This window comes from Pinus tabuliformis, chromosome 5_2, assembly GCF_031772625.1.
Source record: "Pinus tabuliformis cultivar Carrire ecotype Pingquan chromosome 5_2, CPIR1, whole genome shotgun sequence".
NCBI classification, from domain to species: Eukaryota; Viridiplantae; Streptophyta; class Pinopsida; order Pinales; family Pinaceae; genus Pinus; species Pinus tabuliformis.
In genome coordinates this window covers 583,894,172-583,966,260 of record NC_142306.1, presented here as the reverse complement: position 1 = coordinate 583,966,260, position 72,089 = coordinate 583,894,172, and the positions used below count along the sequence as shown (strand labels likewise).

Genomic DNA, 72,089 nt, shown 5'->3' with positions numbered 1-72,089 from the left:
TCATTTGTGAAACACTCCTAGAACAAAACTGAAACTATATGATTCGATGGTCAGAGGATCTCCTCTCATGTTTCTCTAACTCCACCATCATAAAACTTCCTTGATTTTATGATCCATGCATAATAACTATTGAGCTATTTTGGTAAGTCATGCCTCTTTTCTCATCCAATGTTGCTTCTTGTTTTGTTCAAGTTCGATTCCCTTACAATTCAAAAGTCTTGTTTTGTAGTTTTATTATTCAAAAATTTATTTTCCATTTTCTTTTTAATCATTGGAGATAATAATTTTCTTTCCTATCCAGGCTTAGCTTGATTTTGCTTCATTGATCAAGAAGTTGATCAAGATGAAGTTGGACTTGAACTTCGTCTTGTTGCAATTCTTTTTTGTCTTTGTATCTTTAATTATTCATGTCATTTTCTTTCCTCCTCTTCCTACAATCATATATTGCCAATCATTATCTGAGATAGCAGTTTCTCCCTCTTTATTTCCAACTGAAACTTTTGGTCTAAGAGTTTTAAGACTATTTGGTTTACCAGATTCCAGTAATACAACTTCATCATTATGTTTCTTTGAAGCATCAACTAACGTATTTCCCTTTGACTTGGCATTTCCAACACCAGTAGTGAGGTTATTTCCTTTCCCTCTCTTAGCAACATGAACATGAGTGGTCTTTGCTTCCTTTGGGAGGCTAGTATCTAAATCTAAGGATCCTTTGGATGACTTGTCCTTTGATTGACTTATCATGGTAACACCTTTCCTTATTGCAGGTAAATGGTGTTTCTTAATTAGTATCTGAGTAGTCTGAATAAAATGAAGCTAAGTTTGATGTGGTGCCATTAGGTTTTGAGCTACCAACTTCTTTCATATTATTAGAGGAAACAACATGGTCACTCCTCTTCCTAGTAGTAGATGATCTTTTACCGGTGTTGAATGTTTCATCAATTTCTTTATTCAGCTCAAACAAAGGGGGTACATATCTACTGAAAACATTTCGAGCTAGTTTTGTATGGTTTTATGTGTTTCGCTTATAGGACCTCAATATATTGGTTACTTCATTGGTTGATGTAGACATTGAATTTGTACCAGAAAAAGAACCTCCAGGGAAGAAGAGCTATAATGATATCTCTAAACACATTCTAGGCCCTTCCTCATCTTCATGGGAGAAGGCAAGCATGTCTCCTATACTTGGGTGGTCACCATGCCATCACAGAGAAGGGAAAGTGGGGATGACAATTTGCAATCAAGTTTGAGCTACAACCCAATCAACCAACCAGATTCATTGAAATATCTTGATAAATATAGGCAATGGCCTTTTCTTCCACAAATATCTTTAGATAGTGTAGGTTTTAACCCCGTACAGAAATTACCTGCATACGAATTCTAAAACATATAAAATAAACAATGTGAGAGCATAACACATAAAACACATATACATAGAGATTTTCCCCTGGATCCTGAAACCGGGACTACCATCTTAATTTTTCATTATGTTACTTTCAATGTTACAATACATATTTATACATGCCGAACCATCCAATACCATGGACCAAAAACCATCGTGTCCAAAACCATGTGTGAAAATCATGCACAAAACCATAGGTAGGTCCGCCCAACCTATTATAGGATCAAAAACCAAAATTTTCTGGGGCGTTGCCCCAGACCCCATAGAGGGGGGTTACCTGCACCCCTCAAACCCCCTGTGACCCCCCTAATACACAATCAGCGTAACGAAGGGGGAGCTCTGCCCCCCTTCTAACTCCCCGGTTAACTATGTGGGCTAGTTGTGGAAAGAATATAACACAGCCCAACATTCTCCCACTTGTTGTTTTCTTTCCATAGGGGGCCACAAGAGAGCTTATTCATTTATCCAGCCCTGCAAAGCCCATTGTTTCTCTACACCAAGAGAACTTCTCAGAGCTCACAAATTTTGTCAATGCATCTGCAGTATTCTTCAAAGTGTCCACCTTTACCAGCAACACCTTTTTGTCTTCTATCATATCCCTCACAAAGTGATATTGAAAATCAATGTGCTTTGTCTTTGAATGATATGCAGGGTTATTTGCCAAGAAAATTACACTTTGGCTATCACAGTCTATCCTTATAGCTCCCTATACTAACCCCATACTTGAACACAATCTCTGCAACCAAACTGCTTCCTTGCTTGCATGAGTGGCTGCCATGTATTATGCCTCTGTAGTTGATAGTGCCAATATAGATTGTTTCTTACTCATCCAACTGACTGCACCTTAAAATAGGTTAAACACATACCCACTCGTAGATCTTCTCTAATCCAGATCTTCAGCCCAGTTCGCATCAACAAAGCCACAAATATCCAACACTTTATCCAATCCCGGTCATCCTTGGTAGCCAAACCATAATCACTAGTGCCACAGAAATACCTGAAAACCCGTTTCATTGTTGTCTAGTGCTCCTTCCCTAGTTTTGACATAAACCTACTCAATACTCCCACTGCATGTGCAATGTCTAATCTAGTACATACCATTGCATACATCAGGCTACCAACTACACTTACATATGGAACATAGGACATGTCCTCTTCCTCTTCTTGTGTCTTGGGACACTATTCAGCAGATAACCTCACACCTACAGGAACAGGAACCTTGACCGGTTTACTATCCTACATATTAAACCTCTGCAATATTGTCTCGACATACTTCCTCTGGTTTAACCAGAACTTCCTCTTTTCCTGGTCTCCTTTTAATTTCCATGCCCAAAATATAGTTTGCAGCATCAAGATCTTTCATATCGAATTTGGAGGACAATTGGGTCTTCAAATCCTAGATAATTTATTTGTCATTTCCAACCAACAACATATCATCCACACACAAGACCAGATAAATAACACGGTCACCAATTAATTTAAAATACACACAGTGATCTGCTTCGCTTCAGGTGAAGCCAAGTCCTTGTATAAATGTATCAAATCCCTAATACCACATCCTTGGTGACTATTTTAACCCATACACAGACTTCTTTAACTTGCATACCATTTCTTTCTTACCCTTCACCCAAAACCTTCAGGTTGCTTCATGTAGATCTCCTCTTCCAGATCCCAGTGAAGAAATGTTGTCTTAACATCCATTTGGGAATAACCTTTTGCTACCAACCGAGCTTTGTATTTCTCCACCTTTCCTTCTGCATTTGTCTTCTTCTTGAACACCCATTTTTTGCCAATGGGTTTTCTTCCAGCCGGAAACTCCACCAAATCCAAAGCCTCATTTTTGTGAAAAGATGCCATTTCATCAACCATATCCTCTTTCCAGAGTTTTCCGTCTTCTGAATCTACTGCTTCCTTCACAGTTTTGGGATCATCATTAGTAATAGATAAAGAAAAATTTGAACAGAAAATAGGTGGACTATACCTTTTCGGCTACCTTCTTTCTCGAACTAATCTTCTCACACCCGAAGTTTGTGGCTCTTAACCTTCTGATTCCACCTTTGCTGTAGAGTCTGATTCTTCCGCCTTAAGCTCAAACTCTATCTTCTCAATCTACTTGGGTTGGACTTCATGATTAATAACATCTTTCACCTCTCTGAACACCACATCTCGGCTGTACACAACCTTCCTTGTTACTTGGTTCCAAAGCTTATAACCCTTTAAACCATCATTATACCCAATAAATATGCACTTTTTAGATTTACTATCCAACTTGGTTCTTTTCTCCTTTGGAACATGTACATATGCATCACATCCAAATACCCTCAGATGTGAAAGAGAGGGTTTCTTACCAGTCCATACCTCTTGTGGAGTCTTATCCTCCAACACTAATGATGGTGATCTGTTGACCAGGTAACATGCTATCTCCATTGCCTCTACCCAAAATTCTTGTCCTAACTCGGCACCACTGAGAATGCTTCTTGCCCTTTCCATCAACATCTTGTTCATTCTTTCTGCAACTCCATTTTGCTCAAGTGTGTATGGAGTAGTCTTTTGCCATGCTATACCACACTTCTTACAGAATTCTTCAAATTCCTTGCTGCAAAACTCTCCACCATTATCTGACCTCAACACCTTTATCTTCTTCTCTGTCTGGTTTTCCACCAGAGCCTTAAATTATTTAAATTTGTCAAAGACTTCAGATTTATTCTTAAGGAAGTATATCCATGTATTCCTTGAGAAGTCATCTATAAATGATACATAGTACACAGACTTACCTAGTGATGGAACCTTCACAGGTCCAAAAACATCATTGTGCACAAGCTCTCATATTTGTTTCGCCCTCTTACCACCAAAGGGGAAACTCACCCAATTTTTCTTCCCATATACACAGTTTTCACAGAATTCAAAATCCAGAGAGCTATTACTCATACCTTCTACCATACCTTTACCATGAAGTATTTGAAGGCCCTTCTCTCCAATATGTCTAAGCCTTTGATGCCACAGCATGGTCTTCTCTCCAGAGACCACTAAATTTTATGCTCTACTTTCAGGAACCATAGAACTTTTGCACCCATCAACAATAGTGCTACCTTGCAGCTTGTACAGATTTGCAATACGAACTTCACGCATCAATACAAGTACTCACTGAACCATCTTGTAGGTATCCTTCTCGAACATTGTTTTTACACCAGCATCATCCAACTTGCTTATAGAAATCAGATTTCTGGCCAATGCAGGAATATGCAGAACACTCGGAAGTGTTCTAACCCTTCCACCTTGCAACTTCAACTTTACTTTTCCGCGACCAACAATTCTAGCCTTCTTGGGATCCCCCAAGAAGACATCACCACCATCATATTTCTCATACTCGTAGAACCACTCTCTATGGGGAGTGAAGTGAAAGGATGCACCTTGAGTCAATCAACCATGCCTCATGATCTACATGTGTACTTGGAGAAGCCAAGTACACATCCCCACCTTCATCTGAGGTGGTTTTCACCTCTACAGAAGGAGCATCATCAGATCCATTTCCTTTGTCACGAGCTTTAGATTTACAGTCCCTTTTGTAGTGCCCTTCCTTTCTTCATTTCCAGTAGACCACCTTTACAGTTTTCTTGGAGACTTAGATCTCCCTCTATATTTAGATCTCCCACTCGATGACTTATTTTTGTTTCTATTCTGGGACTGTCCTCATATAGACAAGGCATCACCATTCTGGCTCTCCATACTTTTCCGTCTCATCTCCTCCATCAGCAAGGATGACACTATTTCATCAAACTGCAAGGCAGTTGCATTGCTACCTATTGCAATAACCAGACTATCCCACGAATCTGGTAGAGAACACAACAAACTGATGCACTTATCTTCATCTGAAATTTTAATATCAATAGATAATAATTGACTTACCACAATATTAAATGCGTTCAGATGCTTTGTCACCAAGTCTCCATCTTTCATCCTCAGGTTATACAACTTTTTCCGTAGGAATAGTTTATTCACCAAAGACTTATATTGGTACAAAGTCCCTAACTTTTCCCACAAAGCCTTAGTCGTAGCTTCCCCTGATACATTCAGCAATACTGAATCTAAGACACACAATCGTATTGTGTTCTTTGCCTTTTGATCCAACTTCTTCCATTCTTCATCAGACACTCCCATTGGTTTAGTACTCGGAACTACTCGATCCACTGATCTTTGTCCACCAACAAATCCTCCATCTTGAGTTTCCACAACTCAAAACTCTGCCCATTAAATTTCTTGATCTCTATCTTTCCACTGCTCGCCATCTTCTTTCACCACCAGAATCGATCGCACAGATCTCCCACTCAATAAGGTCTACCACAAGCCCGAGTGAAACCCCTCAGCAACAAAGGCATCCCCTTGAAGCCAAAACAACTCTGATACCAAATGTAGGTTTTAACCCCGTACAGAAATTACTTGCATACGGATTCCAAAACATATAAAATAAACAATGCGAGAGAATAACACATATACACAGAGATTTTCCCTTGGATCCCAAAACCGGGACTAGCAGCTTGATTTTTCATTATGTTCCTTTCAATGTTACAATACATATTTATATATGTCGAAGCATCCAATACCATGGACCAAAAACCATCGCATCCAATACCATGGACCAAAAACCATCGCATCCAAAACCATGTGCGAAAATCATGCACAAAACCATAGGTAGGTCTGCCCAACCTAATATAGGGTTACCTGCACCCTCAAACCCCCTATGACCCCCCTGCTACATAATCAGTGCAACGAAGGGGGGGTGCTCTACCCCCCCTCTAACCCCCTGGTTGACTACGTGGGCTAGTCATCGAAAGAATACAACACAACCCAACATATAGACATCTCCTATCAACTCCTCTATTTCTCTAGATTGAGCATCTCTATGACAAGACTATATTAAAAAAGTAATAGCCATTCATTTCCATCAATATATTCTTCTGATCTTAAATCATTTTATCTAGTCTATTCAACTAGGTAGTTGTCTTCTCTATTTGGTCTCTAGCGTACTGGGATTTTTTAGTGTTTGGGTGAGTAAGCATCATCCAAAAGTGCATACAAGGTGAAGTATATTTTAGTGCAATGACATTTCTGTGTGTGAATATAAGCAAGGGGGCTAAAGATGATGGTGAGAAATCTGAGAGAGAGACCAATGGTTTGCAGATAAGGGAAAGACCTTGGAGTGCAAAAATATATACACGTCATATGTGTTACGGGAATAAGTACCCTAGGGCTTTGGGTTAGAACCCCAACAGAGCAAGACCAAACTACAGTAAGAAACAATCATACAACTGAGGAAAAATAGTTAAATAAAAAAACTATGTGAGAGCGAACATACCCAGATGTCCTTCATTCGGGTAGATCCCACAAGGTTCAGACCCTCTGCAACTCCTGATGTTCTCCAATCCTAAAAATTATTCACTTTGAACATACATAGCAGTATATAGATAAAGCATTTTAACGAAACTAACTTTATATCATATAAGCGAATGATTAATTATACATCAAAATAACATTCATATATGAATTACAATAGTATTTGATGCATAAACACAACTAATCTCGGAAACAAGACAACGCTTCTTTTTATTGTAGAAATATATAACTAACACGAAGAGAATTCACCAAAGTCTTCTTCTTCCGGCTCCAAGCAGAACCGTTCTCCAGATCTGTCTAGTTCCAGTCTTCAACAGCCTCCTTCCATAACCAATACCATGATATCTCAAGCAAGAGAGAGAATATCAACAATCAAGGAAACAAGGGTTTCCTAAAACTTTGGGAAGTGCTTGAAGCACAGGGATACTTCAGACTCAGTCAGGGATAATCTCAGTATAATAATTCTATCTCTTCTCCTCCTTAAGGCCTTCCCATAGAAGTCTATTTATACTCTTCCCAATTAGTTTTTTAGTTGGGAAATAGTTGGGAAACAGTTGGGCCATGGGAAATAGGAGGTAATCAACAAGTAAAAACCATAAACTCCACCCATAATTAAGGAAATTTAATTTTTTAAGTGTTTTAACACATATATGCAGGTTGGGTATTGACTAACCCGTGTGTACACACTTTTATCTTAGGGAAAAGTAGTGTACAGGGAATAAAAAACTGTTTTTAAAATATTTGGACCAAGTCTGGAAGGAAAGGTTGCCCTAGGCCATAAACCAAGCATCACAAATACCAAGGGTGGTAAATGGTGCTATAATAGATGCCCCCTAATATATGAGGTCATAAGGGGTACATGATGGCCAAAATTTATTAAGTATATGGAAAGAACCTTGCCAAGACTGAGAAGGACTTCATAAGAATTCAACCTGCCAAGCCATCAAAAAGTGATCGGAAAGAAACTGCTGTCTGAGGCAGGCATACCCATGCTCAGAGGAAGTAAAGCATGTTCGCATATCAAGTACAAGCGGATCCACTATGTATACAATTATAAAGAACTGAAAGTACATAATGGATCATCTGATCCTGATCGAAAAATTACATTTCTGAATATCACATATAAGAAGATGATCAATGAAGCTGAAAGATGAAGTTGATCACTGATGTCAAAAACTGATCCCAATAGTAACAAATGAACATGATGGAAAAAAATGATACTACATCACAACTTGGATGCCATCATATAAGATGTCGCTGTGGAGGACTGCAACCTATACGGTGGATGGTGTCAACTAGTAGTAACAGGAGCAACTGACAAGTGAACCAAAACATGTTGATGCAACCTAAGGTCTTCACCGACCACCGTGGTACATTTCTACACAATGGGAATAAACTATCTGAGGTCCACCACGTGAGAAATCGATTGATTACTATTCATTGATGTATACCGTTAACAAACGCGAGACTACTCGCTGATAATGATTATGAGAGTCAAGATACCCAGTACAATCTAACAAGTGCGAATGAATGAGCTGAAGTCGAACACCTGGAAGAATCTATCAATAAGGGGATCATGATGGTTTCCCACTGTCGATAGCAAAGGAATCTACCACTGATGACTGCAAACCCCAAGGTACTGCCAAATGGACTCTAGATCATTGTCCCAGAGCAAGGAGCCATAGTCGATAGGAAAAGATCTGCTAGAAGGAAGGAATTAAGGCATCCTTCATCAATCTAGTGCGAGTGTAACTTGTAGGCCAATAATGTGAAAGGAATCAGACGAAAAAGATGTAGTAACTCAACCCAAGAATGTTTCTAGCATACACAAGATGTAGCTAATGCACGATAGAAACCCTCTAAACCAGCTAATAATGAAAGCTGACACAGGGGCGAGGTACCCACCAATAGGGTCAAATGGAAACCAAGACACTACACAAATCCCAATGTGTGATAATGAAAGCTGATGTCGAACACAAGGGAAATCACTCAGTCAAAGACCCATGATACTGATCGATGCTGAGCACAAGGTGACCTATCAATAATCAAAATAGGGCCAAGGTGTGGCTCTAGGCCTGCCCTCAGAGAAATATGTCATCGATAAGGACAAGACCCACCAGCAAGAAGTCAATGGAGACCTTCTCAAACCGGCATGAGCAAAGGACCCATATAACTAATGTGATGACAAACATGACATTGACAACCAAGGATGGTCGACTGAAAAAATAGGTCAAGAGACACCGCAGAGAGGTCGACTCAGGCTTACTTCCCTTGAACAAAAGCACGACTCAATGATGACTATATGGCAACATATGATAACTTTGTATAAGTTCATCATGCAGGAGGCATGAGTGAACTCTCCATATGATCAAAAGAGATAACCAATCGGAGGAGAACTGACTCAATAGCAAGGTTAAGGCGTACCTAAGTCAAACTAAATCTTGCCCAAAATGGAGGAGAGACTTTCTTTTGAGTGCATTGTTCAAGGGTGACACGACTGGCTCTAGCTGCCAAAATATATGGAAATGTTCTCTTGTTCCCACTCTTTTTTGAATATATAATTTATTTCTCTTTTTCCTTAAGCTAGAAAAAGAACAAAAGAATGCTATAGTACAATGGAAAGAACAAGTGTCAGAGAAATAGATGATCTAGTTCCCGGGAAGGGAACAATCCTATGCTTAATGCAGGGAGGCGAAACTGGTCAAGGACACTCAAAGCGATGTTCCTTCCACGGGTCAAAGGATGCATCAAGTTGCAGAAGCTAAGTTATTGCATGGTTGATTTTGCAAAAGACATGGTCAAATAAGTGGCTTAAACATGAGTCCAAGTGAATCCGGCTCAAGGCCAAAAGGTGCAAATAGTCAAAATGCAATGCAATAGTACAACTCAACACAAAGGAGCCTCTAGGGTAAAAGGCCAGAAATAAGCGTAGAAGAAAGAAGAATGTGTCTTCATTGTACAAATCATGGCAAGACTAAAGAGGACTCTCAAGCCTACTCAGTATAGCAGCATGGGCAACCAATGTCAGCAAGGTTCTAACTAATATGCCCATGTAAAGGATGGCTCTACCATCGCATCATGATTTAAAAAAAATTGGCGAGTGAAGATGGTTTGCTAACCAAGACACGATGGGGTCAACCCTATGGTGAATGTATCGCTGAACGGAGGCTACTATGCAAGATGCAATGGAAAAAAATGGTTTTCCCTAACCTATATGCCAGTGAGTGAACGATACCTACCATGACGAGTTAGCAGTCATGGGACCAAAATAACATCTCGAAGAAGTCTCCAAAATATCCTGAAAAATAACCCATTCTCGACAATCGAAGCCCACATGTAAAAAAATTCATGAGACGAAAAGTCAAGTTTTGAAAAAATATTTTACAATTTCAAAGCTATATAATGACTTTTGGACTCACAATTTTTTTTATTTCTGTTTGGACCAAAGAACTGTGGATCAAAAAGGAGAAAACTTGCCTCTAAACAATCGGACCGTTCAAATCGTACCAAAGTTATCAGGTAACCCTCAAATCATGCTTGTAATGTTTTTTGATAGTTTTTAGAAGTTTTCATTAAGTTTTGGCCGTGGTAATTCATGCCAAAAAATCCAACTTTGCGTACACGCAAGTTGGATGGGATCAACCTGCATATGCGACGACCCTACACGCGACTATGTAAATGGAACCCGCGTGTATGTGAGTTGAAGTTTAAACACAAAATCTAACTGTTGAAACCCAAATTTTTTTAGGATGACCATCACATGGAGAGAGAGAGCATACCACAATTGACAAAGAGGTAATGAATGACCAAAATGCACTAGATGCATTGAGAGGGTGTGGCTTATTGAAATTCTTCAAAATGTCAAACATGAAATCTAACACACGCATGCTCGAATTGGTGATCCACTACTAGAGTGTAGAGGATGACGCCTTCATGATATATCAGATGCCTCTACGAATTGAGGTTGAAGACATCTACTTTACTGCAGGTTTCTCTCGAAGAGGGGAGGTCGTGCATTCGACTGGCCAGACAAGAAGTAGTCTTTCAGTAGAAGACTATGTACATATATACTGTCCTAGGCACCGGAAAAGATTGGAAGTCAAATTCCAATCAAACATGTGGATAGTTTATCTCTCAAGATTTTGATGTTTACCATTATGAGGCTAAATGGATCAGCTTCACTACATCAGGCTTCATGAGTGTCCATGAGCCTGGCAGTGGAATGCCTTACCACGGTTTTCAACTGGTGCATACCTCTTTTGACCAACATGAAGAGCTAGATGACCTCTATTTAGAAGGGTCAAACAAAGAACTTTGGATATGGGACTATTTTATGCTCCTTCTTCTTCGAGAAGGTACTTGGGCTATGTCCCAAAGTATCTATCTCCATCTGCAGCCCTTGAGATCCTCATATGGGTAGATGGCCTAACTTGATGAAACACCTTGGACGCGGCGATGTGCCTAGGATGACTTTCGATGATGAGTTTTTTGACTGGTGGGACCAACAGATCATCGCAGTCGACGACTACCCGTATGCTAGTATGGATTTCTAAGGAGATCCAAACTTGGTGTTACACCAAACGCAACATGGGGAGACATAGGTAATAATTTTTAAGTTTTTGTAAAATTTTAAGATTTTTTCTTTTTTAAATATGAAATGAATTTAGAAATATTTTTGATGGGACAAAATATTGACAAAATGACCATGTTTCAGATGTGGGTCTAGTGAGACCAGATGGATTTCTAAGGCACAAGCATTGTGGAAGAGGTGCCAAAGAGGCAACAACTGAGACAGAGAGAGTCCTATATGCAGTTCAGATAAACTTGGTGAGAATGACTCACCAAGTACCGATGATAGTCATAGAGGATCTACCTGAGGAGATGCAGTGTTGTGTGATAGGGGTACTAGGGGACTGGGTCCACATACTTCGGCGTGTAGCCAATGAAGTAGTTAACTTTTTAGCCGCTCATCCTGAGCCGGGTCAATAGACAGAATGGAAATGGTTATGGGCATTTCGTCCCAATTTTGTATATTATTTTTTGAACACTTTATCTATACACAGGCAATTTTATGATATATATACAGATCCAAATTTTTTATGTTCGTTTAATTTGATGAATGATTAATATTCCAATCTAATGCTTGATTAGCAATAGAGTCTACTAATGAATTCTCAGATCGTGGAATGTGAATATATGTAATATAAACAAATGATCATTGCAACAGTCTCACTCTCAAAAATTGGCAATATGAATAAGGATCACAAACCCGATAAATGTTATTTAATTGTGACACTGCCAGTTGTGAGTCAAGATAAACTACCAAAAAATCAATCCCATAAGGAATTGGTTCGGATAGTAAATTAATAACGGCAGTATATTCCACAATGTTTTTTGAAGCAAGACCAATACATACTCCCCTCGACACCATCAACTGGCCAGATGGATAATAAATCACCCAAGCTGCGGAAGCAAGATTCTGAGTGTGCTGACTAGCACCATCGGCGAATCTGAAATATATCAGATCATCGATCAACACTTGCCAAAGTAGATCAAAAAGTGTCGATATCACAAAATGCCGACAAATATGTACAAAAATACAATATATACAAACAAGCAATTGCTCGGTCGGAACCTAAGCAAAATACTTCTTAAGGTAGAGCCCGTTTCGGGGCTCTGCCAACTTGTTCCCTTCAAAATCAACTAATTCATAAGCCCCTTTTTCCCAAAACTCATTTTACTATAAAGGGACCATACAACATAGACTTGAATTTGCCTGACCCCAAGGCATCTTTATCTTGGTCATAGACTAAGATAAGGTTGCCTTGAGAAAAGACCCGAGAATGGATAGCTTTATCATACTGAGTTTTAACCCTTTTCTTATGGGCCTCATTTATTATGGTAGCATCTTGACACTACTCATCGAGATGTTCCAAATGAACGCAGCGTTCTTTGAGACTATACATCTTTGGAAGAAGTTCTACAGCTAGCTTAAGGGACAGAATTTCACATTCAATAGAAAAAATAGATTCCAGCCCGTAAACTAATTGAAAAGGAGTAAAGCCGGTGGCAGTCTTCATCGAGGTTAGGTATACCCAAAGTGTTGGGTACAATGTGATGTACGAATTGGAGCGATTTTTGGCAATTGTCCTTTACAGGATAGTCTTGAGGGACTTATTCACTACTTCAACTTGCCCATTGGCCTGAGGATAATACGAAGACGAATGCTCCTACCAGAAGCCCAACTTGAGAGCCAATTTAGTCATCAATTGATTCTAGAAGTGGTTGTCATGGTCAGTGACAATCTCTCTTGGGATACCAAAATGTGAAATAACTTGATTGAAGAGAAACAAGGTTGTTTCTTCACTATCCTTTTTGTATGTAGGCATGGCCTTAGCCCACTTCGTAAAGTAGTCTACAACCAAAATCATGTACTTGTGATTCACTGCTGAAGGTGGATTACAAGTAGTAAAGTTAATGCCCCACTTCGTAAATGGACCAATAGTGATAAAAGGAAAAAGTGGAGGTGAATGCGCGTGCATTTTCCAAGTATAGATTTGACAAGGGTGGCAATGTTTGACTGCTTCAATACAATCTTTGAAAAATGAAGGCCAAAAGTAGCTGGCACGCAAAATTTTCTGGGCTATTACAAGCCCTGATAGATGACCGACAAGATCCAGTGTGGCAATCATTGAGTACAGATTCTTCTTCTTCCAAAGTTAAGCAACACCTAAGGATTGAATCAACCCCTCTACGATATAATGTATCACTAATGATAACATAGTTTTTGGCAAGGTGACGTAACTTTCGATGCTCATCCTTGGAGGAAGCAGGCGGGAACTTTGAAGTCTAGAGATATATGATGATATCTCCATACCAGGGATCTTGTGAAGAAATGAGGAATAAATGTTCGTCGGGGAAATTTTCCTCATAAACAATGTCATCCTCACAAGGCAACTCGGAAATTAATTCCACAAAAACTAATGACTTCTTAGACTTGGCTGACAAGAACTTGAGATCAAATTCTTGCAAAATACCAATCCATTGATTGTATTTTCAACCAATCACTCGCCTACGGAGGACAAACTGAAAAGGATTGATAGCTATTAAGACGAACGTTTTGTGTAGCCGAATATAATGACGAAGTCGCTGGACAGCATGGACAGCTGCCAAAGCCAATTTCTCAATAGGAGAATAGCGTAGTTCAGGATCTACTAAGCCTTGACTCAAATAGTAGATTACATGCTCATTGAGAACATCATCCTCCTGAACCAAAACCATACCTATGGTTGATTCTGCCACTGCGAGCTACAAAAGGAAGTCTCTGCCATAATCTGGTGGACTCAAAAATTGGGTAGAGATTAATGCCTGCTTCAAGGCATCAAAATATCATTGCATAAAGTCATCCCATAAAAATGGAACTCCTTTCTTAAGCAAACGCATATATCCTTTGGTAATCTCAGCATAATTTGCTATAAATCTTCTCAAGAATTTGCCTTTCCTTAGAGACTTTGAAGTTGATGGATGGAAGATGGGGGAGGCAACTGAATTATTACCTCAACCTTGAAAAGATCTACTTGAACCCCTTCAGTTGATATGATGAATCCTAACAACCAACCAGTTGTGACCGCAAAAACACACTTATTTGGATTCAACTGGATTTTATAAAATTGACAACTCTCAAAAACTAACCGAAGGTGGCTGGGATGATCGATTCTCTTTGGAGAATGAGCAGCTTAGTCATCCAAGTATGCTTTGATAACATACTGAATAGTCCCAAACTAAGAATATATCAATTCTAATTGTTGGGCTTGAAAAATAGCCTGCTCCTCCGAATAAACACTGGAAAGAGAAACATCCTTTGAGATCTCAGGTTGTAATGATTTGAGAAACCATTCGAGATGAAATTCTGGTGGAATTTTGGATTTGATAAACCTTTTTCTCCATCTCCATTCCTGGATATGATCTGAAATGTGAGTTGTTGTGTCTTGATGAAAGTTGGCCAGAAGCTCAGTTTCGGCTTCATAGCAAACATGCAACTAAAAATGGTTCAAGAAAATATTAGCCAAATCAACGAAAGAAGTATAGGCACCCCCTGGCAACTCTATATACCATTTGGCCACATTCCCAGTTAGAGTGCACTGAAATAACCTCAACCTAATCGAATCATCTATCAAGGAGTTGGATGAGCACCATAAGTGAAATGTGGTCACATGGTCTCACGAGTCTTCACCACTCTTCCCTTCAAACTTTGGAATATCTGACGGAAGTTTAGTTGGGACCAGAGGCCAATCCGGATTATACCTAATTGGATCATTCATCAATTTAGTTAAGTTTCAAAATTAAGCGTGGCTAGAAAAGGAAGTCGTGGAGGACCTTGGGAATTCCGTTCGAAATGGGCGGGGTTCCCGAAGGTCTAAAAAGAATGACCTGGATTTTGAAAGGCACCAAGTTGCCCAAAGTAACTCATAGAGCCTACTAAACCAAAAGGTGATCCTTGTGGTCCAGCAAAATTTGGAGCTTGACCATCTCCTGCCGAAAATCCTCCGTAACCAGTGAAGTTACCCCCTAACGAAGTATTGAAAGGAGCTGACAGCTCCTGATAAGGGTTCCATGCGTTAGCAAAGGGTGAAAAGATTTGAAATGAATTAACCAAAGAATACGGCATATTCCCTTATTGGCCGAAAAGTTGATTCACATCTCCTATCCCACTAACCGCAAGGTTTGTCCAACTCTGAAAGGGGTTACTATCTTGACTTGTAAAAGGAAAAGGCATTGACCCTACTGTCGAATTGGAATGTGGTATATGATCACTTCCAAATGAGAAACCCTGAAAAGAAGCTGATCCACTCATCATGGATGTAGAGATGGTTGATGGTATGTTGAAAGGAACTGAAGGAATACCTTGAGAGGGAATTCCAAAATGGAAAAATCGAAAACTGGATGCATCAGCTTGAGAACTTCCACTCGTCGAAGGAATGGATGTAGACCCAAATATAGTTGTGCTGGGAGTGTTAGAAGGGATGGAAATAGTTACTCCCCCTTGTACAGATATGGGAGTCTACATGCTCGCAACACTTGTTGTGGATGCCATGCTTCCAGTAGTAGTCATCGAAGGGATAGATGTATGTAGACCTAGGCTCAAAGGCCTGTGAGTCAGAGTTCCAATGTATAACAAAATGTCTAGATGATCAAGAGGGAAAGGAGAATTCACAGTCACAATGAAATCTGAAAGCTCTTCTACTTCAATACTATCTTTCAACTAGAAGAGTACTCGAGAAAGAACTGTTGTGTTCCTCTCTAACTCTATACTAGTACCAGGTCTATTTTAGAACTAATGGCCCCAAGCGGAGGATCAATCTCTGATGTGCCTGCTACCACTGGTTGGAAACCGCTAGCAGAATCACTCCTACGCCTTCTAGGAGAAGGCTCTAGACTCGTAGGTGAAAGCCCACAAAGTCTCTGAGACCGTCAAGATGGTCGGTTAGCCACTTTGAATTATTTAAAAAATATACTTAAAGACTCAAGAAAATTAAAAATCTATGTTGACTAGGAGCATAGAACACTCACTAAAATGTCCCTGAAGATATTAGAAATCAAACAACTTCCAAGTATTTCCGCTCCAGGTGATTAGGACCGGACACCAAACTACAAGAAAGTTAATAATAAGGGCCTTCTGAAAATAGAATGGGGTAATTATGCCCCAGGCCTACTAGCGAAGGTAACAAAGATAGTTATCCTGACCTCCAGACAACAATCTTGGCCGGTGCAAGCCCCCAAGCTTTGAAAGGGTGCCCTCCAGAAGTACTGTTGAACATGATACAACGTCAACCTCAGGTGCCATGGGATTACCCTCCGCAGCAACCTGTGTAGTTCCTAGGATAGGCAACTATGTTCACCAACTTGTATCATAAGCCAGGCGAAACATTCGTGAGGTAGGATCTGACAAGTAAGAGAGGGGGTATCTCTCGTCCTTATCTTCACTAGCCCTCACGCTTTACTCCCAGTCACAGAGCTTTCCCGGTCTCCCTAACGCTATTGGATTTCGCTCTTTAATCAAACTTCTATGTTTTACAATTTAGAGCTGCCTTCGAGAGTTAATTCTCCTCTCGCCTAATCCAAGGCCCTAATAAACCTAAACTTGTTGGTGTATTCTGATGACAATACAAAAGTTCTAGTTTATTTTAATTAAGTGCTTGATTTTTAATGGTTGTTCTTTTAATTCAAGGGTATAAAGGAAATGAAACTAATGGTGTTTGTATGACACAAAAGAAATCAATGAAAAACTAACTACATGAATGAAATCGTTTGTTCTTTGATGAAAAGAGATCTCTACATGGGTTCTACGAAACTTCTATAAAGAAAAAAACTTTCTCTTTTCTTTTCTTAAAACACACTTCACACATACAAAAACTAAAAAGACTATTGATGCTTTAATAATGCAAAACTACCCTAATGCAAGGTGTAATGAAGATGCAAGAACCTAAATTACTCTAAAAAATAACGAAAGCAATTTTTTATAACTATTAATAAGCCAACTTATGTGTTTGAAATGAATACAAATTTTGAATACAAAATCCTCTCCAAACAAGAAGGAAAAATCCCAAAAGATCACAATTCACTTTCAAAAAATCAAAAGAAACCAAAATCAAACTTGGCAAAAGAAAAAAAACAAAAAGAATTTAAGATCTTTTTTTTCAAGAAACAATCAAAACAACCTTTTGAAAGCACTCTAAATGGCACTTAAGACTGTCTGAAAGAAGAGCACAAGGAGTCTTTCCAAGTTACAAATTCAAAAACGAATGAAAACTTGAATAAAAAGGCTTCAACTTGTACTAAATGACCCAAATAGTAGCAAAGAGCTTGACAAACTGACCAAGAAGTCAGGAAATAAATACTTTCAAATTCATCAAAAAAAAGACTTTCAAAAAGCAAGAAAAGGTATAAGGCCACAGAATGATGGAAAGCAAAGCAAGTAGACCAATAACTGAGCTTGACACTAAGATTGATAACAATCTATTGTTCTAGAGGACCAGAATAATCAAGAACCTTTGTACGAAGTCTTGTGTGCCAAAACACAAATCATAAAACTCACTCAAAAGCAAAACTAGGCCAAATCTTTTCAAAGTGGAAGAGACTTCAAATCAGTAAGCTCGCAGAATAATAAAATTCTAGAGACAAAAATTGACCACTCAGAGACTAAATAGACCAAGAAACAAATATTTCTGGGTAGAGAAAATTCAAGAAAACATTGCAAAGAATGGTATACGCGATTGTGTTCAAGCACAGAGGCATGTACACATGTACACATGCTTTTGAAAAAGGAAACTCATGTCTATGCGGGTTCACTTCACAGAAACTAGCATGTGTACGCTACTGTAAACAGACTAAAGTGCGTATACAAAGATTTGCAAGAAAAATAAAAAAACAAAGCCAGATCAGAAAGATCAGACTTAAGGTCTGAGACTCTACTGGACCAAATAATACTGTCACAGCAAGCAAACCAAGAACTGAGCCTTGATTGACTCTGAACAACCCAAAGTAGGAATAACAAGATTCTTATCCCTAGTGGAGTCGCCAACTCTGTTACGGGAATAAGTACCCTAGGGCTTTGGGTTGGAACGCCAACAGAGCAAGAGCAAACTATAGTAAGAAACACTCATACAACTCATGAAAAATGTTTAAATAAACAAACTATGTGAGAGCGACCATACCCAGATGTCCTTCATTCGGGTAGATCCCACAGGGTTCAGACCCTCTAAAGCTCTTGATGTTCTCCAAACCTAAAAATTATTCAATTCGAACATACATAGCAGTATATAGATAAAGCATTTTAATGAAACTAACTTTATATCATATAAGAAAATGATTATTTATACATCAAAATAACATTCATATATGAATTATAACAGTATCTGATGCATAAACATAGTTAATCTCGGAAACAAGATATCACTTCTTTTTATTGTAGAAATCCATAACTAACACGGAGAGAATTCACCCGAGTCTTATTCTTCCAGCTCCAAGCAAAACCATCCTCCAAATCCGTCCAATCCCAGTCTTCAACAACCTCCTTCCATAACCAACAGCATGATATCTCAAGCAAGAGAGAGAATATCAACAATCAAGGAAACAAGGGTTTCCTAAAACTTGGGGAAGTGCTTGAAGCACAGGGATACTTTAGACTCAGTGAGGGATAATCTCAGTATAATAACTCTATCTCTTCTCCTCCTTAAGGCCTTCCCATAGAAGTCTATTTATACTCTTCCCAAATATTTTTTTTAGTTGGGAAACAGTTGGGCCACGGGCAATAGGAGGTAATCAGCAAGTAAAAACCATGAACTCCACCCATAACTAAGGAAATTTATTTTTTTTAAGTTTTTTAACACATATACGCAGGTTGGGTATTGACTAACCCATGTGTACACACTTTTATATCAGGAAAAAGTAGTGTACATGGAATAAAACATTGTTTTTAAAATACTTGGACCAAGTCTAGAAGGAGGGCTTGCCCTAGGCCATAAACCAAGCATCACAAATACCAAGGGTGGTAAATGGTGCTATAAGTGATGACATTGTTGGCAGCACCTATATAAAAGATGGTGACAACAAAGAAAAGACCAGAGACTGCGCTATAGACTGCGTTGTTAACTGTAGTGCGGTCATAGGTTCAAAAAATGCGAACGAGGAAACTATTTATGAAAGAAGCCAACACTAAAGGAACCAGCATGAATATCTAGTACATGAAGATGGCATTGAAAGTCTAGAAGGTGAATTGATTATTAGCAATGAGAGTGACCAACATATTAGAGCAAACATAGGTTATGAGGTGAGGTATTACAGCAATGAGAGTGACCAACATATTAGAGCAAACATAGGTTATGAGGTGAATGGATTATTAGCAATGAGACTGACCACCATATTAGAGGAAACATAGGTTATGAGGTGAGGTATTGCAGCAGTGTTAGTGGTGAGTCTGTAATCAAAATCAATGTCAGTTGCTGAAACTATAAGGGTTGCACTATAAGACCAATAAGTGAGTGCAATTTTAATCCCAAAAATATAGATAAAGACAACATAATTGATAAATTTATTTTTAGTAAATGGTTAGGGAATCCTAATGATGTAAGGGTTTCAAAACTAATGCCTAGTAGAAAGGTTATTAATCTTTCCTCCTCAACTCTCACTCCTGAAGAAATTAATACTCTTAGCAAAGGCTTGGGATTCGCGGTCTCTCCCAAGAACATTCCATTTGAAAGCATCATCTGCAATATTGAGAATGGGACTCAAGGCCTTTCATTGGATGACAAAGAAGTACTAAGACAGGAGTGTGCCCTTATAATGATGAAAGCTAAGCCACCAAAGGGTAATTTAAATAAGGAAGGAAAGGTTGCTCTTAGGTCACTTCGTAATAATGACAAGATAGTGGTGCTTAGGGCAGATAAAGGAGGAGCAACTGTTGTTTTAGATAAGGATGATTACATTCATAAAATGAATGAACATATAAACTGCGGTAGTTACAAAAGACTCTACTCCAACCCCACTTCCAAGGTTATTAAGCAGGTTAAGAAGGTTTTCATGGGATCAAACCTCAATGATAAAACAAAAAAGAGGTTAATTCCATCCAGTGAGGTCATTCCCCAAATTTATGGATTACCAAACATTCATAAGGAGGGGATCCCTCTTAGACCAATAGTCAACACCATTAGTTCCCCCACCTATGATTTAGCTAAATATATTGCCAGAATCCAGAAACCTCTAGTTGGAAACGCAGACTCCTTTATAAAAGACTTTAATGATTTTGTAAAACTCATCAAGAATGAAAAGGTTGATAAGGATGATATTCTGGTTAGTTTTGATGTTGTTTCTTTATTTACAAAGATTCCCCTTGATGAAGCTACTCATGTTATAAAACAAGTCACTGATCCATATATGGCTAAACTTGCGGAAATCTGTTTGCGTTCCACTTTCTTCAATTTTCAAGACAATTATTATGAGAAAATATCAAGAGTCGCCATGGGATCCCCACTTTCACCCATTGTCGCCAACTTATACATGGAACACTTTGAAAGGAAAGCCCTTGACTCCTACCCTCTGAAACCGGCATGGTGGAAAAAATTTTTTGACGACACCAACCTAAAATGGACTCATGGCAAGGCTGAAATTGAGATGTTTTTTAATCATCTTAACTCTATATCATCTAACATCAAGTTTACTATGGAGCTTGAAGAAAATGGTAAACTTCCTTTTCTAGATGTCTTAGTCAGTAGAAAGGATGATGGTACTTTGGGACACCAAGTTTTTAGGAAGAAAACCCATATCATCCAGCCCAAAAATTTGGCATCTTAAACACTCTTGCCATTAGGGCTCCTAGAATTTCTAACTTTGAACACCTTAATGAATAAATTAAGCACTTAACCTTTGTTTTTAAAGATATAGGATACAAGGAGTTTAATATCAAGAAAGCCATAAAAAGAGCTCAAGAGAAGGTCCTCTCCAAGGGTCCCCGAGATAACTACGGAAAAGAAAGTTGTGGGAAGGTGTACCTTCCATTCATTCAAGGGGTCACAGATAAAATCACTAAGATTTTAAGAAAGAAGGACATACTCACTCAGTTTACAACATGTGGAACGATTAGGCAGAAAATGAAGTCTGTTAAAGATAACATTGATCATCAGCAGCTCAAGGGTGTGTATAAGATTGATTGTTCATGCGGGAAAAGTTATATTGGAGAGACAGGGTGGTCTTTGAAAACAAGACTTAAAGAGCATGGAGCAGATATTAAGAATGGGAGATCTCGTACATCAGCTCTTGCAGAGCACTCCTCCAAAACCAAGCATCATGTGTGTTTGGAGAATGCTAGAATTATTACAAGGCAAGACCATTATCAAATGAGAAAAATCAGAGAGGCTATTGAAATTATGAAGGTTCCACATAACCTTAATAGGGACAATGGGAATGAGATTAGTGGAAACTGGCTTCCCCTGATGTTATAGACATTTTTGTGCCCTACAAACCCAAGCATGAAATGTCCATAAACCAAGGGCTCCTAAGTCCCTAAAAGTGTTGTTCTAACCCCTAAAGGAACAAGGTCAACAGATTACAGCTTCTCCCAGAAGTTCTCCATGAAAAACTACTCAGAACTGGTCAAAACTGGATCATTGCACTTGCTCCATGGCCAGAGTGCAATGCATTGCACCTTGTACACACGGGAAGTGCATTGCATTTCGAAAAGTCCTTTTATGGGGTGCGATGGACGAGAAAAGACAAGTGGCGGAGATAGTTTGCGAGGTGGATGATCATGGAATCTTCCAGAAACTTCTCCTGGGACACTTGCCTCTCAGAATCGCCCAAGGATGAGTAAGATATCAATGAGATCTCCAAGTGGCATCAAGAACTATCAGAGAGAGGACACTAATCAAAAACCCAAAGCTGACTCACACCTCTGCAAATATCTATATATAGATCTCTCATCCCAGAGATCAAGAGGTTAGAGGCTGGAATTTTGCATATTGTAAGGAATTGCTGTTGGTTTTTTGAGACAAACATCAGAGTATTGGGTGATCTATGCTTTGTTTGAGGTGAAGAGGGGCTTCTTTGCTGGGAGGTTGATGTTGGGTCAGGAACCACCGGTTGTAACGCCTCCTAGATCTTTTCTTGTTTATCAATAAAAACTATTTGAGTTTTTCCTCCATGCTTTTGTATCATTGATGCTTGTTACATTTGTATGGTTAACTTAAATCTGATCCTAAGTTGTTTATGAATATAGATCCATGTCTTTGTATAGTGTTCTTCTTCTGTGATCTTACAGGTACTTTGTGAAGCTGGGCAAGTAAGGGAGCAGGTAGTTGGAGACTATCAAAGAAGAGAGGGATTGGATCAAAGGATTAGCGCAAGACACAGGTTGGTTCTTTCTATTCCTCTCTATCTATAGTTTATAAAGGAAATACAAAAGTAGTTTTTCTCTGTTTGTTTCTAAGGCAGCTGTCACACCTTAGTGGGATAGAGCAGTTCTAAATAGACACTTTTCCCTGTAACAAAATGGCGACTCCGCTGGGGATCTAATTAGTTTGTTTGTTTATCATTCTTTGTTTGTTTGTTTCATAAACTTATAAGTGGCATTCGAACTGCATTTGCCATAGCAAATGCAAAGTAGACATCTGCTGCTTCAATCCATTCACTGGATCTGTTTATGATTTGAACAACTGATTCACAAACTATCTGATTGCCCTTGTGATAGCTCTTAGATCCTCCTTAGATCTACCCCCGATTGTTGAATTACTGATTGCTTTTACTCGGCCAAAAACCAAAGACTGAACTGCAAACTGTGACCCAGAACCTGGACAGATTCTCATTTCTGGCCCAGCGCAGGTACTGTTAAGAGATCCTGAATTTCAGCACACTTCCCGAAAGGGCAACCTGCGCTGCATTTCAGATTCTCTGTGTTACAGGTGCGCTGATCAGACTAGCCCTGTGCAGCTGTGGTTCTTGTGCTTCATTCTTTCCAGTTCTATCTCTGAATTTTGCTGCCTGTGATCAGTATATGTCTGTTTGAAACCCCTTTTCCTTGTTGTTATTTCGCCTCCTTTGTACAAAAGAACTGTAGATGTTTTTGTGTGTTTGTTGAGTCATTTACAGTTCTCCTTAGCAGAAGTAGCGTAATCGTACTGTCATCCTTTGATTTGAATCTATCGTAAGTGTCGATTTCAATCGTTGGAAAGAGTTTGATTGTTGTTGATGGTTGATTATCCTGTTACTATTGCTTTTGGTCTGGATTTGTGATTTTCTAGTGTCAAAAACGAGTATTCATTTCAAAATCGTAAGGTGTCGTAATCGTCTCTATCTTTTGATTTCGAAAAGAAGCTTGTTTGTGTTTGTCGCTTGAAAACAAATTCAGATTTGTGCATCAACTTTCTTTTTAGCATCCATATACTAAGAAAGTCGAAAACAAATACATGCATGTGCATTTGTATATGGACAGTGTGTTTGGCTTGATTTAGGAAAGTGCATTTACGGTGTGCTCTTTGCTCTTTGTGAAAAGATTGTGTCTTTCTTTTCCCCTAGTAGTTAGGATTTTCATTGCACAAAAGAGATAAAAGTTTGTTTATCATCTTTAGATTGCATTTTAGGAATTACATCTACATCTCGTGGTGAACCCAAAAGGCAAACTTCATAAGCAAGATCAACTTAAAATAAATTCAATGAATCTAACAACGCTTTGGAACTTAACGCACAACATTTAGAGGTCTAGGCTAGAGACGTATTCCGACGTCGTAAAACCTGGTAACTGTTGTTCTCACTGATGGTTGGGTGATTCCTCCACTTTGAGACGATAAGTGCTAGTACGGACTTGTGCTCCCACGTACCATCGAGTATATTTTGGAAGACCCCTATAGGCTTAAATCCTTTATCCTTAGGAAGCCGTTTCTGCTGCCCTATCGATCGCAATGCACTGAACACAGCATTCGGGAAGATTGACTGCCGTACCGTAAAAAGTATTCTGCAGTTTTGCGATTGGTTTGGTACTCCCTCTACCTAGATCTCCAGAGTAGTCCCTTTCGTTCCTTTTCAGACTCCTTAACGGAAAAGGTCCATCTGAGCACTTGTCACTTCAGGCTCATTAAAAATCGAAGGAGACTAGAGTCATCTTTTGTTTTCTCTCGACTCTTAAAAACTGAAAAAACAAGTTGTGTCAAAGCGTCTAAAATTTATTTTAAACGGAATATTCATTACCCCTTTCCTACGTTGATCTTGGGTTGAGAAAATGGAGTCCACCAACCAAGGAATTCCCCTTGGAGGAAATCCTAGTCCCTTCTCCTCTTGGGGAGATGTTGGTGCACCCCATATGCCCACATTGTCGCTTCCAGGACTGACAATTGGTTTGCCTGTATGGCTCTTCTCAACCTCTGTCGTTCAGAACACCACTTTTCCTGAACAATCGAATCAGCAATTAGACGAGTCCAGAGTTACCCACCAACCTTCTACTTCCTCTAATTCTTCCTCTCCTCCTTCCTCTTCGCTTGATGGGGCTACTAAAGCCAAAAGTCAAGTACCTAAGGAGAAGAAGGAAAAGAAGAAGAAAGAGAAGAAGAAGAAGGAGCCAAAAGCGAATGGGGGCAAACGAGTGTCATCTAATGAAAATCCACACACTGCACCGACCAGGCCTAAATCGCCATGTGTCATTTGCAAGGGAGACCACTATCATAGAGATTGTCCTTGCATCCCTCGGATCTTAAGGGACTGGTCTCCTCGTTTGCACAACCTGGTGTCGTCAACCTCTGATGATCATGTTGAAAACTCACCGCAACTAGTGAAAGTGAAGCCCCAGGACAAAAAGGAAAATATAGATTTCCTTGTAAATTGTGCGAAGGCGATCATGTCGTCCACCGTTGTCCCTTCTTAGACGAGGCTAAAAGAGTTTTGGACGATCGTCCGGTTTCACCGTCACGACTTCCTCCTGGATATAAAAAACTCTTGCCGAGTCCGTCACCAGTTGAAAATCCGGCTGGCCCGCTCAGGTGGTCGGCTAAAGCACCTATCATTGAAGATAAACCATCTGGATCCATACCAGACGAAAGTCAAAAGGTCGAGGCGGCAGTTGACCCGGTCTTGCCTTCAGAGGTTTCATCTTCAGATGATACAGTCACTGAAGAGAACAAGGATGACACCGTCCAAATTCTCTTCATAAACACAGACTCCGACGAACATGGGGGCAATTTACCCGTTCCTTTACCGCAGGAAGGAAGTTCTTCAGAGTCATACCCGGCCGTCTATTCGGTCCCACCTCCAAGCAACCTAGTTGTCTCCTTTGACTGGAATCAACTAGGCAGACCCCGTTTACCAGCCAGTATACCATTCCGTATTATTGTCCAAATATATAGAATGGTTATGGCTGGTACCATCATAGATGAGGGGGCTTCTGTGAGTATCCTTTCCTCAACTGCTTGGAAAGCGTTTGGTTCGCCATCGCTTTTGCCTGAGATGAGAAATCTGACAGGCTTTGATAAAGGAACCAGTCGACCGTTAGGGATCCTTCCCAATGTTCCCATAACATTGAGAGGGAAAACCGTTCACATGAACGTGATGGTAGTTCAAGGACCCCTGGATTACAATCTACTCCTTGGACGAGACTATATTTATTGCATGGGAGCAATTGTCTCCTCACTCTTTAGAGTAATGTGTTTTACGCACGAAGGAAGAATGGTCAAGCTCGTAGACCAGCTTTCATTTCCCAGATCACGCATAGCAAATAGTCATATACCATCCCTGAATGGTCTTTTCATGCAAGAAATGTCTCAATCTCCAGTCCGTCCACCCGATGAGTGCGAGTGATTCGGGGGGACATGACTGAAACCCAGGGGGCATGCATCCTGGTCTACTTCGGCAAGAAAACTTCAGGTATAAGGTAGGTTTCCGCGAGAGAATATGACCTCCGTACTCCCGTCCCTGATTGGAAAGGGAAGTTGGACTGGAACAAGATCCTCTTGTCAAAGTTATGTCAGGGACGGTCACGCCATACCATCCGCTCACCTTTGTTTATTTCGGTAGACATCGCCGAAGAAGTGTTTTGTTTGCGCTGCGAATAGAACAATCTTTGGATAACCTGTAAGAGGTAGGCCTCTCTCGGTAAAACAAATGTTTTAACGGACTAAAGAAGGGGTAACCTTGAAACTCTGTTTTATACCTGGAGGCATGCAAACCTTTTGGAGTGCAAGCGAAGAGCGACTATTTATTTTTTAAATTTATAGGACCTCTAACCCTTTAAACTCGTAGGATTGGTCGTCTGCTAACTTGCATAAAGAAAGGATGTGGGGAAAAACTCTAAAATTTGTTGTTTTTATATGAGACATTCTTATCATACGACTGGATTAATCGAGCAGTTTTAGCACATAGTTCAAGCTCGTTAAAAAATAAACATAAGACATGAGCAAATGTTTCCACCCGCGTTTAAGCTCGTTAAAAAATGAACTATTCCCCGGTAAATAACCACCGTGAATGTAGTACTTCAGCCATTAAAGCCTTGGTCGTGTTTGCACCGTCACCTCCACTTTTTCATTGGCCGATCATTCACCTCCATTTGATTGTTTACACATTTTGAGGAACAGCTGCGAAGAGTGATTTCACTAGCCATCCTTGTGACACTGCCGTGATTGGAAAATTCCAAACCTTACCTGGAATCAGCTGCTACCCGTTTTATCACTCGTTCCTCAAAAAACGAGTCTCCTTTAAGCTCTTTTCAACTGACTCGTAAAATATGAAAAGATTGCCGAGTCCTTGGCCTATCCAGCTCGTTAAAGGGACAGGAAGTGCTATCCCTCCTCTAGATTTTAATCTTTTTGGACCTGAGGGATTATTACACAAAACGATCGAGCGCTTGTTTTGTTCAGCTCGTTAAAACTATCGAAAATTCATCCCTTCTGTATTGTTTTATATTTTTTCGGACTTAAGGGATTAGATGACGAAAAAGGAATTTTGGAGTTACCTTTACGTTCCTTTTCAGACTCTCTAAAATTGAAAAGGACCGAGTTATCTTTGTCATTAAACTCGTTAAAAAGATTAATAGCGACAAACTTGTCTTTAGACGAGAATGAGTTTCACTATCGCTAGGCTCGTTAAAACATAGCGATGGGTTTTCCCGAAGGGAAAATTATAGAACAAGCATATGTTATCCTCCTCAAGCTTGACAAAAATAAAGAGGTACTGGTCAGCAATGACTGGGAAAAATTGGGAAGAAAACTCAAAGAAACTTTGTTGGTAGCAAGTCGCTCTTGAACATGACACTTCCACTCCGTGTCCGAGTCGGGTTGGGTTGTTTCATTCACCGGTCACATCACCATGGTCACGCCATACCATCCACATTTAGGGTTAATGCTACCAATCCATCACATCAGTGTCGCCGATATGTTCAAGAGAAGTCATCCAGAGAAGTCACCTGTGTCTCACCCACTACCATACATTATACTCCATTCTTTCATGACTGCCACCCTGAACCTTATATCACCAGATCGTTTTCACCTCCATCAAAATCATTTGCTCCGTTCCATGTCATTGATGTGGGATTCATTAAGGCCCTCCTGTGACAGATCACTTCTTGTCGACATTAGCTCATTATCCAAGAAGTTGATCTAGGAACACCCCATTCAGTACTTTGAAGCTTGCATGCCTCAATGGCAAGTTTCTCACTTCCGGCGACAGGTTTACATCAATGGCCTTCGACCGAAATATTTTGCGTGGTGTTTGACGCCAAGTCCTTTATTCACACCACATGAATTGTACTGCAGTACCTTGACAGTCATTATCATTATCGATGATTCCTCTCGCGCTTGTTAACAGTTTACATCATTGACTGGTAATCAAGCGATGTCTTTCCATGTTCGACTTCAGAACATTTCTCACATGGATCGACTTGTACTTCGAGTGAAGATCGGACGAGATTGAAGACCCCAGATCTAGTTTCATCCATCCGGCTGCGATATATATTCAGGAAAATAAAGACATTAAATGTACATCATTGCTGCACAGATAATCATCCACTCAAAAGGATGATGGCTCTACCAGAATCATCAGTCTACACTCAGACGATTGTCTGTCCTATGTACATGAAAATGAATTTATAAAGCTGAGCATGGGAATGCCCACCTCAGCTAGATCATGAAAATAGTATGAAGATAATGTATTGTATTGTATCTTATTACAGGTCTCCTCCCAGCATTGAAAGAACTTCGGATCCTCATAATAAAGCATTTCACCCGACACCAAAAGGTTAACGGCCTCATACTTTAGGGGGCAACTGTTATAGACATTTTTGTGCCCTACAAACCCAGCATGAAATGTCCATAAACCAAGGGCTCCTAAGTCCCTAAAAGTGTTGTTCTAACCCCTAAAGGAACAAGGTCAACAGATTACAGCTTCTCCCAGAAGTTCTCCATGAAAAACTACTCAGAACTGGTCAAAACTGGATCATTGCACTTGCTCCATGGCCAGAGTGTGATGCATTGCACCTTGTACACATGGGAAGTGCGTTGCATTTTGAAAAGTCCTTTTATGGGGTGCGATGGACAAGAAAATACAAGTGGCGGAGACAGTTTGCGAGGTGGATGATCATGGAATCTTCCAGAAACTTCTCCTGGGACACTTGCCTCTCAGAATCGCCCAAGGATGAGTAAGATATCAATGAGATCTCCAAGTGGCATCAAGAACTATCAGAGAGAAGACACTAATAAAAAACCCAAAGCTGACTCACACCTCTGCAAATATCTATTTATAGATCTCTCATCCCAGAGATCAAGAGGTTAGAGGCTGGAATTTTGCATATTGTAAGGAATTGTTGTTGGTTTTTTGAGACAAACATCAGAGTATTGGGTGATCTATCTTTGTTTGAGGTGAAGAGGGGCTTCTTTGCTAGGAGGTTGATGCTGGGTCAGGAACCACCGGTTGTAACTCCTCCTGGATCTTTTCTTGTTTATCAATAAAAACTATTTGAGTTTTTCCTCCATGCTTTTGTATCATTGATGCTTGTTACATTTGTATGGTTAACTTAAATCTGATCCTAAGTTGTTTATGAATATAGATCCATGTCTTTGTATAGTGTTCTTCTTCTGTGATCTTACAGGTACTTTGTGAAGCTGGGCAAGTAAGGGAGCAGGTAGCTGGAGACTATCAAAGAAGAGAGGTTGGTTCTTTCTATTCCTCTCTATCTATATTTTATAAAGGAAATACAAAAGTAGTTTTTCTCTATTTGTTTCTAAGGCAGCTGTCACACCTTAGTGGGATAGAGCAGTTCTAAATAGACACTTTTCCCTGTAACACCTGATTAGACATATCAATCCCTCCAGACCTTTCGAGGAGTAGTACATCAATTTTGTCCCCTACCCCCTCCTTAAATTCTAAACTCTCTCTCTTAGTTAATTAATTAATTAATTGGTTAAAATAATATAAATTAAAAATTTGTTAAAGAATTAATAATTACTTATTTGCCATAATAATAACCATTTATTTGTTACAAATAAATGAATAAATCAATTAATTAATGATTATTAGGAATAAGAAATTGATAATAAACAATAAGTTTTTATAAGTTAATTTAGGTGATTTATTATTAAAAATTTATTAACATAAATATATTAAACAACTAATAAATAAATAAAATACAAACTTAACCCTCAATGACATAGGTTAGTATTAACATTAATAAAATAAATAAAAATTAAATAAATAAGACTATTCTATAAATTATTAAAAATGAAGTAAAATAAATCTAATATTTACTACTTTATTAATGAGGCATTTAAAAGAATTAATTATATTAATTTATTTATTTCAGTAGAAAATAAAAATAACATGAATTAAAATTAACCTAAACTATTTATTTAATTAAGTAACATAATATAATGAGATTTCATATTAAAATTAAAACTAAAACTAAATAGCCCACGGGGCTTTGGATTGACGATGAATGGGTGCACTGTTAAGGCACTCCTTGCGATAGGTCACTGGTTCAAATCCCTCGTGGGTGCTTACCTGCCCGAAAAAAATAAGAAATAAAAAATAAAAAAAAATAAATAAAAATATGTATATATATATATAAGTGAAACATAACAAAACTAATTATAATTGGTAATCATATCATAGCTTGTTAAAATAAAACAAGGAATAAATAAATCTATGAATTAACTAATTTTATTATCTAATAATTCATATTAAATTAAAAATAAAAAAAAGGTAGGTTATATATTTTAGAATTAGTCAGCTTCTACTTTAACTTATCAGCCATTAGGTTTCTATTTATTTGTCCTGGTCAGCAAATTCTTCTCTCAGTCTATCACTCATTTTCTATCCTGATGATGGATCCCCTTTGGGGTTCAAAACATTGATCTGATGAACAAAGTACTATGGATAATCCAGGTCATATTTTTCAAACTTATTTATATTTTGCAAGTGTTGTGCATCTTAGGTTGGATATGAAACAAACCTAATTCATGACTTTGATTTTTTCAAAATACAGTTTCAAATCGGGCTGTGTCAAAGTTGCACTAGTCAGAAAACCTACAACTAGATAGTTGGTTTGCAATCCATTTCTCAACCATCTTCTAAGAATGAAGTCCTTGATCGCCTAAAACCTCATGACCAGCTCCTAGAAAAAAAACATTTGTCAGGTTTTTATAAGGCATCCAATGCTCAACAACCTTATTGTTCACAACCCATATACTCCTTCCTATGTTAAAAAACTCATTGGTTCCATCCCAAGTCATTATTCCCATCCTTTATATATTGATGACAACTCCATCTTAGATATCATAATGGCCCTAATACAGCAAAGCATGAACCTCTTCCAATACCTTCTCCACCTTCCATTTCACACTCTTCATTATATCATTTGCCATAATTCTGTGGACCCTGGGATTGAAGGGCACCCACTCCACACCCTTTTTGGCATTCAGTGCCCCCTTCACTAATATATGCTCAAGAAATTTGCAAGGAATTCCTTTCCATAAGGGGAGAAGTGGTAAGGAACACACCTCCTCACATCCAAAGGAGTTGCAATGCCACTCGCATTCTGAACCCAATTCAACAAATATTTCCTAGCCTTGTAGGCCTCAAACCACTCTTCTTTATGCATGAATTCCAAAATTTGTTTTACCATTTCCTCCACATGGGTTTCCTAGTTTCTGTCAAGCAACCCAAAATGGTATGCAACACTAACATAGGTTTGCACTTGAATTAATGGGTTTGTCACCCCATTTCCAAGTAGAAGCCCACCAAGATGAAATGGAATTTTTGAGCCACCATAACCGAATGAGCCCAATTCTACATTCTCCATTGAATTCTTTTTAGATTTCAATAAAATACAATGACCCAAAGCAAGAAGAAACTTACTTGCATAGATCTCACCCGCCACAAACAAAAGGCGGTTACTGAATTCTAGAACTAAGCTATAAGACTCCTCTAAAGTCATATAGAGATGCTCTGCAACCTGGTTATGGTTGGTAGGGATGTCCTCATCCTTCTTTACTATGTTGTAGCCTAAACCCATTGGACTATCAATGATTAAAACACCGAATTTACAGTTCCATGGTGAGAACTAAGATGTAAAACGCCTCCAAAGCGGTATAGAGATTCTCTACAAACTAGTTATGTTTGGTAGGGATGTCCTTGTCCTTCTCTGCTATGTTATAGCTTGAACCCACTCGACTATCAATAAATAAAACACCAAATTTATTGTTCCATGGTGAGTCATTTTGATAGAGTTTGGGTCTGATGAGATTCTCCACGGCCCCAATTCATAGAAATTACCATTCATTCTTGAACAACCCGAGCCCCTTGCAGCCATAGAATTATGGGTGTCTCTGCAATGGGCATATTGGGAATTATTGCCTCATAAAATGGTAGAACAATCTTGCTTCAGAGGATGCCTTCACATTTAAATATCCAGATCTCCATGCCAATGCTTCCTCGTGCTTCTGTCATCTCTAAATACTTGGCCACCCAATGAAGATTGCATATCTGTAAGTTCTTTGCATTTGGAAGCAGAAGAAAAATAGTATTGCGGTGCAATAAACACTGCTTCTCGGGAGGAGGATGTATGCATTTTGGCAGAAGTCGCATAAGTGTTTTCCTAACTATAACTATAACTATTAATCTAAGGGTACATATTTCTTTATTCGTCTGACATCTTATCGGACACTCCAGACAGGGACACCCTGGAAATTTGGTGAATTGGTTTCAAAGAGGAAGGCCTTATGGCGTAAAAGTCTAAAAGTAATTATATATTATTTTTATTAAAAAGTAGTATAATGTAATGTTTTTTTTAAATGTATAAACAAAATTTAAAAGTAATTACATATTATTATTATTAAAAAGTTTTATATTGTAATAATTTGTTTGGATTATGATTTATTTTTAAAGTTATGGATTTATATTTTTTTTTAAATATAAAAAAATATAATGAATTTAACTAATTTTGTTTTAAATTAAAATATTCCTATTACTTTAGAAAATGAGAATACATCATAGGCATTATAATTTTTAAAATATCTATTATAAAATGTTTCATAATATTTTTGTAAAACTAATTAAAATTTTAAATATTTTTATATAATCATAAGAATTTTTTGGTTTTTTAAAATAGAATACTTTTATTTTATAAAAGTTATGGAATAATTTCTATCAATCATTTAAAAAAAAAATGAAAATTAACTTATTGGAAAAATTCAAACCCTAACGTTTTCCATGATTAAACTATGTACAATAAAGACCATACTCCATCTAATTGTCATTCAAAGAAAAGCACTTCCAATTTTATCATATTCAAAATACAAACATTATTTCATTATAAGTAGTTCAAATACAAAAATTGCAACATTTAATTATATTTGTCTATATTTCCTAAAGAGCTATGTCATTCATCACATTTGTTGATACTTTACCTCAACCTCACATGAAAGCTATTTTTTCTCAAATCTTCTTGTGAGACATGGATTGAATGACATGATTAAATGTGTCTACCTAGATTGTGAATGTTTGGTCAACTAGATTATGCAATTAGCACCCCTTATCCGTAGGAAAAATAGTATACCATGGATCACAAGCAATATGTCTTCTATAGGATAAAGCTTATGTCTTCCTAATTTACTCAAGCCACCATATTGCTCACACTACTTATGTGCCTTCTTATTTATTCATCTCTTGGAGATTTCATTCTTGTATTAATTGAAATACTATGTTGATTTCCTTAATCCTTAAGCCCTTCACAACGTACAAATACAAGGAAAATTTTAGGAGCTATTATTCCTAGGTGGGTTAATTAAAGAAAAAAATAGCTAATTTCTATTTTTTCACAAAATGATTAGTCCTAATTTTATAGTATAAAATTATTTTACCTTAAAAATTGCCAATATTTTGTAGAGACAAAGATAACATCATTAGAAATTTCAATATTTTTACAAAATTATTGTCAAACATTACAATTTGCATATTAGGAACTAGTAAGATTCACCAAGCATTATGAACTTTAAGATAATTTTCTAAGGTTAAATGCACATTATAAACATTTATTTAATGTCAAACTAGGTTGTCATCAAGTGTATGTTTAACATCAATATAATAGTGTGAGGTCATCAACATTCCAAACGTTAATCAAGATTATGCCTAAATGCCATGTTGCACATGCCACATTGTAGGCACCATGTCAACACATGTTGATGTGATACCCATCATATGGCACATGTTGACATCACACATGTTGATGTGGAACCTACAACATCAATTAAAGTAGTTGCCAAGGTGGATAAATGAATATGAGTGACTATTTGAAACATGCTAAAGGGTGATGGTGTTTGGCAAAGCTATTTTTTTTGTTGATACAATTATAACTAGCTATAAAAGGTTGGAATTAATGGAGTGATCAACATGTGAGAAGAATCTTAAATTGCCATAGGTTCTAATTTTTTTAACAAAATATGTTTTCAATAAAATAAGCTTTGGTCAAAATACATGTTTATTTTAAACATAAGGTGGATGACCCCAACCATTTTTATTGATTTTTCCATTTTTTTATGGATCTTGCCTAGAGTTCCACCTACCCCACTTGACATGCCCATAATCAAATTGGAGTATGACATATCTTTCTTACTTGGTGTGTTTTTTAACTTTCTTTTTACATATTGAATAGTTGGGATATCATCTACACACCATTGTGATAGATAAAACTAACTTGCAAGATGACCTAAATTTTCTAGCACTAAGTTCAAAACACATAGGAAACATGAAAATAAAGAAATAGCATATTAAATTTGTAGTCCAAAAGTTACATGGACAATTTGTTACTAGGAAAAGGAACTAACAAGTAAAATAACCACATACGATAGATGTTATATGAAATTAAAAAAAGGAAGATGCAAGTATATGGTTGTTTCTATAGAAATATCTTGTTAATTGCTAGAATTTCTAATGTTTGGTTGTTTTTCAATATCAAAGATAAATATTTCTCAATGCTTACAAATATCTTGAGTCATAACCCCAAAAAAACCCCTTCATTGTGATGTTATCAATTTTCATGGATGAGCGAAAATGTCCCACAAAAAACAAGTCATCAATAGTAGTTACGGTAACCAAAAGTTCAATAATTATGGTTTATTAATTTTTCAATTTTTATTATATCCTTATAATTACAACATCAAGATAGTTTGGCTTGTTAAACTTTCAATCCTTTAGGATTATCAAAAAGCAATGACTACCAAGCTTTTGTTGTATATTATTAATATTGGACCCATCGTATTTTGGAGCTTGGGGATTTTATAGTAATCATGAACGAGTCATGTCCTCTCAACACATAACATTTGATTTCAAAATGAGTCCCACCCCATTTTAATGCTTCAAAATTTTAATGTAGCACCATGATAAGCATTGAACAACCATTATTGGTCCCACTTCAAATGCAAGGAGAGGACTTGATCTAGTTAGCCACAACATTATTGTATTAATAGAGAAATAATCATGTACTCCATATTTCCTAGTCTCTTTCTCTCCAATTTTTTTGGGAACATTGTAACAACCCTTGTTAAAAACTCATGTAAAAATATATAGGGGCATGTTGATGGGACACATTTTCCAAGTTGAATGGTGGGAAAGACATCCTAGTGGGTGTTCATTTTGATTATTATGGATAAAGGAAATTGGCAAAGGCAATGGCAAAGGTTTTGGGAAGGAAAAATGACATTTTTGGCACATTTATTGATGAAAATAATGGAAATTAGGAGAAAAGGAAGGTGAAAGGTCACAGGTTGCCTGTGAGGAGGACATTGAAGAAAAATAATGCAAAATGAAGAAAATAGAGGCCTAATTGATAAAAAGGATTCTGAGGATCAGTTTGTAACCTTTAGTCAGTTCATTTTTGGAGCTTTCTCATTATTCTATCCCTCTCTCCCACTATTGGACACTTAGAGTTTTCTTAGAGCACTTTGGCATTGTATCAAGAAAGGAAAAGAAGGCAAGAGGAAGTAGAGATCAAGAAAGGAAGAGCAGGATCGAGAAGCTACAACAATATTCTTTGCAAGTATCGATTTTCATGTGTATTTTCCTTCCTAGAGCTGGCATTTATGGTATTGCATGTGGTTCTTTTGTTGTTATGACATGGGTTTTGCCAGGTTTGACTGTGTTTTTAGCTTGGCCTTGCAACTTCTAGATAGCCATGGTGTGATGGGTTTATCATGTTTTGGTTGAGTTAGATTTCCATATGGATTCGAAGCTGAGTGAGGTGGATCTCTGAATGATAGAGAACATGGCCTAGTGGTCCCTGAACCAGACTGTTGATCACAATAAAGCCATTGGACTAGTGACCCCTGAGCCAAACTGTGGATTGAGGTAAAGCCATGATTTTGTTGCCTCGGTGGGCCTAGGAATCCTTGTTGGTGAATGGTGTGATATAAGGTAAAGCGTAGAGGTGGTTACCCTTGATTAAGCCTAGGAATCCTTGTCAGTGAATGAAAGGATATATGGAATATCCTAGAGGGTGGTGTCTCGGTTTAGGGCCTAGTGATCCCTGGATCAGACTGTGATTGCAGTAAAGCCTGAAACACTAGAAGACAAGAAAATTCCTCATAATGTGGGTGGAGAAATCCAGTGGCATGCATGCTTGTTTGGCCTAGTGATCTGGTGAATATCATGGTAAAGCCTATTATTACATGTTCATTGTGGTGGTCTAGTGATCTGGGATTTACTACGTTAAAGCCTAGTTTCTATTGATGAGGGTGAGGTGGTTTAGTCTCAGGATACCCTAGTTGGTTCTTTTGGATTGAGTCCCACATTCATGCTTGGAATATGGCATGGGGGTGAATTGTTGAAGAGAGATTTGGCTCACCCATTCTATGATCGGGTGGAACGTTGTAGTTCCATCTTGGGCTTTGATTTTGCATCATCAATATGAAGATATTTATCCTTGTATTTCTATGAGTATTATATTGGTTTATATTTGGATCACATGGTTGTGATTTCACCGGTATTTTTTTGCTATTATGCTAGTTATGTATGTTTTTTATGATAGTGGCTATGTGTCAGGCTAGGCAGTAACTCCTCAATGCAAAAATGATTTGTGTTTATTGCTTCAGGTAGGTCTTCATTAAATACATGAGGGAAAGACTGTTCAGTTCATCTCCCGATGACTATTCATATTATTTATTTATCTATTTAGATTATATTCACCCAATCATGAGGATTAGGTGTCAACATTCCCCCCCCTTAATCTGAAGGGATGTTGGTGAGTCCAAGCATCATTCTGAATCGTTCAAGCTTTTCTCTTCCAAGCGCTTTGGTGAAGATGTCTGCAATTTGCTCATTTGTGGAACAATGACGGAGATGGATTGTTTTGGCCTCAACATGATGTCGAATCAGATGATATTTAGTATTGATGTGCTTCGTTCGATCATGGAACTTTGGGTTCTTGGCCAACTTTATTGCAGAGGTATTATCAATCATGAGTGGAGTTGATTGTACTTGTCTTACCTGCAAATCTTCAAGAATTTTCCTGAGCCACACAATTTATTTTGTTGCTTCAGCTGCTGCCACGTATTCTGCTTCTATTGTGGAGTCTGCTGGAACTGATTGTTTGTGTGATCTCCAGGAGACAGCTCCTGATCCAAGACTTATAGTATATCCTGAAGTAGATACCCCAGTTTCTTTGTCTCCATCAAAGTCTAACTTAGAGTATCCAATCAAGCTGAAGTCGTCCACCTGTGTATACTTGATTCCAAAGTCTTGAGTTCCCTTCAATTACCTTAGAACTCTTTTTGCAGCAGACCAATGTCCCTCACAAGGCTTTTGCATAAACTTGGAGAGGATTCCAACAACAAATGAAATGTCTGGTCTGTTAGTAGTTAGGTAGTTGAGACTTCCTACAAGCTGTCTATACTTTGCTGCATCCTCAAATTCTTTTCCTTCAATAGATGTGAGCTTTAAGTTTTGTTTTATTGGAGTAGTAAGAGGATTGCATTCTGCCATGCCAAACCTGTTCAACATATCTCCAATGTATTTCTTTTGAGAAAGAAATATGGACTTTGGATGTTGGGTTACTTCAATGCCAAGATAGTAATGAACATAACCCAAATCAGTCATTTCAAAACTTTTCCCCAATTCCTTCTTTATGGATGCAATGTAGCTTTCATTGTTCCTTGTCATCCAAAGATCATCTACATATACCATAAGATATACAACTGTTTTGCCAACTTTCTTGACAAATAAAGTGCATCATCAAGATCATAATGTTTGAAATTGAGTTTCAGAAGATACTCATTTAGTTTTTCATACCACGCTCGCGGTGCTTGTTTGAGGCCATACAAGGACTTCACAAATTTTCATAATTTATGTTCATGTCCTTTCAAAGCAAATCCTTCAGGCTTGGACATAAAAACACTCTCTTTTAGATCTCCATTCAAGAAAGCAGTTTTTACATCCATTTGATGGACTTTCCAACTGTTCTAAGCTGCTAGGGCAAAGAGTGTCTAGATGGTAGCCCATTTTGCTTTGGGGACAAAAATCTCCTCATAATCGACCCCTTCCTTCTATGCAAAACCTTTTACCACAAGCCTAGCTTTGTGCTTGTCAAGTGAGCCATCAGCTTTATACTTGTTCTTGTAGACCCACTTGGAGCCAATTGGTTTGGTTCGTAATGGAGGATCAACCAGCTTCCAAATGTCGTTCTTTATGAGGGCATCATACTCCTTTTGCATTGCTTCTTTCCATTCATCATGAGAAGCAGCTTCTTTGAAGGAAGTTGGTTCAAAATCTGTAGACAAGTTCAATTCAAAATCATAAGAAACATCCATATCAACAGGTGAGTTAGATTCATCCACATCACTTCCATTTTTCCGGTTCGAATTTCTAGTTCCTATCTTTCCAACCTCATCAGGATGAACACTTTCAAGTGTCTTTGTTAGCCACTTTGGGGGACCATTCTCAGATGGTCCAGGCTGCTCCGTTGATTGAGTTGGGACTGAATGAAGATTGAGTCTGCCAATTCTATCAATCACATCACTTAAAGGATCATCTGTTGTTGGAGTTTCATGCGGGGGAGAGTGTTCTTCAGAAGAAGATTCCACATGTTGATCTAGTATGGGAATCCCCCCTTCAAGATGTGGAATCTGATTATCAAATTCTTGAAATGATTTTTCTTTTGCGAATCTATCCAAGCGATCAAGTTGTCGCTCAACAACATTGTCAGTTTTGGATGATTCAAGAAAAATTACATCTCTAGATACAAAAAACTTTTTATTTACTTCATCATAGAGATGGTATGCTTTGGAGGTGTATGAATACCCCAAGAAGATACACTTACGACTTCTAGCACCAAGTTTTTTCTATGTACCTTTGGTATCAAGGCATAACAGGTGGAACCAAAGACCTTGAGATGCTTTACCGAAGGAACATGTCCATACCACATTTCATATGGAGTCTTGTTTCTTATAGCATTAGATGGACATATATTCTTTATATATGCAGCACATAGAATAGCATTAGCCCAAAACATTATCTTTACATTTTTGAAGAAGACCATGGATCGTACCATATTTAAGATTGTCCTATTCATTCTTTCAGCTACACCATTCTGTTGGGGATTATAAGGCACAGTTGTTTGATGTTTGATCCCATGTTGGCGAAGATAGTTTTCAAATTCATTTGATGTGTATTCTTTTCCATTATCAGTGCGAATAGACCCAATATGAGATTGTGCATAATTTTCAATCCATTTATGAAAATTCTTGAATGTTTTAAAAGCATCAAATTTGTTCTTCAATAAATAAACCCAACACATTCTAGTGTAGTCATCAATAAATGTCATGATATATTTATTTCCATTTGTAGAAGGAATAGGCATTGGACCACATAAATCTGAATGAATGAGTTCAAGTTTTCTATGTGCTCTTGAATGTGAATCATGAAAAGACTGTTTTCTATGCTTTCCTAGAATGCAAGCATCACATTGCTTAAGTTTCCTAGGATTTGTACGCAAGCCAACAACACCATTTTTCTTCAACAAGCGGAGGCTGTCATAGTTTAAATGTCCAAATCTAGCATGCCATAATGAACTTGATGGAAGTATACCTCCTTCATGATGAGAATTGTATGAGAAATGTTGTGCACGAGCAGAGGTTCCTTGCAGCTTGAGAAGCCTTTATTCTTCTATTCCCCTCATGACAAGTGAGTGGTCAGATGCTTTTCTTACCTCAAGCTTGCCATCAAACATATGAATGGAGTGACCTTACTGGTGGATGTGGACCAAGGACAGCAAGTTTCTCTTGAGCTGTGGGAGATATATAACATGATGCAGAAGAAAGTCTGGAAGACCAGGCAGTTTAAGCCTAATTGTGCCAAGCCCTGATGGCTTGATTTTTGATTGGTTTGCAAAGTATACTACTCCATCAACATTGTCAGTGAAATCTTTAAAAAAATCTTTTCTATGAGTCATGTGGCAAGTTGCCCCTGAATCAAGAAACAAATCATTTTTCCAAGAAGCAAGTGAAGCATTAAATAAATCTTCATTTACTCCAATGTTACATTGTGCCACAACATAGTGAGCGGATTCAAGTGCTTTACCTTTGTCTGTATCATCAGTTTTACCTTTCTGTTGGTTTCTTTTCTGCTCAATTTTGTCCCATGGTATCTTGCATGTAGAGGCATCATGTGATCCATTTCTTTTGCAGCGTATGCAGTGCAAATCTGCCTTTTCTCCGTGAGAGTCTCTGCCCCCCTGCCTCTGAAATTTCTTCTACCTCTTCCTTTGGAAGAATCTTGAGCAAGATTATTCTCTCTGTGTGCAAGAAGAGTTGTCTTCTTTTCCAAACCCTTCACTTTTTCAACAAACTTCTCCATCATAAAAATTTGAACTGAGCCCAAAAATAATTACAGTATTCGTAGCAAAACACTAATAATAATTTGCTATGACTTTCCAAAAAATGGAATCAACTGCAATCATGCAATATATATTTCACATATTATACCATGGCATGTCATCATAAAACAAACAACATAAGCCCTAATGCCATCACCACATATCTTTCACTATCATTCAGTTGGAAAGCATCGGTCTATTTACTACAGCTCAAAGGGTCTAGATACTTGTTGTAGTCATAGTTACCCACCAACCATTAAAATAAAACACGGCAATTAGAAGAGGAACTGCAGCGACTCCTTGCCGTTCTTTACCAATTTCATGCCACGTCTCTCCAAAACACTACTACTGGTGTTGCAAAACTCAGACTGGGCAAACTGGTGGCAACGATCAACATATGGGCAACATTCAAGACTGTAATACACCAAGACTGTAATACAGCTAAAATACAATAGACCTTTTAATATATATATAGCTAGCGTCCAAAACAGTCAATGCATGGAGCAGCGTACAGTTCAATGCATGTATTAAAATGATGTAAAAAATATCCAAAAGCCACAAACTTATTCAACACTACCTTTTGGAGAACACCCAATAGTATTACACAGAACAGCACATTCATGCAAACATAATCGGATACATGTTTCATAAGCTATAAGAATCTTCCAAGCACTATGACCACTGCAATACAAAGATGTAAGGCCCTCATCAACCAAAGCTGGCTTCTCTGGTTACTGAGATTCATTATATGGGAGTCATTTATTGCTTAATATCAGGCAATCGTAACATGACTTGGGTATCCCTCTTCCACCCCTCACACAAGAACCGACAGACCAGACATGGTTTTTTGATTAACAGAAACGCAACGACAAGCTCATTCAGATGGCGGAGGTGGAGAGTTGCAGCCCAAGATGCAAATGATTTTGAAGGCGGAGACAAGGAGGAATACGAGATGGAGAAGGTGTCAGGTCACAATGGACATCGAATATAATACAAAAGCATTATTTCAACATATTAGACTATGGACGAAGAGCTCCTCTGATACCCAACAACATTTGTTGCCCAATGTGAATACCAAGAAAGCCAACGAAACAGAATACCTTTATGAATACCTGTGACGTCGTTTTGAAACAAAATCGCAGGCCCTTCAAAAAATTTTAACACACACGCTTCGTCCAGCTTACTGCCGCCGAGGTATTCACTAAAGGAATGTCAGGACAACCCTTTTATACCATTGAAAGGATCATTTCGCGCACAGTCATTGTATGGACAGTCATTTCACGCACAGTCATTGTATGGACAGTCATTAGACAGGGGAAATGGTAGTATGGATAGCACTTTTGAATGGAGCAACGCATTGTATGGAGCAGGCTTTTAAATGGAGAGCAGAGGAGCAGAATAGGGAGTTACAAAGGGCATAAAAGCTAAAAAAGGAGCTGGCTCTAATACCATGTCAGGCCAGGCAGTAACTCCTCAAGGCAAAAATGATTCGTGTTTATTCCTTCAAGTAAGTCTTCATTAAATACATGAGGGAGAGACTGTTCAGTTCATCTCCCGATGACTGTTCATATTATTTATTTATCTATTTACATTATATTCACCCAATCACGAGGATTAGGTGTCAACACTATGTATGGCTCTCTTCGTATTTTTACATGTAAATGAATGGATAATGTATCTATGACCTAATAGATGATAATATAGAAAATGATATGTGGGAACAATGGCTCGTAGTGATTCTCACGTAAGTATGAGATCCCTATGCTTAAATTTGTTGTTTACACCTATAGATTACATATTTGTGGTATGTTTGACGAAATGCTTGCCATGACTAGTAGGGGTTTGGTTAAGGGCTTGTTCAAGTATTGTCTTTTGCATCATTGTTTCCCTATTATATTACTATTCTAAAGGTGTCATTCAATTATAGGAAGTGACCTAGGCTCTGGGCCTAAAAAAATTTCTCAAATCCCAAGGACGTTGGCACAACACTGAGAAAAACAATCCCTAAACACTTGCATGCCTTGTCATGGGAGCATCAATAGCCTACAAGACATTGGCAGGCCTATAGCATGGGAGCGTCTAGAGGCCAAGTGGTCAAAAAACTTTAGTGTGACCTAGGGGCTAGCTACCTGAGTGGTTGGGATGGTTCCTAGGAGTCCTATAGCTGATGTGGATGTTTTGTATTTTGTGTTTCCGTCGATTCCACTTCCTAAAGGTCACACAAGAGGTTGAACCCAATCATTGTAGACTCTCATCACATGTTTACATTGGTTGGCTGGTTACTTGGGTAGATGTGGGAGGAGGGTGTTACAGAGTGGTATCACAACATGGTTAACCCCTCAGACTAGATGGGTGGTGTGTTGGTCATGCATTCATATCAGTCGCATATGTGTCCCTTATTCTTGTAGTCCATGTGCACGGTGTTGATCATGGTTGTAGTGATGTAGCAATGTGAAGCTTTATGTTTTCGGATGTGTCGTTATGAGTGTATGGTTGCATATGCAATTGTTATGCATGTCATTGTTTATACGTTGTTATGGATGAATTTTCATGGCGAAGGTTGTTGTGCATAAGTTCATTGCATAAAATTAGGTCATCATGATTGTATTTGTATGTTTTGATGCTAATGTGTTGGTTGAGATAAAGCAGGAGATGCAGACCATCAAAGTGAGGTTGCAACATTGGACCTCAAGGCAAGAGCATGTCGTCATACATGTTTGTATGTTAGGCATGCATGTATGTTAGTTAATGGATTTTTATATGCATTAGGGTTATATACATTAGGTTTATGTACATTTCTATGGATGTTATGATTATATACATGATATATGCTAGTTGATTAGTGTAGTCATATGCACATCTGTCGAATAGTCATGAATGATAGTAACATGTGGTTGTATGCATTTCTATTGTTGTTTTAAGTTAGATAACTTCATGATTATGTTATATGTTGTTGATGAGCATGACATATAACTTGTTGTTGTTATATGATAGTAACTTGATTATTAGGGTTATTACATTAAGATCTTGATGTTACCTGTATCATGCTAAATTGGATTGGCCTATGTAGATGGTTAGGATTATGACATTCAAGTATGAGTTAATATCTTGTGATATTATGTCATATTAATCTAGACTGATTGTGCAATTGTGATTATTAGGTTTCAATGATAATTATCTATGAGTTTATGATGTGAACATGTTAGTTACTGACTATTATGGATATCATGACCTTATTTATGTTTGGGTTGATATGTTGTGAAGTTATATCGTGCTAATATAACTTGATTATGTAGAGAAGATAGCCTCCCTTGAGATCTATTAAGGTATGAGTTTTCTTATGTCATCTATTTGGTGTTTTAATGTTTGAATATGTTGTTTGAGTGTTTGGTGTCTATTATGTTCTCTATCTTTTGTCTGAATGTTTGATTACTTGAATGATATGACTGTGTCTCAAAGATTGCATGAAGAAATGATCTTGTTTTAAGATGGTTTTACTCACACATATGTGTTGAGACAGTTCATATGTACTTCAATGCAGTAGGTGATAGTTTTAGAATTATGTCTAATGACTATTAGTTGACTATGGTTTATGACAGGATTGTCAGTGTTGGTAAAGGTTAATTTCAAATTGATAGATATAATTGTATTGATATTTGGAACATGTGGTTGACATGTGTAAATAGTTGTAGGAAACATGCTTGGTATTAGCATGGAAAGGTAACAATTGATTTGCTTATATATACTTAACAACTCGGTGAAGTGATAACATATAATAACACTCAATTGTAGCAAGGTAAATGGTAAAAGAAAGGATTTGGACAAGAATTCCTTTGGCTATGTTTGGAAACCATAATTACAAATGAATGAGTGCTTTGCATACAAGAAGTCTTCTTAACCTTAATCTTGTATGACATTATGTGGATATGTGTTAGATTCATGAACATGTATTTGACATGTTTATTAGCTAGTTTCTAGTTATAGGTGGATTTGTCAAAGGAATTGGAGTCCCTTGAGAGATGGCGTACATAGATCCTCATTAGGATTTGAATTTTTGTTGTAAAAACACTACCCATTTTCGAGTTCAAGACTTGTGGAAAACATTGTTATGTAATTTTCTATTTTGATAATGGTAAGGAGCATTTCCTCAATCCAACACTGTGTTGACTTAGACATATGGATCTCTTGGGTTAGGGCCCAACCATAGCAGCAAAGGATCCTCTTCTTGTATTTGTATGCTTAGTCAATTTCATAGATTAATGGCTGAATTGTGTTTAGAATTATTTCATTACAAGTAGTTGTAGATTAGATTAGTTTTCTTCCATTTGTGCTTTACTTCAGTAGTAGCTTAGAAGAGATAAAGGGACATCACAAATATGTCAGTAGCTGTATTTGTCCTCACTGCCTCCTTTAGGGATCATGGTTGAGGAAGGAACCCCTATGAAGCCCTAGAAATACAGAATTCTAGTTTCTCATAGAATTTAGGGTTTTTTGTACTTAGGCCAACATTTGATTAGTTTTTAAGAATAGGATTTAGTTTTCATTTCTTATATCTTCAGTTTTGCTTCAGATCTCATAAAGGTTTCATCTTATTCTACAAGCTTTCCCTCGGGCATGAAATAGGTAGCTAGCTCATGAAATTTTGTTTTCCTTAGTTAATTGAAATCTTTATTGCTTGCATGATTTATGGATCAATGTCAATGTTTGATGCAGTGTAGGAGTTTCAGTAGTACATAGAGATTTCCTGATCAACAACATCATCCCAACTTCATCCATCAATGATCATTCCTTTCTTTCACTAAAAACCTCACCAATTTCATCATTTCACGAGAACACTCTTCAAGCTTGTTTAGGAAATCCAACCATCTCCCAACTGTAGTTTTGAGTTATGAAGTGGTCCTAGGCACTCCCTAGCCTCATTCCATACACCAACCACCTTCCCTAAGCCTTCCATCACCTTCAACATCCATCTTTTTTCTCTCGGTTGTATCCTATAGTTTTATAGGGGATCCTGTAGGAATTCAAGATATCTTGTATAACGCATTAGGACATCATGTAGGTTGACCTATAGTGGCCTTTTTTGAGGCTAAATTGTGGAAAACACCCCTAGGAAGCTAGAAGAGGACCCCTTCTTGTCTCCCAAGCATTTTGACAATTCACCATCATCCTTAAGCCCCCTGCCACATCACCAAAATAAGTTATCTTTCACACTTTTACACCAAAAAAAAGGCAAAAAAAAAGTTATTTTGGTCATTTACATGCATAGCAGTAGAATGTTTGATGTTTCAATTTGCAAGCTTAGGACAGTAGGATTCCATACATGTTAATTTATCATTCTTTTGAAGCAAATCCCCTTAGCATTTAGTTAGAAAAATGATGTGTTTTAGCATTTGATTTTAGTCTTTTTCTTCACTACAGTAGACAAGATTTCCCTTGGTGTAGATTTCTCTTTCCCTCATTGGTAATCAAGCTTCTTCTAAATCCATAGAAGTCTGGTCTGAAAAAAATAGTGGTATATCGCCAGCTTAGGAGTGACAAAGAGTAGACCCATCACATTTACTTGTGTATATAACACTGTCACCTCCAAGTTTGTATGAACCTCGGGTTGATAAAGTAAAGTTGGTAGCCCCAGGAGTTGCATCATTCTTGTTGCAATACTGGTGCTCATCACTTTTTGGCATTGTCGCCAGGGAGGTGTCTGAGTAATATGTGATTACTACTTTATTTCTTCCATTTATTATCTCTGACATTCTGATATTAGTTTCATTTCTACAAAAGTAATTTAGTTTTCTTTCTTTTCCATTCTTCATTCTTTGCTTTCTTTTGCATTCTGCAAGTGAGATTTCATTTAGGAGTTAGTTTTCATTTAGTTTTCAATTTCAATACTGCAATTATTCTCAAAGCTAAAAAAAAAAAAACACTTATTTCATGCCTCATAGGAATAAGGATAACTTAAGGAAATTTCTTCCAAATACCCCCACCACTTCAAACAGCCAACCTTCCCTCTTCTTTGGTGGCTGTGAATTGTAGGAACCCTTAGGTGAACAACCAAAGATATTTGAAGAGCCTACAGGGGTAAAAGAAGAAGAAGAAGAACCCATTCCAACTGACCCAATGGCTAAAAATAGAAATGACAGAGGAAATAGACAAAGAGTTGAGAGTACCTTTCCCATCAGAAAAACTAATGGGGATACCAAGATGAAGAATATAAGCCCCTCTGCTCTTCCTCATTTCCATGGTCTGACTTTAGAATATCTAGACACATTCTTGTTTGAGTTTGTTGTCATATGCAGAACCTATGATTACACCAATGATGAGCAGAAGTTGAGACTATTCCCACCACTCTCAAGGATGCAGCTTTGTGCTAGTACATGGGTTTACCTCGGGATAGCATCATAACTTGGGCTCAGATGTAGCAAGCCCTCAACAACAAGTATCGAGGCTACTGCATGTCCAAAGACACTAAAGAAGAAATTTTTAGGACAACCTTAGGGCATGATGAATCCGTAGAGGATTATGAAGAAAGATCCAATTTAGCTACAAAAGGGCCAGGTCCACACTTGATCTTGAGTCACTTAAGCTAGTCCTACTTACAGGGGTAAGGGATGATCTTCTGGATATCCTAAAATTGCTAATAGGAGGGGACATCTACAAACTACCCCATGAAGATATCAAGGCTATATTTAGGAACCATTCTAGGGTAGCTAGGAAAAGGGGTAGGTGTGGTCAACCTATGGTAAGTCCCACCTCTTCCAATACATCCACCAAAGGTGAAATTGGAAATATGATGGAAGATTTCGAGAGTGAGATGCTGCAAACCCTTGCCCTATAGATGGACACTATGCACATCAAGAGAAAGGAGGAGGAGGTAGAGAGAGCCTTAGCCATCTTTTGCCCTAGATCCACAAGAAGGTACCCTAGGAATGAATGTCCATTAAATCTGATTGATGTATGATCAGTCTGTGAAGAAAACCACTCGAGAGACAAGTGTCCTTCTCTACCTGGACTAAAGAGTTGACTGAACAGCTCTGCTACATAAATCAAAGGAGACCTCATGGGCCTCGGCATACCAACATAGTATTCAAGGGTCATCCCATGCCTATTACAACCCTTACTAGACCACATGCATTCCCTCTTGGGGACCCCTTACTCATCCTTCCTAGTATACACCCCCCCCTTCGTCCTTTGCACCTCAGTACCATTCCAAACCAATCAGTCAGTCATTTTAGCCATATGCTCCACCTCAGCCTCAGTGGAATGCACAGCCCCATGGGTGGAGGCCCCCATACAATAATGCTCCAGATTTATTTCCTTCACCACCTACTCAACCACAGATTTTACACCCTGTTCCACTTAAACAACCCTAGATGCCTAACCAGCCAAATTTGAACCTGGACAATACACAGGCATAACAAGTATACAGTGGAGAGACATCCTATCCTGATTATGTTGTGGAGATTCAAGAAATCAACCTGAGATCTAGGAGAGTACTCCCAGATAGCCAACCTCTACCTCCACCTAGGGAGAGTGAGGAAGAAAGAGAGGAAAGCATGCCTAGAGTAAATCCTCCACCCTTTCCTGAGAGATTAACTCATCTAATGTAGCCTACCCCAGAAGTAAATGAACTTCTGGGTGAGCTAAAAAATGTGTGTGTCAAAATTCCACTTCTCCAAGTCATAAAGTATGTAGCTATTTAAAAAATTTTGATTAATGAGAAGTGCTTCAAACATCCAGGACAAAAAAAAGAGACACCCCTAATATTAATGTCATCGGACAGTTGTTTGACTTAGTGCTGGGGCAGGTAAATTGTTTGAAGTATTTTGACCCTAGAAGCCTTGTAGTAGATGTGCAAATCAATGGCACCATTGTCCTACACACTTTGATTGATCTTGGGGCTTCTATTAATGTGATGACTAAGGACACCATGCTCAATCTCAACCTCTAGGGTTCATTGAGAAAGACCACAATGGTCTTGCAACTTGCAGGCCGTTCCATAGTGACCCCTGAGGGGATTATGGAGGATGTGATGGTCTCCATTGACTCTTGGGAGTACCATACAGACTTCCTAGTTCTATAGCCTAAGGCCAAGCTTACTGGTTACCCTCTCATCCTTGGGAGGCCCTAGTTAGCCACTGTTGATGCCTACATCAGTTGCAGGGCTGGAAATATGACTATCATAAATGGGCATATGTCCAAGCAGTTAGTCATGTACCTTCCTGCTTAGCCATCTCTAGAACACGACTTACCTTTATGGCTGGAAGAGGAGGAAGAAGATGAAATTTATTTAGCCCAACTCTATACCTTAGAAACATCCATGGGAGGAGGACAACTAGATGAAGATGATTTGATTGAACACATACTCCAAAGTCCAACTCCCAACACATTGTCCTTAGAGGAAGTAGTAAAGGAAACCCAGAACAACCATCAAATTGACCTATGCTTAGCTGATTCAAACCCTACCCGTGTCAAAACCATAGAATTCGTCCCTGAGAGAAATTTGAAAATCAACCCATCTCTTTCTGTACACCAAGAAGAAAAGTTATACAACATTCTAAAGGAACATCTAGATGCCTTTGGTTGGAGTTACAAGGAAATGAAGGAAGTGCACCCCTCGGTGTGTACTCACCATATTTATATGAAAGAAGGTTGCAAACTAATCTGACAACCCCAAAGGAGAATGAATCTAGCTCTCAAGGATATAGTCAAAGGAGAATTGCAAAAGCTGCTAGATGCAGGATTCATTTACCCTATCTTCGACAGTGACTAGGTCTCTCATTTGGTGTTGGTTCCAAAGAAAAATGAGAAGTGGAGGATTTGTGTTGATTATAGAGAGTTAAACAAAGCAACAAAGAAGGACCATTTCCCTCAACCTTTCATTAACCAAGTTCTAGATGGCCTAACAGGGAAAAAGTTTTTCTCTTTCCTAGATGGGTTCAGTGGGTACAATCAAATCCAGATTAGCTGGAAGACCAAGATAAAACCACCTTCACTTGACCTTGGGGTACTTTCTCCTATAGGGTCCTTCCCTTTGGCCTATGCAATGCCCCTGCCACTTTCTAAAGAGCAGTCCTAAGTATCTTTGCCAAGCTAGTCCATGATGCAGTAGAGATTTATATGGATGATTTTACACCCTATGGGTGTGATTTCCAGGAGGCTCTGTCCAACTTAGGTAAGGTGCTAAAGAAATGACTTGAAATGAACCTTTCCCTTAGTCACGAAAAATGTGAGTTCTTGATGACTGCAGGGACTATTCTAGGTCATTCAATATCCCAACAATCACTGTAGGTGGACCCAAATAAAATAGCAATCATCCAAAGGGTCCCACCTCCGCAAAAACAGAGAGATGTCAAAAGTTTTCTAGGTTTAACTAGATACTATCGAAGGTTTATAAAACACTTTAGCAAGTTAGCTTCTCTTTTATTTGGGTTATTGGCAAAATACTCTTAATTTGTATGGTCAAAAAGCTGTCAAGAGGCCTTGGACACCCTGAAGTTCATGTTGACCACTGCACCTATTCTATGAGGCCCAAATTGGGCCCTTCCTTTTCATATACATGTTGATGCTTCACACAAAGCCATATGAGCAACTCTAGGCTAGATAGATGACAAGTTACCTTATGCCATTTAATTTTTTAGTAAGAATCTATTAAAGGCCAAACTAAACTACACAATGATCGAAAAGGACCTCCTAGTTGTTTTGCATTCATTAAACCAATTTTGGCATTACATTACAGATTACCTAACATTTGTACATACTGACCATGCTGCAACTAAATATTTGATGAATAAACCCGATCTGAATGCCTGAATTATTAGATGGTTACTTTTATTACAACAGTTTGATTTAACTATTGTTGATAAGCCTAGAAAGGAGAATGTTGTTGCAGAATTTTTATCCAGATTAACTTTTCCAGCAAGGGAGGAAGGAATGGTTGATGATCAGTTATTGGATGAACTCTTATTTTCCATCTCAGTTCTCTCTCCATTGTTTGCTGACATAGCAAACTATTTTGTGTCTGCACAATTTCCACCGAATTTTTCCTCCAAAGAGAAAAGAAAGATTGTGAGGAAGAGTGCCCCATTCACTTGGATTAGGGGAAACATCTTCAAACTAGGCCTAAATCAAATTATCAGAAGATGTGTCAGTGAGGAGGAAGTCTTTAACATCCTTCTGACCTGTCATGATAGGCCTTGTGGAGGTCACTTTGCAGCCAAAAGGACAAAATTCAAGGTGTTACAAGATGGTTATCATTAGCCCACTCTTCATTAGGATGTGAGAAGGTATAATAGTTAGTGTGACCAGTGCCAAACGATGGGAAAGCCTACTCAAAGGGATGAAATGCCTCTGCAACCTCAAGTTACTTTCAAGCCATTTGACAAGTGGGGCATGGATTTCATTGGAACTATTAACCCTCCATCCAAGAAAAAGTAGTACATCATTATGTGCACTGACTATTTAACCAAGTGGGATGAAACCAAGGCAATCAAGGCAGCAACAGAGGAGAAAGTGGCTGAGTTCTTAAGGGAAACTGTATTTTATAAGTTTGGGTGCCATAGAGAACTGGTCACTGATCAAGGCAACCGGTTTACATCTAAGATGATTGAAGACTTGTTAAGCCAGCACAATATCAAGCATAGAACCTCCACCCCCTATCACCCACAAGCTAATTGTCAAGTGGAGGTGACCAAGAGAGTGCTAGAGGGCATTTGGCCAAAGTGATTAGTAGCAGCAAAAAAAGATTGGGCAGATAGGTTAGTTAATTCCACGTGGGCCTATAATTCCACCTGGAAGACCACTATTGGATTCACTCCCTATGAGTTGGTCTATGGGAAGAAGGCCCTCATGTCCATTGATTTTGATTACAATACATTAAGGATGGCTAGATCTCAGCAGTGCACAAAAAGAGAGATTGCTCCAGCTGAATGTGTTATATGAGCTTAGAATGCAGACCCTCCTACACACATAGGTGACTCAAATTCAAAGGAACATCTCGCATGACAAGAACATCAAGGATAAACAATTTCAAGAAGGTGATTGGGCTTTGTTATATGATTCAAGATATAAAGATTTTAAGGGAAAGTTAAAGACTAGATGGTTAGGGCCTTATGTCATAGAGAAATGTCATGATAATGGTTTAGTGCAGATTAGAACCATTAATGTAGAGGCCATTCCTTTACTTGTTAATGGGCACATATTCAAGGTTTACAAGAAGCCATTGTCAAAGCAAGAATTCATTGATGGCATCAGCAAGGCAATGTTGGTGGTTGAGCAAGTCTCAGCTTCTACCTCATCAAGTCACTGAAAAAGAAAAAAGGAGAAAGAAAAAGAAAAAAGAAAAAAAATAAGAAAGAAGAGAAAAATAAGGAGACTCGGGTGAAAACCTCCATGAGGCGCCTGAGTCCCACTGTTGGGTTGAAAACCTTTTGAGGTGCCCAATGGTGTCAAAAAAAAAAAAAAAACTTGGGTGAAAACCTCTTGTGAGGTGCCCAGGGCAAGCAGCTAGGATGAAAACCTCTTGGAGGCAGACTAGTTGCTTTCAAAAAGAAAAAAAAAAAAAATATATATATATAAGAGAAATGAAAAATTTGAAGATATTTTTTGCAGGTCAACAAGAAGAGAATCATAGCAACAAGAGAGGATCAAAAGGTACCTATCCAGTTCATGTTTTTATTTCTCCACTTTTCTACTCATTTAGATTAGATTGCAAGGGTTCTGTGTTTTCTACAGGATTCCCTATAAACCTATAGGATTCCCTGAAAACCTACAGGATGATCCTGTAGGAGTTACAATGGCTTGGGAATCCTAAAGGAGCTAACCCTAGAGCAAGGGGATGACCTAGCCATGTCAAAAAAATTAAATTTCTATTTCACCATCTCATCACCATACCTCTCTCTATCATGATCACCCCTGCATTGATCCAAAATAAGCCAGTTTCAAAAATTACATTTAAAAAAAAAATAGAGAAAAGAGGATGAAGATAGAGAATAAGGGGACAACACTTGAAGGCTATTTTCCTCATTCAAAAATCCCTAGACCTCTTCTCTGCCCATCCCAACCATCCTCATGCTCCAAAAGTGGAAAATGATTAAGAAATTTTGAGGGAGAAGAAGCTACATGACATCCTGTAGGAAATATTGTAGCAGCCTATCCCACAAAACAAAAAATCACAAGTTGCAGTCAGCTTCAAGCATGGAGATCCAGAGGTCAAAGAAGCTCCTCTGAATGTTAGCAACAGCATCAGGATCATCAACATCAAGACCCAGTACCTTCACATCAAAGAAAAACATCAGAGGGAAAAAAAAAAAAAGAGAGGAGAAAAACACATGAAACTAGTACACAGCAAGGACTTCATTCTTCAGTCAACAACATCAAGGAATCATTACCATGGGTAAGTATCTCCCTCCCACTCTCTCGTTAGTATAATATGAGAAAAAATGTAAAAGTTGTGAAAGAGTTGGTTTATAAGCGAAAGGTGGCCAATTAACTTGGCCACCTTCGCTCAGTCAACGAGAAGAAGACAGTTAGTCCTTACACATGTGACAACAATCAAGTCAAGGAAAAGGAAAGATCGGGCTGAAAGTGGTTAAGCTAGAAATGCCCGAAGTGGGAGTTGATTATGAGGTGAGAAGAATGACGATGTGGTAGTGGGACAAATGGTCCAAAAATAGATATTCGTACCTCGTCTTCTAGCACATCACCCCACTCAAATCACCCATACGAGGAAATAAACGTTGATTCCCATGCACATTCGCATTCTCTAGGCTACACATTAGCAAAGTTTCTTTCGGCCCTCAAACAGTCTACATGAAAGGCAGAATTAATTTTTTTCCTGCGCAGGAGCACCTATAGGATCCTACAGGAAATCCTACAGGAGATCCTACGAGATAAACAACAACACCTACAAGATTGGTAGTGAGCAATTCTAGAAAGGAAAAAAAGAGGTTGGCTTCATCAAGTAGTGATAAGGGGGTAGGATCTATACTTCCCCATAATTTCCAAGGGATAAGAATATAGAAAAGCATTCTATTGTGTTGAAAAATATTGTATTCTAGGGGAATTGTATACATAGAATTTTCATTTAAAATTCCTCATTCGTTAAATTGGTATCATACATATACAACCCTCCATCCATCAGAGAAAATGACAGGGTTATTTAATAAGAGGGAACCCATCAACACAGTGAGGATTCATCAACATCCTCTTATACTAGAGATATTCAAAAGGCACAATTGGATGGGTTTCTTTGAGAAATTGAGGGGATATGCTGATGAAGTAGCCAGATATTTTTCTCTCTCCCTCATTCCAATGACTAGTACCCATGCCACTATTGTGGTGAAAGGCCTCTCTATAGAACTCACCCCTAAAATCATAGGAAGAATCACCACCCTTCCTTTAGGAATTCCTTGGAGAAAGGAGGATAAGGGAAATAGCCAAATTGCAAAGAATAAATTATTTTTAAAAGGAGAGGAGGCCATGGAAGACAAAAATGGAGTTAGAAGAGCAAGCCTACCATATGCTTGGAATGAAATTAGCTACCACCTTATAAAATATATATCATGTGAAGGTAGGTACAGTGTGGAATATGGATACCACTTTAATCTTCTCCAAGAGTTGAGGTTTGGAGCAAACGCACCTCCTCAAAGCAACTGAGCATATCCTACTTCCTTCTTCAATCAGTGATAGATATGAGCATTAAGGTGTAGGAAGGAAACCATCAACATCTATCCTGTCATGGGTTAATTAGACTTATCTTAGAATATGCCATCCAAAACCTCAGACTCCCTATCACATGGGCAACTTTCAGAGACATGCGGATAGAGGAAGGCATAAATGCCCTTGAGTATGAGAAGAGCCCCACTGCCAGTGAAATGGATGAAGAAGAAATAGAGAAGGATGAGGAATAAATTGAAATGGAGGAAGAAGAAACAGAGAGGTATGAAGAGGAAATATATGAGGAATAAGAGGAAGAAAAGGAGAAGGAAAGTGGTGAAGAGACAGAAGAAGATGCAAAGGAGGAAACTGATGAACAAAGTGAGGAACTAGAGGGAGAAGGAGAGGAGAAAGACAAAGATGAGAAGGGGAATGGAAAAGGGGAGACAAAAGACAAGGAAGAATCACCCAGGGTATCCCCATAACCCACTGAGAAAGAGGCAGCAACTGCCCTCACTGCCCTTAGTACCCCTATCAAACAAAAAGGGAAGAGACAGAGACAAACTCCATTGTAATTTAGGACAAGAAAAAGTACAAGAATAAGGCAAGGAAAATCTCAAAATTCCACCAAGGTTCTTGTTGACATTGAAGACTCACCCAAAAAGCATGAAGAGATAGCTCCTCTTATGAAAAATGAAGGAGAAGGATCATCAGGGAAAGACTCTCCAAAGTCTCCTATCACTTACATTAGGAGGCCTGTCACTAGATCTGCCTCATCCAAAGGAAAAGGCCTCCTATAGGATACACAGAACGACCTATAGGAAGTAGAGGTAGTCCTACAAGAAACTCTGCTAAACCTACAAGAAACTCATAAATTGGACAAAGAAGGGAGTATGAAGCAAGAAACAAAGAATGAGGATCTAGAGCTGTGGGAATCTAGTCCTAAATCTAATATTGAATCCTACTATAGGATCATCAAAGGGGGTAGGGTCATTCCACAGAAATTTTCCATCCAATTATTCTTTGAGCTTGAGAAAGAAAGGGAAATAACACATAGATGGATTCAAATTGCCAAATCCAGAGGAGTGGAGGACATAGGTCACATGGAGGAGAAAGTAAAGGAGATGGGAAGAGAATTGAATAGCTTGAGGGGTAGAGAGGCAATGATGAAAGCTCAGTTGGAGGCAGAAAATGCATGGTTAAGAGGATAGCGACAGGGGAGAGATAATCAATTAGCCTCCATGGCCAGTCTATCCTTTGAGGTAATCTAGTGGAGGATTCTAGCTATGTCCTATGCATTGTATCTTAGGGAATAGTGGTTGCAGTTCCAAATCAAGACTTTAGCATAGAGAGGCACTATGACATTCGAGGATTATAGACAATTCATTGATCTTTGTGATCAAAGCACATTGGAGGATAGGGATAAATTGTTTGAGTTCTACCTACATAAATTAGCCTTGATATATCTTAATGTGTGCGACCCTAATTCAAAAGTAGGGACTTATAGGTGATGCCTTTGGCACCATGGATGAACCATGAGGAAGAAAGAGCTGTAGAAATTGAGAAAATAATGGCAAGGGAAGAAATAGAACCTCTCATGATAAGAGCTGAGCTCTCAAATCCAATGGTCGTCAGTAGCACCCATAACTTGATTGCAAATGATCCTCAACTTGCACCTAGGTACCTAACTACCCAAAACAAAGAAATCACACACTTTGAGGACATGTTTCGGCTGTTAGGAGATGACAGCATGCAAGCTTGCCAAAGGAGATGGAACACTCCGCCTTACAGCTTGAAAATCAAAGAGTACCATTCTTCTTAGAGAATGAGAGAAGCACTGAATAGGACACCCATGTACAAGCAAGCTCTCCAATGACACAAAGTCAATTGGATTGGCTTGAAACTTAGTCCACCACTACTCTTAGGAATTTTGGAAGGAAGGAAGGAAGGACGAGGAAGAAAGAAAGTAGTGGGAGGAGATAGAAAAGAAGTCAAGATTCTATGCACAGGAAGAGGAAACTACAAAACAAGCATGCGATGTCAGGGAGGCCACTAGAGCAATGAAGGACATGTATATTGATTGAGTTGCTCAGAGGATGAGAAACACTTTTAGTAGGGGTGATGATGAGCCTCATCATTGGGTAACTATATGTACTTTAATCCACCTCCTTGCTTATTCAAATAAACTCTTCTCATAATTTATTACATATTTTGGTTGTATTTTGCTTAATGAGATGAGTCAAAGTGAGATATTATGCCTAATGGACTAATATGCATTGATTGCAGGCTTTCGAGAGGAAATCATGGAACTTCTAGCTAATTAAGGGCTGAAACTCAAATGAGACAAGGAGGAGAGATTGTAGGAGGTAGATCCTCCTCATTTACTCCTCACTCATTTGAATATTCCTCCATCAATCACACCAACTCGGAGTACAAGCAACCAAGTCATGGAGATCAAAAGGTAGTCGAGCAAATGACAGTCAAAGAGCTATTTTATCTCAAGTTTGGGAGATGAGCCTCCCTATATTTAAGGAAGTTGTTGGAGAATTCAGTTGTATAAATAAGAAGGCCTAGATCCTCATTAGTATTCGATTTTTTGCTGTAAAAACACTAGTCATTTTTTAGTTCAAGACTTGTGGAAGACATTGTTATGTAATTTTCTGTTTTGATAATGAGAATGAGAATTTCCTCGATCCAGTACTGAGTTGATTCAGAGGAATGAAGCTCTTTGGTTAGGGCCCAACCATAGCACCAAAGGCTCGTCTTATTTTATTTGTATGCTTACTCAATTTCATAGATTAATGGTTGAATTGTCTTTAGAATTATTTCATTGCAAGTAGTTGTAGATTTGATTAGTTTGCTTCCATTTGTGCTTTACTTTAGTAGTAGCTTAGAAGAGATAAAGGAAAATCACAAAGCTTTCAGTAGGTAGATTTGGCCTCACTCCTTCCTTCAGGGATCATGGTTTGAGGAAAGAACCAGTATGTAGCCCCAAAAAGACAGAATTCTAGTTTCTCATGGAATTTAGGGTTTTATGTACTTAGGCCAGCGTTTGATCAGTTTGTAAGAATATGATTTAGTTATCATTTCTTCTAACTTCAGTTTTGGTTCAGATCTAATCAAGATTTCATGTTATTCTACAAGTTTTCCCTCAGGCACGAAATAGGTAGCGAGCTCATGAAATTATGTTTTCCTTAGTTAATTGAAATCTTTCTTGTTTGTGTTATTTTTGTATAGATGTCAATGTTTGATGCATTGCAGGAGTTTCAGCATTACATAGATATTTCCTGATCAACAACCTCATCCCAACTTCATCCATCCATGATCATTCTCTCCTTTCACTAAAACCCTCACCAATTTCATCATTTCACGGGAATACTTATATAATCTTGTTGAGCAAATCTAGCCATCTCCCAACTCTATTTTTGAGTTCTAAAGTGGTCCTAGGCACTCCCTAGCCTCATTCCATCAACCAACCATCTTCCCTAAGCCTTCCATCACCTTCAACATCCCTCCTTGTTCTCCCGGCTGTATCCTGTAGGAAGACAGGGGATCTTGTAGGAATTCAAGACATTGTGTAGAACGCATTAGGACATCTTGTAGGTTGACCTATAATGGCCTGTTTTGAGGCCGAATTGTGGAAAAATCCCCTACGAAGCTATAACAGGACCCCTACTTATCTCCCAAGCTTTCTATACATTCACCATCATTCTTAAGCCCCCTACCACATCACCAAAAGAAGTTGCCATTCACACTTTCACACAAAAAGACAAAAAGAAAAACATGGTTAGTTTGGTCATTTACATGCACAACACTAGAACGTTTGATGTTTCAATTTGCATGGTTAGTACAGAAGGATTGCATACATGTTAACTTAGCACTCTTTTGAAGCCAATCCTCTTAGTAGTTCGTTTAAAAAATGGTGTGTTTTAGCATTTGATTTTAGTCTTTTTCTTCACTATAGTAGACAAGCTTTCCCTTAGTGTAGATTTCTCTTTTCCTCATTGGTAGTCAAGCTTCTTCTTAATTCATAGAAGTCTGGTTTGAAAAACCTTCGTGCTCTATCACTAGCTTAGTAGTGACAAATAGCAGACCCATCACATTTACTTGTGTATATAGCACTCTCACCTCCAAGTTTGTACGAACCCCAGGTTGATAAAGTAAAGTTGGCAACCCCATGAGTTCCACCAAGAAATGTTGCAATACTAGTGCTCATCAGTAGCCTTCAACAACAAGAAGGGAAGGAAATGACTAGGGGCTTCCATATAAAATTATAGGTCAAAAAGATGACAATCGATTATTTATTCAACTTAGGATCGATGGTGAATCTCATAACAAAGGATTTGTTGAAAAAATTAGGATTGGACACTTATGACTATCGTATCCGATATCCATTTGGATGGGTCAACAAGGAGGCAGAGATATGAGTAACCAAATAGTGTAAAATTAAATTCTTTATTTGTGTTGATTTTATTGATGAAGTATATTTACTTATAGTTCCACTTGATGTATGTGGAGTTGTGTTTGGGAGTCCCTATATGTACATGCATGACGCAATCTTCATGTGAAGAGTTAAACATTACAACTTCATGAAGGGTATAAAATATTGCACCATCAACACACATAAGGTTAATTCAAAGATCTCTCGATTAAGTACTAACCAAGCCAAAAACTTGATTAGTTCTAACAAGATGTATTGTTTGTTATTTTTAAGAGAAAAATCAATCAATAAAAGACTCCATGAGAGCTAAGTCATCCATAGAGGGGTGCTTTAAGGAGTAGAAACAATAAATGTAAGAGTTTCTATATACATATTTTCATTTGTTCCGTAATCCTAAAGGGATACCACCCAAAAGGGAAATGAATTACAATTTCTAGCTCTTACCAGACTCTTCATTGCTAAACATTGGGATATATAGGCAGACTGTTATAGAGGAAAATGACGTGAAGAATCAACTACAGTAAATACTAAAAAAGGGTGGCATTCAATGAAGCACCTCACCATGTGGATCACCAAGTTAACAATCACTGTTGTGCTAAAGAAGGATGAGACTTGTCAAATATGATTACTAGGGATTAGAAACATTATGCTCGAGAACATGTACCCATTATCTAGGATAGATAATCTTCTGCATCAGTATTAGCAAGAGAAATACTTCACCAACTTGGATTCAAAGTCAAGATATCACAACGTTTGTGTCAAAGAAGAAGATCCTCAAAAGACCACCTCAAAATCGAGAAAGGTTTATATGAGTGGTTATCCATGCCATTTGTCTTTTGCAATGCAATAACAACATGCATAAGATTAATGAATGATATATTACATTCTTTTATAATTTCATTTTTTATTGTTTATTTAGATGATATAATTCTATACATTATTACCTACGAGGAGTATATCTCACATTTAATGTAGGTGATAGAGACATTGAAGAAGCATCAACTGGAGGAAAATATCAGGAAATGTGAGTTTGCACAATATCTTTAATGTATCTAGGATATGTGATAGGTGGAGGGGAGCAACAAATGGATCCCACCAAGATGGAGGTCATCATTAAGTGGTTGATTCCTATGATTTTTTTTAGGTTCAAGGGTTTTGTTGGGGAAATATAGTACTTGAGGGAATTTATGGCCTTGTTTTCAATAGTATCAACACCACTCCATGCCATAACAACGAGTGGAAGGAGTTTACACTAGGGAAAGGGTCAGTAGAGGGCCTTTGAGGAGTTAAAGAAGAATTAGTCATTCAAACACTTGTTCTGATGATATTGAACTTGTAGTAACCATTCAAAGTGGATACAATATGATTGGGTATTATTCGGAATTAGTATTGACGTAGGGTGGAAGGTGTGTATGCCACCATTATGAAATATTTCATGGCATGGTTCTCAACTACCCTACCTATGACAAGAAGCTCTATGCCCTAGTGCAAGCTAGAAGGAAGTGGAAACATTATCTGATGGGAAATAATACAATAATCTAGATAGATCACTAACTAATATAGTAGCTACAAGTCTAGAGTAAACTACAATAAATAAAATAAAGACAACACAGATAGATTGTAGAACTATCTCACTGACAGATTTTATTAATTGAATTCCACACATAGAACACATAATAGAGTTCCATTTTAAAGCAGTAGGATCACTATATAATCACAGCAACTTGGAAGATAATTATTTTCTACACATTTCCAACTCAATCATACATTAGATGACCACACATTATAGAACATGACAATTAAACTATAATAATCTCAAACCTTCATTTCTCTAATTATATCTAACAAAAACTTACAAAAATAATGTCACTTATTAATTTAAAATTGCTTATGTATTGCCAACTACACTTAATACTAAAGGTCATTTTTTAAATTTATACAAACATAAAGAATCCTCTAACAAGGACAGGTATCCCAATTTTCAAAATCACTAATTTTTTATATTTTGTTAAATACAATACTCAATCTCTTTTCAATTTTTAGTTCTTTAGCAATACAATAAATCTTTATATTTTAGCATGTAGATTTCCATAACTAAAAGCATGATGATGTGAACTTCTAAATACTCTGTCATATTATTGATATTGGAAACCTCAACAATATCACATATTGTTACAAAATTCCACATCATCATAATTCTCTAGGTTACAAATTTTCAACATTTTTTTATATTTAAAATATAAATTAAATAATTAATAATAAATAATAAAAATAATATTTAAAACAATTAAAAAATAAGAGATAACTTTTTATTTAATTTGATATATTTTTTCCTAAATGCATCAATAAAATATTAAATATAGAAAACTTACCAATTGGAAATTCACATTAATATAATTAAAAGAAAAAAATCTATTAATAAAAAAACTAACCAAAGAATAAATAATATTGAAATATAGAAAATATATTAAAATTAAGTTAAATTATATTTATTTTTGTATATTTAATAAATAATTCAACCTATAAAGAATAATTATTGAAGTCATTAAATGAGTGAATTGGGTTTATCTTTGTTGACTATTAAGAAATATTGTTATCTTCTTTACCAAAGTGTTATTCTAGCAAGTGACAAGATGAACTCACTGTTATAATGATTTTGAAACTTCTTATTAGATCTAAATAATATTTCATTTTTTTATTACTTTTACCCATAAGGTATTTTCACCTTACTTTCATAGTTGTAACATACCTGAAGAAATATCTATAGGCTCCCATTCAACAAAACTTTTTTCTTTGTTTACGGCTAAGAATTTACCATTTTCTTATGTAATATTCTTCTCATGGTATTAACAAATATTATTCTGGTCACTATACTCAACAATCAGCCCAGAATATTTGTAACATAACCCCTCTATGTTTTACAGGACCCATAATGGAACCTTTATATCCATTTATACAACTTATAAGAGAGATACAATCATTAGGCATGAATGACAACATTACTTGGATAATCAACATAGACATTCGCACATTATTATCTTAAGTTTATTATGGCCAACTTAGCAATATATTATGTTTATAATTCTATGTCATAATCAAATTATTCTGACCAACCCCTGGTTCAACATGCATAGATAGCCTATCTAACCTCATTGGAAATGATGATCAACAACTTATACAATTACAATCCTTGTTTCCTAATCATTCCACATGCAACAAAGATATTACTTATTGATGAATTCCACTACTGTCTCAACCATTAGTCATATGACCATCTGAGAACAATGGCTTCATATAAGCACTAATAGAATCATTAATGCCAACACACTGGCTTTATCATGGTTCAAATTCCACAAATACTGACATATATCTTAGCGGCTACACCTAGTCCATCAGGAAAGATGTATAGAATAGATACTTCATGTTGAATGGCTTACAAAATATGTATATGTTTGTTATTTCAAGCATAGTTGTTCATCATCCAGTAACACATAGGAAAAAGTAACAATATAACATAGTATATACTTCTACTAATGTTAACATGGACTTCATTAATAAGCCGTAACTTTCACATGCAACCAATTATCTTGTGAAATCCATTAAAATTGATAATCTATAAAAGTCACATACAATTCCTTTAATCATTGCAACAAAAGAATAAAATATAAAGGTAATAACCCATACAGTACATTCCACGCATATGAAGCCATCTTAAACAATCACTTGGACAGAGGAGCACCACCACCCAACCATGAATCATCCCTAATTCCCCCCTAGCGGAAGTTCTTGCCAAGGATCAACTGTCCTCTATTTATCAATGCATTGGGTATTTAATACCCTCTTTCACGATTTAGTTTCCAATAGTGACATCCCACTTTTATGGATATTTTCCATTTTCCTAGGTATTTTTCGAAAAAGCTTGTATTTATCTCCCTGGAGGCTTTAAAATCTTGCCTTTGTCTCCCAAAAAGCTTTTATGTCCGATGGATCTTTATCTCTTATCCATCCGATGGATCTCCAACCCATCCAAGCTTATCTAGAATCACACCTAGAAGTTTCATCATGAAAGATTCATCTCTATCCCATTCCTCAATGGGATTTGGCAAGAATCTCCTCTCTCTTGGTGCTCCACCCTCCAACTGATTTATTTTATTAATTTATTTAATAACACATTTTATTTTCATATTATGTATCACCTAGATTTCCTCAGCTTAGGTTTATTATAGTTTAACCCACAAAGGAGGGTATCACACCTAGCTTTAAATCATCTTAGGTTTACAATAATTTAACACACAAGAGAGGGGTGTTACATACTCCCCCCCTTAAATTTTACACTGTCCTCGGTGTATCACTGCATCATGTCCTCATTCACAGGTAGCTGAGTTCTGAATCAACATCTCTCATGGCTCTACCATCGAATGAAATTTTTCCGATGTACATTGGTTACAAGGAGTGCTCCTCTTCCATAGCTACATTGGTCACCAAGAGTGATCCTCTTCCACACCTACGTTGGTCAAAAATAGTGCTCCTCTGTCATAGCTACATCGGTCTCAAGGAGAGTTATCCTTTTATAGCTACATGTAACATTGTTTTCAAACCATTTGTGAGAATTTGTAGATGCAGAATTTTAACTATCATAATCTGTTACATAATATTAATAAAGAAACTATTACTCATTTTTCATTTTAAATGAAGAATGCATGTTTGCTTCTGGCATTCTTCCAAGCCTTTGTGTTCTTTGTTCTTTTCATCCTCTTTAAACATGTTTATCTTAATGATTACTTAACCATTCGTGACAATGCATAGGTATATGTATCACAATAATTAAGTTGGGATATGACCATGACCTTCCTCCATTATATAATCCTCCTTTCAGGTATTAGGTGAGATTTTCTTTTATTCACCAATCCCTAAAAAAAAATTGTAGTTAACAATGCTACTATTCTACTCTTTAATTTGATTCGAACTTGTTGGTAAATACACCTACTGTCTCTATGTCGAAAAAAATGCAATATCCCGAATTTGATGGATAATTCCCAAACAACAACCACCCCATGCCATTGCTTTCTTCCTAGCAAGGACCAAGTTTTTTATCATAAACATGCCATTTATGTCATTAGATATAGAATTTAAAAGATTCTATGATTGATGACTAAATTTATCTGACATGTGAAGAGGACTAGAACATGAGTTCCTGTACATATGTTCAACAAAATTCCACAGAAAACGGGCCAAGAACCTTCACAATCATAATTACTCAGATCCTTATGAGCAACTTGCTGAGTTCAAGAACTTATAACCAAGTGTCCTCTCTTGTAAGAAATATGCAACACCTTTCCTTTTCCTCATACGAGGCTCTTCTTTTTGGTTTAAGGATATTAACCTTATTAGTGTTGTCACAAAAAATATGTATGTACATTAAGTAGAACACCATTTTTATTTCCATGCTAAAGTTAGGCGTACAATTCTCCTTTTACTAGGAGACAACTATAAGTTGGAAAAAGTGTTACTTGAAGAAGAGGTGTCAATGCCTACATGCTCTAGAAGAACCAAATAGAAGACTTCATAGTACGAAACTAGCATCCAGGTTGGCCACAAGTGACACACTCAAGTTGCTCATCGTGGTTGTACGTATTCTTACATGCATTCACATATTATGGTGGAATTTAATTATATATTGTGTGCTCTGTGGATTGGACTCATGCTATGTGCTTAGTTTAATTACATGGTATGCCGAATGGTGAACAAAAATATGCCACAAGTAACAAATTCACAATCTTCACCATAACTTTTGACATAATTAGCATGATAATGCACGTAATAATTAGAAGTAGTGTTGCAGACAGTGGTCTTCTATCCATTCAACATGCGCATATTTCTCTGTTTGGTTACCTTTTTTTCCTTTTTCAGGAACCTGCAAGTGCGTATTGAAGAGGTGTATCCCTCTAGAGCAAAATATTTGTGAAGGTTTTGTGAGGGGAAACTGCTGGAACAACACCCCAAAATGACACCTACCTTGGCACATTCTGTCAGAGATCACCATTCTCTAATCGAATGACGGTGGTGTTCATTTCCATGCAGGAAGTGATTTGACGCAACAAGGGAACATGTTTAGTGGGCATGTTTGCAACCTCAAGGCTAGTGGTTGGCATAATGGATCATTGTCCCAGATTCTTAAGAAGATGGTTTCTCTCCATGAAACCTATAAATTCCAAAACTTAATCATGGAAAGCAATATTAGCAGGATTTTCTGGAAACAACGAACTCGTATTCAGTAGATAAATGCAATCATCTCAACGACATAAATTGCTTCCATTTTAATCCAACAATCATTGTCTTCTCCCTCTAAAATTTATGGGTTCATTAAAAACTGCTAGGAGAGAAGACACGGCAGATGAAGAATTCTCAGAGAATATAATATCTAATGTCCAATGGAACACTATACGAATATGCCCACCGAAGGAGTATATGACTATGTCCAACGATAATAAATCCTATTAGTGAAGTGATGTCCTACGTGATCCCGATTCCTTGAACAACAAATCCTGAGAAGTGTGTTTGTTGCCCACCTTGAACGAGACAACTATTTTATGGCATTCTTATATCTCACAGTATAAAGGTTCATGTGAATTTTAATAATAGCTAACTAAGAAATAAAAATTACTCCCTACATCATCTAAACAGACTCCCAAACTGCACATTAAACAAACTTATACATATATATTTTCATTTAGGTTTAATAAATCTCAGAAAGGAAATGAATCATACTGTGTACTCTTCATATTTGTCGTATCTGTCATAGCCATTATCAAATGATCGATCTCCACACATGGCACGATCCTCCTTATCTTACATTCTTTTGCGAAACTAAGTCATATATTTGCAGAGAATATGCATATATATAAACCTTAGTTAAAGTATTAGAACCACAAAGGAAGGATATTCACGCCATTTTTACCTCCATGGACTAATGGCACGATCATCTGTATTTTATATCGATGGTAAGCCTTCTCTTACTTATGGCCTTACATAGGCTCAACTCTCACAGCTACAAATCGAGATAACTCTTCCCAAAACAAGCTCACTTATTTATGCACTGCTCTAATGCATAGGAGTTTTAACACACTCTTCACTGTAAGGGTAAGCATTATCCCTTCTTCTCGCACTTATCCCTCATGACGTAGAGACAAGATATGATATATGGTTATATTTATCCATAGATAATCATCATCCTATCGCCATCGGATAGTTATGCTCTCTAGTGAAAGAAACAACATTAAAAAATTTGATAAGAAAGTAACTCATCGCTTGCTTTTTCCTGTACGCGGTGATAGTCAAAATTTCTAAAGAAAAGAAACAACCATGCTATGACTTCCTTTATCCCTCTGAAACTATGGTGAAACAGGTCAAAAAGCAGTATTTAAAAAGAAATAACAGTCTTATCAAGGAAACAATATGAGTAAACAACAGATTGTGAAAGGCAACAACGAGCTCTGGCTTTTCTTCGATCCTCGTGGAACAGTGCAACCACTCTTGACATTCATGCCTTTTTGGATAACCATATCCTCTGCATGTTTGATTTTTATCCTTTCCACTCTCGCAGCGCAATTAGAAACATCAACAGCCAAGGTTTCATGTTGGGAAAAACCACCTTATTTATTCAGTGTGTTTCTTCCTTCAGCCCAAAAGGCAGCGGACAAGGGAAACAACCGTCTTTGCTCTTATTCACTCTCCAACACAAACCAAAATCTTGTGGCTTACCATCCACAAAATGCATTTCTTCCACGTCAATATGGCTTATGGAAATTAAACGATAGTTGTGGATAATTCTTATTTATTTTAGATTCTCCATATCGATATGTTTAATTTATTTTCAGATTGCATTTACCAGTATGTCCGGGGATAGTATTTCTATGTTCGTAAGTCAGTTAGTTGACGAAAATTCAAACCTCATACATTTCTAGGCTATGGATAAGGTGAAGTATGTCCTACCTTCTTACTTTCCCAATCTTTCCTTTTTTTTTTCTAGCGGATAACCCATATCTCAATGCAGATGGTGGTTTCCAATTCTTTTAACTTTCATTTGCCTATAACATGTGCTCACACGAGCGACCACCATTTTACTTGAATGATTTTCAATGGGTGGACTCATTAAATTTTTATATAATCCCATATCCATCCTGCATATTTCATTAAAACCCTTCTTCATATCTAATCTACATCCATAAAAAAATAAAAAATAAAATAAAAACAAAAAAAACAAAAAACAAAAAAAAAAAACAAAAACAAAACCAAAAAAAACCTCCAGCCTAACGAATTACCCCACGGATTGTTTAGCGTTGAAGTGATTAATATTGTTTGCACATTCAGGTTGAATTAATCTTTTACAACATAAATGCAAACGTGTTAAAGTTGTCGCAGAAACTTGGTGCCTACGTAGATGACATCTAACACGTAGCCACAAGGGAGGAGCATCCCCACGATGCATCATCAGACCTTGCAGTGATTAAAAGATTAATTTAGATAGGTCATTTTCACCATCAGACACTCTTCCTAATTACCACAAAAAATTTGTCTTACTTTCTAGATGAGTTGTATATGAAACATCACTATAGCATAAACATCTCTAACCGGGTGGAGTAAATCCTCTATGAGCTAGCCGCAGCTCTACTTGTCTGTTGAAGCTTTTTGCCAGAGCCTGGAGACCATGTCTCGGTCTACCTGAATAGCCTCTTTGATTTTTATTTTTATTATATTTATAGTTTATTTTTTTTAAATCACTATACATATTCAAACATATATTTATCTCTGAAGTGTAGCCTTTGTATGTCGGCCTTCACCTTATTCTGATAATTAGTAGGGTTCGTTTAAGTCTATTGCAACTTATTTTAAAGTTGACCCAATATTAATTTCTTGATATAATTATCATACATGATCCCTCAATAATTCCTCATGTTAGTATTTGGATTTTATTTAAGGAATCCTAACTTCCTTTTAATCCAAGAAATCAATATCATCTTCTATGTTAAATTTCACCTTTATGGATTATAGAGTTTTTATAATTTAAAACTGGTAATTGAAAGTGCTATAGCGGTGGATTATTCCAAAGGCCTCAATGTTTGAGCCTATGCTCTAATACCATTTGTAACATACTGTTGTGAAACCAACTCACTGTTGGAAATAATACTAAGAGGGGGGGGTGAATCAGTATTATAAAAATCTTTTCAATTCACACAAAAATTTGTATACGCAACTTCAGTTCATGAAAACGGCGTGTATACGCAACTCTGGTTAATGAAACTTGCGTATAACTTGCAGACTTATAATTTTAATTTATTCTTCAGATGTTGATCATTAATCTATGTGTCAGAACGATATAGACATTTACCAAAAAAATAGAGTAGACAGTCACATAAAAGAACACAAGATGTAAGGTGGAAACCCAATGTGGGTGAAAACCACCTGCTGCAATTTGTCTCTATCTTTTTTCAATTAGAAACTTCTTTTTACAATGATTTTGTACTGGTGCAGTCTTATACCAGTACGCAGGCTGCTACCTGCAGAAGGCTACAACCTTCTCTCGTTCTCTAGCTTCTCCTGGAAGGGAGCTACAACCTCCTTTAGCTCTTGTACTAGCTAAAACACTAGTACACAAGCTGCTACCTGCAGAAGGCTACAACCTTCTCCTTTCTTCCAGGGACCACGTTTCATAAATTTTCAGTCTAGATCCATGAATAACATCAATTATACATCAAGTATATCTGCAACAATCAATCCCCTTTGTACAACCCAATATAGAATCAACCAAACACTTCTCAGAATGTTGTAACCAGAAAACAGTAACAGTAACCAGACACCAATTCTGAACCCAGAACACTACAACTATAACCAGAAGTAGCTAAAGCATATTTCATGAAACGTACGCTACTTTACTATGCAGAAACCTGCGTACATACGCAACTGTATCAATTCCAACCAGCGTATACGCTTTCTTCAGTTGCTGAACCTACGTGTATACGCGCCTGTGCCGCACCGAACCTGCGTACAGATCTATAAAAGACAATTCTCCTTTTTCAAGTATTATTATACCCAGTTTATCAGATTTATAGATTTAATCATGCGCCAAATATAACAGATCAAACATCATATAATGATACTACTATTCAAGCCTTAATATCTTGATTCATCAACAGAACTTGTCCATCTTTAGCGCTCAGGTTCCTCCTTGGTTCAACAATACACCATAAATCAATCACCAGTATTCCAGATCTTGCTCCTCTTAAGATATTCAACACTTTAGTCGATACACTTGCCAAAAGATCTCCTTCCCTTTTATACACTTAGGCCTTACTCAAACCATGGTCCAAAACCATTGAGAACCAATAACAGGGACCCAATACATGGGTTCAACACTTTGGATGCAATACCAAGGACCAAAACCATATGTTCAAATATGTCAGACTAAATACCATGGATCAAACATAAATTTTCCCACATATATGTGCTTTTCTTTGCATGAAAGTGCATGCATATGTATGCGCGCCTTCTAAACTGTATACCAATGTGTATATGCGATTTTGTTACAAGGAACCTACGTATACCTCATTTCCTTTCATTTTGAGAGCTTGAACCGTGATCTTCCATTTGAGTGAGTTGCCATCAAGGACAACACCTGTGCCATAGTGCCTCACTTCCTTTCATTTTGAGAGCCTGAACCGTGATCTGCCATTTGAGTGAGTTGCCATCAAGGAAAATGTTATCACCCCAAGAAACTCACCTAGGTTGCAAATCGGTGATGCTCGGGAACATTACAAATTCAACAAAATAGTTGGATAAATGGTGGATGAATGAAACAAATGCTGCATATTCAAGCCAAATAACCACTTCTACTATGATTGACCCCAGACATGGGTGAACACCCCCAGACTACAAGGCTTTTAACCACCAATTACTCACAGTTTGAAGATTTGGTGATAATGGAGAAGACTGACCACACCAGCAGATGCAGAGGACCCTATGATGGCCGGCTGCAACCAGTTAAAAGGTCTGTAAATCTAGTTTCTAATACACAGACAGGATGACAGCTATCTATGCATTAAACAACAGAAACCTGCATACATGTTCAATGATACATGCTAAATCCTAACACAGAGGTGGGATGACAACCCCTCTAAATGCTAAACATTCACATCACATGAACAAATGCAAAATAGGCACAGCCTGGAACAAGAAGAAGAAGTGGAAAGTAAGCAATTGACAGCAAAAGAAGCTTGTATTAGTTGGAAATGAAGACCAGACACTGCAGGTTACAAAGTAGTTATAGTCTCCAGAAGTTGAACCTTACAACAGATTCACCTTCATCTAACCCTCATCATCCTGATTACATCTCTGTTCTGGGTATATATGGTGCTTCATTACAAAATATCTCCCCTATCCTATGCGTGGAGGGATCATAATGGATCACCACCCGCTCTAACTGCTTGGTATGGGTCTCTGCTATAGCGTGACTGTGTCAGTAAACAAAATTGATCTTCTCTGATATTCCGTTGTCCTTCATGAGCAGGTGGAATGTCGGCTAAAAGAAACCCATAACTAATAAATGTTTTTAACTGCTCGAGGCTGTCTTATTTCCTTCTCGGCCAAGCTATTGGTTAATTGCGATCGCCTGTTGCGCTGTACTGCTCCGTGACTGCTTTAGCAAATTCCGTGCCACTGAGAGATCTTACCCACTTTGCCACATTTTAAACTTCAACAGTTAATGCATGCATAACTCCTCTATCGGGTTGCCTTTCGGGTCGCAATCGCATATAATAGCCGGCCGATCCTTGCCTTTTTTATATTTTGACTTATGCTTAAAAAACATTGAAAACATGAGAAAATGGTTGTTGGCGGAATTGAAAATATGTATATTTCACTTCCCGGACCCTTTCGGGTCTGGGCTTCATCACTATCGGCGCTCGCCCAAGGCTTCCTTTGAAAGTCCTTTATCGACCGAAAACATATCAAATACATTGAAAATGGCTTGCGCGCGGACTTGAAATTTTATAATAAATTCTTTGTAGTGCCATCGGGTCCGACCCATCAGGTCGCACGCATGCCTTATATAAAAGCCCAGCCCCTTTTGTTTTGCCGATAGCGAAAAGCTGATGCAGCGTGAGCCGTTTATCTGTGCACGTGATCAACGGTCCTCGCTTAAGCGCTAATCTCCATTGCCACTGCCCTTTTGAAAGCGCCCATTGCGATACGCCGATGCGACCCGCCGATGCGACCATCAGCGATCGCTGATCGGCAGTGTCCCACTATCTGTAAGTCCTCCTCCACGACCCGCCGATCCGATCATCGGCGATCGCTGATCGGTAGTGTCCCACATCACTGCCACTGCCCGCCTGTGCCGATTGTGAAATGTCGATGCGATCTAGACCGTTGATCGGCCAGATCGAACGGTTATCGCGCATTTGGTCCTTTAAGCCTGCTATTTGGGTTTTTGCATGGTTTTGGAGTGTTTTTTCCTCCCGATAGTGTATTTCCGCTCTTCCAAGGGCTCTCCTCTTGCGATGGTTTTGAATTTGAATGATCCTTAAGAGGATTTTGAAGGCTTTTGGGGCACTTTTGGATCCATTTTTGGGCATCCTTCTGCGCGCAAGCAACCCGATCAGGACTGTATTTGATCCTCAAATGTTGGATTATATGGCAGAGCTAACACTGGCTCCTTCTGGGGATGGGATCCTCCCTGTGAGGTCTCAAGAACTGCAGACCAATGCCTTCATACAAAACAAGCTTAAAAAACATTTGCCTAGTGTCCATTGGGCATGGAGTCAACTAAGCATACAACAAAACACTGTAAAAGAACTTAATTACAAACATTAAAGCCTGAAAACATAAACTTCAAAATTTGCCCATTTGCTGGGCCACCAAAATTGTTTCTCCTGCTCTCAGCCCGGTTCATCATAGATCAGCAGGACAGGATTTATTTGATCCCCTACCTCAAACAGTTTGGGACATTTGAGCTTGATAGGTAGATAGGGATCACATTTCACTTCCCTTCTGCGTATTTTTCTCCTTGGATGCTGTTCAGAGGAGCCTTTGTACACCTGCTGGATAGCCATGAATGCTGTGTACCTATTTTTATCTTCTGTGGCCTGCAAAATAAATATGAAAGATGCATCATTGTTTTCTTGTGCAGGGGACACAGAGATAACATTTGCTCCTGAATCTTTGTTTGAACAGCCCTCTTCCAAGGAGGAGTCCCATGACTGTGCATTTTCTTCTTCTGCCATCTGGTAAGCTGCCCTTTCATTCCGAGTGTTGGCCATCTGAGCAGGCAT

At 37.9% G+C, this 72,089-nt stretch overlaps 1 protein-coding gene and 1 pseudogene across 1 annotated transcript; one reads left to right on the top strand and one right to left on the bottom strand.

The window, feature by feature from the left end:
• Positions 1–19,936: 19,936 nt before the first annotated feature.
• On the top strand, positions 19,937–21,789 carry LOC149160339 (uncharacterized). The gene is made up of 2 exons (XM_089434587.1): positions 19,937–21,074; positions 21,227–21,789. The coding sequence occupies exons 1-2, from the start codon at positions 19,937–19,939 to the stop codon at positions 21,787–21,789; spliced, it is 1,701 nt and encodes a 566-aa protein (XP_089290713.1).
• A 9,036-nt stretch (positions 21,790–30,825) lies between these two features.
• Positions 30,826–71,036, bottom strand: LOC149160338 (serine carboxypeptidase-like 50; annotated as a pseudogene).
• Positions 71,037–72,089: the final 1,053 nt, after the last annotated feature.

Coding starts and splice junctions, on each gene's coding strand:
- LOC149160339 (XM_089434587.1), top strand. CDS start 19,937: ATGCCTAGTAGAAAGGTTATTAATCTTTCCTCCTCAACTCTCACTCCT. Junction 21,075..21,226: donor AGTCAGTAGAAAGGATGATG/GTACTTTGGGAC, acceptor TTGTTTTTAAAG/ATATAGGATACAAGGAGTTT.